Source organism: Coenobita brevimanus, chromosome 74, assembly GCF_032717465.1.
Source record: "Coenobita brevimanus isolate Jiangsu-jjx chromosome 74, ASM3271746v2, whole genome shotgun sequence".
NCBI lineage: Eukaryota > Metazoa > Arthropoda > Malacostraca > Decapoda > Coenobitidae > Coenobita > Coenobita brevimanus.
This window is the reverse complement of record NC_137027.1, coordinates 5,288,961-5,361,049: the sequence shown is the minus strand read 5'-3', so window position 1 is coordinate 5,361,049 and position 72,089 is coordinate 5,288,961. Positions and strand designations below refer to the sequence as shown.

The 72,089-nt window shown below is 44.8% G+C and overlaps 1 protein-coding gene across 1 annotated transcript; it reads left to right on the top strand.

Annotated features, from left to right (window-relative positions):
• Positions 1-14,007: 14,007 nt before the first annotated feature.
• Positions 14,008-22,158, top strand: LOC145407701 (uncharacterized). Its single transcript, XM_080278567.1, has 3 exons — positions 14,008-14,366; positions 17,655-17,767; positions 20,000-22,158. The coding sequence occupies exons 1-3, from the start codon at positions 14,012-14,014 to the stop codon at positions 20,132-20,134; spliced, it is 603 nt and encodes a 200-aa protein (XP_080134693.1). The 5' UTR covers positions 14,008-14,011; the 3' UTR covers positions 20,135-22,158.
• Positions 22,159-72,089: the final 49,931 nt, after the last annotated feature.

Genomic DNA, 72,089 nt, shown 5'->3' with positions numbered 1-72,089 from the left:
CCTCCATCATGTGTAGGTTCCTCGCCAGCGCTCTTTGTATTACCAGTAAAGTGGTCCTTGTAAGAGCGTGACGAGCGAGTGAGCGTTTGTACGTACGCCTATCGTAATTTCATCTCGGTGTAAACTTTCAACATTTCAGACGAGGTAGCTGAACAATAACAGAAGAACAACTGAGCCAAAATATTTACTTTTTCACTTTTTTTTTTCCTCTCTCTCTCTCCCTCTCGCGTTTTCGCTCTGGATGTGCATATAGCAAGGCGCCGTAGCATTTATCACACACACAATGTTCAATTCTCTGCTCCAGACTTGCCATGTCAACGAACTGCGTCGGTAAACGCTTGACTATTGATCGAATAATAAAACCCAGAAATTGGGCTATTACCCTTGCTGATTTCGCCCCCTAAACATAGAAAAACCGTTCTTGTAAAATTATGAACGTAGTGTCCTATATTAAATTGTTAAAATTCATGCAAGAAAACATAGTGTTACAACAGTAATCCTTTTTAAATTCGATTTCATAGTGGAGCATGTTAATTGAAGCTCTCGGTACATTCCCTAGGAAAGCTGGGATTCCAAGGGGTTTCCGTGGTTTCATGAGTAAATATATAGCTAAAACAAAACTTATTGAATGTATCTGTTACCTGCTGAAAGAATCTCTTCTTTTACTCACATAGTAGAGGAAGTTACTAGCCTCTGAAAACCATCGCGGTCGTGCCGTGTCGTGTCGGGTAGGGCTGGGTCGTGTAGGGCCGCTCATTTTTCAGATGAACGTAAACATTGCTTTGTAACGCTTCGTTACCTCTCTCGCTAGCTCGAAATTAGCTGTACAGAATGATACCTCACCATAATCATCATCATCATCATCATCATCACAGCTTTATTCAGGGCACACTGATTGCCTGTCCCTCCTCGACCTCCTCCACTACGCTTAGATAGTCAGCCCTTTCATCCCTATAGAAACTATTTTATTAAGGCTAAAACTAGATGAGCTACCGGAGAGATATCCTGGTAGTTAATTAGTCGTTGCCTGTTCTTCCCCTCCCCCCCCTCTCACTTTGTTCCCACTTTTTTCTTACTGCTTGTGTGGCGGGTAGGTCATGCTTTTAGTCGTGCCGTTATGTCTGCCAGTCTGTGTCTGTCTGTTTGTAGGTTTGTTTTTGTTTTTGTATCTCGTTTGGTCGGGCTTAAACTCTTCAAAGTCTGTACCAGTAGTTTTGTAGGTTGATAAGAACTGACCCTAGCCAGGTACTGAAGGTCATGGGTCAAAAGGGTAGGTCAGTGAAGTGAAATGAATCTGCCCCAAGGGAAAGGTCCCCTCCCTCTCCGGGGCCTCCTTGTTTCACCCTGTATTCAAGTTTATTCCCTTCATCCTTCTGTACTCTCACTCAGTAAACCCTCGCTTGCTCTCGTTAAGTTGTTGGTTATGGGCTCAGATAAGGTTAAGAAGGGCATTAGCGAAGTTGCTGTGCAGATGATGATGTCAAAACTCATACTGCCACGCCTCTCATTGCCACACTTCACACTGCCACAACACACATAGCCACACCTCACACTGCCAGAACTCATACTGCCATACTTAATACTGCTCCGTGACATACCACATATTACCATACCTGTCACTGCCACATCTCACACTGCCACACTTCACACTGCCACACCTCACATCGCCACAATTAACACCGCCTCTCTGCGCACACGCCTTACACTGCTACAACTATCTTATACCTTACACACACCTCAGTCACACCTCATACATACCCCCACACCGCCATACCAAACACTGCCACACTCAACACCCACACCCACACTGCCACACTCACACCTAACACTACCATACCATACCATGCCACACCCAGTACTAACACACACCTCTTCCATTGCTCACTTCTCAGTCCCTCCCCCAACATTTCCACATCTCACACTGCCAAATCCTTGCCTCGTAGTATATAGAGACTTTATAATATTGGTAGTGTGTTGAATGAACTAATATACACGCAACACTCCTAAACATGAGTAATAGTGTCTGTTAGTAGCTACAACAAAGAAGTGACTGTAAAAAATTTGACTTTCCTTAGATGCCAAAATATCACTCGGAAACTGCATAGAACTGTGTGGCGGTAGGTATAAGGGAACATACAACCGTGGTAAGGAGATTACATATAGGCGTCTCATTGGTAAGCAGTCAGAGGCTATTGGAAAGTCGTATTGGTTCCTTGTTTGCTCTCTCTCTCTCTCTCTCTCTCTCTCTCTCTCTCTCTCTCTCTCTCTCTCTCTCTCTCTCTCTCTCACACACACACACACACACACACACACACACACACACACACACACACACACATTGGCTAACTTTATGTGGGTTTACGTTCGCCGCGCCCTGCAAACAAACACCGTCTTAAACTCCGCACGCATGTTTGACCAACACCATCGCCAAAGCACCAACAGTTCGCAGAAAAGCCTGTCCTCATGGCTTTAAAATTAGTATTTGAGGTTTCTCGTTGTTTTTATTACCCCCGACAACGAGGCTGCAGGAGGATGTGTATTCTCCCGTGTCTGCTTTTGTCCAAGTTCAGAGTTATTATTATCGGGTGTCAATGGAATTTGGTGGATCAGTAGGCAGTGGGTCAGAGAAGAGCTGATATGATTATGAGGTGGATCCGGATGTGGATGCAGGAAATAATTTTTATTGGCGTTGGTTGACGTATGCTCTCCCTGAAATTGTGTAATAGGGCAGACTAATACTGAAGAACTAACTAAATGAAACCGTAAAAGTATTCATGTGGTAGGAGTGAGGAATTATAGCAGTAAATCATAAACCTTGCTGGCGTTGGCGAAAGTTTGCTTTCCCCTAGTGCTTTCTAGATTTTATACGGTCTATACTTATATATGTCGTATTATATGTATTTATTACAGTATAAAGTATTACTATATCAATCGGACTTCCTGATCGATTTCTTTTGCAAATTATGTATAAATGTCCGCTTGCGTGTTAGTTCTAACTTCGTGATACTGATATCGACGCATAACTAACCTTCGAGTACAAGTGAATCTTTCATTGCCACAGGTAGAAAGAAACTGGTAAGGAAAAGATGCTAGGGAACCTTCTAAGATGACAAGAATAGGAGCCTTAGAGTTTGCTTACAAGATCAGTTACCTTGTATGTTGGTCGAGCGTGTGTTGGATCAGTGGTGAAACTTAGGGACGGAGCACGTTACTAACCACTGTTCAGTTGAATATGTGTATGTACATGGAACTTCTTCGATGCGGCTATCATTCTCATCTTCTTTTTGTATTGACTGTGTATTGCATATATTATCTTCCTGATGATACCACCCAGCACATAGAATTTAGATTTTCACATGACTATACCCTTCTCTATAAGCTTTCGTTTTTGTTTCTGTATTCATCGTTTGCTACTTGCCATAGATACAACTGGTTTTTATACAGTTCAGTGAGTTTTAACCTTAATACCTTTGTCTACTCAGATGTAACCTTAACTCTTGAGGGTCACTAGTGCAAGGTGTAGATGACGGCACAACGTCCATTATGTTTGGCTCGTTTTGACAGGTGGATAGGAATGGATGAGAGGGAAAAATAGGAAAGAGCTAAAGTCACATCTGAGTGGATGGGTTCTGTGTAGTCTGAAACGTTAGAGAAATAAAGAACTTAAGCTTTTTCTTGTTTTTCCTCCCTCCTATACAACGTCCACTGTTGCTTTTAACTATACTCTTTTCACTCAGACTTGGCCGAGATTTTCGTTTTTTTACAGCTCAGTTCACACAGCTCAGTGGTAAGATAAAAAAATCATAATACGGTTCTTCATCCTTACCACTGCATTTTATTCATAACAAGCACCAAATTCTAGTGCTAACGTATGCTTACAACTCAGCATTCATGATGGAGAAATGACAGTTTTAGGCCAAGTTAGTGTAAAAGGGATATAGCGTGTCCTTGTGGTGTGGCAGGGATATACATACATGGCTAGGCAGTTATTATACTCTTTTCACCTTAACTTGACCCGGATTCTCGTCTTTACTCTTATTTCACGCAGCAAAGTGGCAGAAAAAGACGATACAGCGACTCTTCATCTTTCCATAGCACTTCATCGTGACCAGCATCGTATTCCAGAGCTAAATTCTTGCCAGAGCTCAGCATTCTAGATGGAACGAGGTCAATTTTAGGCCAAGTTAGAAGGAAAGGAGTGTAGAATCTCACAAGTGGCTGCCTGAGAGAGATCGTAGTTCAGCGCTGCCCTCTATAAATAAATAAATAAATAAATAAATAGAGTTAAAAGCTCCAAGGCTGATCGTGACAGAGAACCCTATAGTAAAAAAATAAAATAAAAACTAATAATAATAATAATAATAATAATGTGGTAGGTGGGGGCGCTCACCATCCACTCACTCGATGTAGAGCTGCTCTAGGGTGTCTGCCCTTTCCTCTCTTCCATCATTATTTCCTTCCGTCCTCTTCTGTCTTTCTGTCCTTCATTCTTTCCTTGTCGTTCTGCCCACGGGTGAATTTACACTCCCTCTTCGGTCTTTCTTTCCTTCATTCTTCCCTTTTCCTTCTGCCTGTGGGTGACTCTACACTGAGTGACAAGCCAAATGGTTTCCTGTACACCAGGAAACCATTTACTACGCTGGGTGGTAACCATTTAACCAAACTTTGGCATCTGGTGGTTTAGTGGGTACTTATTGCGCTCCAGTCGGATTGAGCCGGTGAAGGTTTATATCCAAGGGGTGGTTGGGGTTGATTGCTCATGTAATACCATTCAGGGATGAGTGAGGCTGGTAACTCTCATCTTAAATATCGAGACCAACTGCCTAGCCCCGGGCTCCTACGCTCCTCATGGGGAAATGTAGGATTGGATGATGGATGGATGGATGGATAATAATAATGATAATAATAATAATAATAATAATAATAATAATAATAATAATAGCTTTTTGTTGCCCCCCACAAAAAAAAAAATCGGAGTGGTGGAAGACACTGAAAGAACTGGCGATTTTTAAGAGAGACGAGTAATTAAGGGGGATTGCTAATTGCTTGTAATCCCTTCAGTACGTATCGAGAGAGAGACAGAGAGAGAGAGAGAGAGAGAGAGAAGAGTGACCAGTCTTTGCATCACACCTCTTATCCTCACCCCCTCAACCCCCTCCCTCTCCCTCTCTCCCTGCCCCGTCCAGCCACTCTATCGATCCCACTCTCCCTTTCCGTTGATAGATAACTCCTGTCACCTCTCTCTCTCTCTCTCTCTCTCTCTCTCTCTCTCTCTCTCTCTCTCAACCTACATTATGTTTTGCCTCTCTTACCTTCTAATTACAATACAGGTAACCTCAACAGCACAATGATCCCTGTCTTGTTTTATTCTTACTACCAATAGACGATTTTTAAAGCACCTTCACTACCCGGACAATCCCTGTGTTTACTCTTGCTGCTGCCAGACGATTTTATGCAGCTGAGGAGAGACCGGCAGCAGTGGAGGGGTTGAAAAGAAATGCCCTTAACCTCCGTCAGAGTGAGATTCTTTCCCCACGTCGAGATGAATAAAATCGTCTGGTTGTAGCGAGAATGAAATTTATGCCACCCTCTGTCAGTGCGAATTTTCTCCTCAATTCATGCCTTCTCCAGACGATTTTATTCAGCTCAATTATTTTTTTTTATCTGTAGGCGTTTAAATGTAGCTTTCATCAGTTCCTTCACCCCTTAGAATTTCAATAAACCTAAAAAAACTAGTAATAATAAAATAGTATGGAATCAGTAAGTGTATATTATTTAATTGGTGAAAATTAATAAAATAGTCTTTAGTTAGCAATAATAAGCTCAAATAGGTGTCACTTTAATGAAAAGGTAAAGGCAGCACAAAAGTTCATGACCTACCATTTGTGCAAAAGTTAAATTGAAAACCAGCTCACCTGTGGCTCGTTTTGAGAGGTGAGATTACATTTATTGCACTTTTTCGTATTTTTTTTTGGCTCAACGCGAGGATAGAGGGAGTAATGGACAAATAAAAAATATATAACTTTTTTTTTGCAGGGGGGGGGGGCGACAGAGTTAGAAAAATCACCTTCCATAGCACATACCACTGCACCTCACAATGCTACACCTCCCATGCACCTCATACTGTCACACTGCCTTAGTTTGCAGTGCCATATCTCAGCCACGCCTCATCGACACGTCTCACATTGCTACACCTAAATGCAACTATAATTAACATGCGACACACACACACACACACACACACACACACACACACACACACACACACACACACACACACACACACACACACACACACACACACACACACACACACAATCACAGTCACAATCACTCGTCACACTTCGCACAGTTATTCCTCACAGTCACACTTCGCAATGCAACACCATAGACTGTCTCACACACACACACACACACACACACACACACACACACACACACACGTTATCGAAATGACGGGGTTAAAGAAGGTGGAGGGAAATCCTAAAAACTGAAGCATATGAGGTTTGCGACTGAATGCGGGTAGGCGAAATGCGGTCCGCTAAATTCCATGAGAGCAAAATCCCACGCTCACCAAAAGGGAAGTGGAATTTAAACCTTGAAAATAAGAGATTAAATGCTCTGGCCCTTTACCCCTTCCGTTTGAGGATTATTTTTATTTCTTGCTTCCGTCCTGCGATTTTATTTGGCTTTATATGTGTGTGTGTGTGTGTGTGTGTGTGTGTGTGTGTGTGTGTGTGTGTGTGTGTGTGTGTGTGTGTGTGTGTGTGTGTGTGTGTGTGAGAGAGAGAGAGAGAGAGAGAGAGAGAGAGAGAGAGAGAGAGAGAGAGATGTCAACCCTGTAGTTTCACGACATCATGAATCTTAAGATGTTTTGTATTTGCTTCCCGTAGACAGTATTATTCAGCTTAGCAGTGGTCTTGTGTCCTCTTGGGGTGAATTAAGAGAAGAACGCCAAGTGTTGAAGGTAATGAATAGGAAAGTGGATGGAAAGTAGGTGTGTGTGTGTGTGTGTGTGTGTGTGTGTGTGTGTGTGTGTGTGTGTGTGTGTGTGTGTGTGTGTGTGTGTGTGTGTGTGGCTTGTGAGTACGAATGAGAGATAATAGATTCTAGTCTGTCCCTCTCTTTGTCTGCATATCTGTCTGTCTGTGCCTGTCACACACACACACACACACACACACACACACACACACACACACACACACACACACACACACACACACACACACACACACACACACACCTTTTATTCTTCCATACCCACATCTGCATTGTTAATATTTTTACTTCTCTCTCTCTCTCTCTCTCTCAACACCCAACTGCAAAGGGAAGACCGCAGAAAGTGAGAGTTGAGCATACGAAAGATAAGATAATCTAGTGATAAAATGGCACTCCCTCTCGAGATAAAGGGAGAATATTTACGTGGATATAGTGAAGGAAAGTAGCTCTGTTCAGGGACATCGGTGGCTTACATTGAGAGCTGGTACTGTTGGCATTTTCGTCCTATGAGAAGCATTTTTGAGTGACAATTTATTTGACACAGAGATTTGATGCTTTAAGAGATGTTGAGCTGTATGCATTTTCTTCCTCACAGTTTCGAGTGGCAGTGTATTCCATCTGTTGTTGAGATTTCATGCTTTAAGTGGTGTTGATAATGATAACAGGCACACAAATAAAAGATCAGCGATTGGAGAATATTTACTGACTGTTCGTCCACTGTTTCTGGGGGTAAAGACGGGAAAACGCAAAGATACTAGTTTCGTGGAGTGTCATTTCGGAAACAAGCTTTCGATCAATTCCTTCTCGAAAGCACTCGTCCTCTTCCTCCTGCTCTCCCACCTTCCCTTCTCCCTCCTCCCTCTCTTCCCCCCTCCGCTCCTCCCTTCGCCTTCTCTTCCCTCCTCCCCTCTCCTTCTCTTCTTACCTATTTTCTTCTCTTTTCCTTCCCTGCCCTTTACCCTCTCCCTCCCCTCCCTTTTAGAACTGTATTTTCGCTCCCCTCACTAATCATTCTTTTTGCTCCCCTCCCTCTCTCCTCAGTTGTCCCCTTCCCTCTCCTTTTCTTCCCCACTATCCATTCCTTTTTCTTTTCTCCATTCCCTCCTATGGTTGAGTTCTCTCGCCTTTTTTCACTCTTTCTTCATTACCATGCTACTCATCCTCCCTTCCTACACTTCTCCCCGCTCCTTCCTTCCTCCTTTTCTTGAACTCTCCTTTCCTTCCCCCTCTCCCGGTCTTCACTACTCTGTTAATCCAACCGCCCTCCCCTTGCTCCCTCTTCACCACAGTACTACCCTTCCACTCCTTCCTCTCTTGCCTCTCTTTTTCTTCCTATTTGGCCTCTGTTTCCCCCCTCCTCTCCTGCCAATCTTCACTACCCTATTTTGCTTTCTTTCTCAATTTCTCCCTATTCCCTTTCCCTTCCTCCTTCTCTCCCACATCTTCACTACCCTATTACGCTCCTCTCCCCCTCCCCATCCTCCAACCCCCCCCAAAAAGACTCCCGACCTACATTAGGGTGGGCGTTTGTCCAAGTGGGTCGCCGCCCCCCATTCTTCCTCCCCGCCCCCCTCCCCCCACACCATTACTTCTGGATCCAGGCGCCTTGGGTGGTAGGCTCGTGGGCAGAGGAGGCTCCCTGACACACGTTCCTCTGCTATTTATTTCACGTATGACACCTTAATTCCTCAGCCAATTATTTCGTTATATATTTGCTGTTTATTTTGCTATTTACCTTGTTATTTGTTACTACCTTTCATTTTATTCTTTCTTTCATTGCCTTTCTATCTAGCCGTCTATCTGTTCATGTATCTATCTCTCATTCGTTCTATCTATCTTTTTCCTATCTTATTTTCTTTCTTTTGTCATTTATGTTTTCATTTACTCTGCAATTTATTTTATTTATATTGTTTATTTTGCTATTGATTTTGCATATTACTCCTCAGTTCTTTTAATTCCTTCCGGCCGATGACGTCTGTTTCCGTATTACTAAAGCGCGACAGGACGATTTTATTCAACTTTTGGAGAAACCTACGGTAATGAAGCGATTAATAAAGGCTATATCAAACCCCTCCAGGCAAAAATAAATAAATAAATAAATAAAAACTGTATAATGATAATCGTCTGGATATAGATAACATTAAAAAAATCTACGGAGTGGAAACCATAACTATCACAACAACAGGTTTTTCTTATAAGTATTAGGATTTTCATTTATATTGTTATCCACTTATCGTCGACATACTATGCAGATATAACGTAAGAAAATATGATTATGGCAAAGAAAGGAGTCTCACGAGCTGGGGAAAATCGTCTCCTGGAAGCAAGATGGGAATATAAAAGGAAAGCATGGTACATAAATAGATATGCAGATGAAAAAATAGAGTATGTTTGTATAAATTACTGGATAGGGAACCTCGCTTGTCCACCAGTGTAAAGCCACTCTCTCTCTCTCTCTCTCTCTCTCCTGTCACTTCATACTCTACATTTGCTGTCCTTTTTATACTACGGCATCTCGTCGTAGAAAATCTTTTTCAATTTTTACCCCCCCCTCTGTCTCTGTCTGTCTGTCTGTCTCTGTCTCTGTCTGTCTGTCTGTCTGTCTGTCTGTCTGTCTGTCTCTCTCTCTCTCTCTCTTTCTCTTTCTTGTCACTTCATACTCTATATTTTCTCTGTCCTTTTTATACAACGGCATCTCTTGGTACAAAATCTTTTTAATTTTCCTCTCTCTCTCTCTCTCTCTCTCTCTCTCTCTCTCTCTCTCTCTCTCTCTAACCCTAACCCCCTTCCCAGCCCTCTTTCCGTGGACTCCGTAAGATAAGAAGTTTCTAGGATCTACGCCCTAACGTAGGCCTGTTTTTCTAGACCTTAAGAAACTACTTAGAAACTTTTCCCCACTATACCCCTTTCACTCTAACCTGGCCTAAAACTGGCATATGATACTAGTCACGAAGAAGTGCTACGGGAAGGATGTTGAGCTGCACCACTGTTGTTTCCCTTACTGGGTTACGTGAGATAAGCTGCAAAAAGACAAAATCTGGACACCTCTTCCTTATCATTTTTTTTTTACGTCTTTCTGTGTACTATGTATATATATATTTTTAATTTATTCATGTTACCACCTGACGAGTGTATTTACTGAGGCTGGGTCAGGTTTACGCCTCTCCCTTAACAATTACCAGTTACTGATTTGCCTACCATGATGGCTTTTTATATTTTAGTCCCCCCATCACTTGGTTCTATATCTATTCATTCGTCTATCTACCTATCTGTCTGTTTGTCTATCTGACTATTAACTTAATTATTGTAGCTAAAAAGAGAGACCCCTCGTACTGAAGGGGTAAGAGACGTCTCCATTAACCTCTTTATTTATTAATTCTTCTTACCATCAGACGAATTGATATAGCTTAGGACGGACCCTCGTAGTGAAAGGGCTGTAATCGTTTCCATGTTATTTGTTCAAATTAGATCCTGTTTTGATTGGAAGTAGATTAATAAGCAAGGAAAAAAATAACCTTTTCAGCACGAAGACTTTTTTTTTTTACTCTCTCTCTCTCTCTCTCTCTCTCTCTCTCTCTCTCTGCCTGCTTCCTGACGATTTTTAATTCAACTCAAGGAGAGCCAATCTGATGGGAGTAATGAACATCCCTTTTCAGCCCTTATTTACGATATAAATTTTCCTTTTAATTTTTAGCGTCAGAGAATTCTTATAAAGAGAAATAGTCGATTGTTTACTCGTTTTCTTTAACTGATGGAAGTTAAAGAAAACCAAAGATGAAGAGAACGAGCCCATGAAGGGAGTAACCTTTAAAAATCTGCAAATTCTAATTAATTTGTTTTCTTTCGCTATCCCTTCCTTGTTTCATTCTCTCCATGCCTGTTGAAAGAAGTTAATTTCCACACTTCTCCTCCTCCTCAACAACTTTATCCTTGTTGTCAGTTTCTCTCTCTCTCTCTCTCTCTCTCTCTCTCTCTCTCTCTCTCTCTCTCTCTCTCTCCGGTACCTAAAGGGTTTCCGGCTGCCTGCTCTGAGCCAATTACACTCCCGCAATTCAAGTGGACTCTGAACTGCCTACCAACTCCTTCATAACACTCACTTCAGTTTTCCATTCTTTTTCTCTGTTACATGAAGACAAAAGGGAGCGGAGCAATTAACCCCCCCCCGTGTGTGTGTGTGTGTGTGTGTGTGTGTGTGTGTGTGTGTGTGTGTAAGCCCTATCACACACACACACACACACACACACACACACACACACACACACACACACACACACACACACACACACACACACACACACACACACACACACACACACACACACACACACACACACACACACACACACACACATTACTTGTATTTCCAGACATGTAGAAAGTAAGAACTGATAGTCAAGAAACTTAAACATCTCTTTACCTATGCACAGTATTTCGAACGGTTGAATGTGGATTTCCGTATCAATTCTCCCATTTGGTTCTACATAAAAATTTGATTCTACATAGTTTAACCTTAATTCTCTTATACCATCATCCTATTCGCCTTTCTTTTTTTTTTTTTTTTTTTTTAAGTAAGACCCTCAGGTGTAACCACAATAGAACTAAAAAAAAAAAAAGTCTCTAGGTTGAATAACTTGCGGAAAGAACTGATCGAGTTTAATCCTTTCACTCAGCTGAATAAGAAGACTGGGTGTTTGTTACAACGAAATATATCTGCGTCCACAGCACCAAAATGATTCATAGAAAAATTTTTAACTGACTAATGTTATCGTAATTATCTATTTTATTGTGGCCGCCACCAGACGAATCTGTTTGCATGAGTTAATCCACTAAATTTTCCTCTGCTTAACAAAATAATATAGTTTTACCTTGAATGAAATACTCCAGCGCGTCTAGGGCAAGGGAAGTAAACGTTTAAGGAATTGTGTCACGATAAGCGAACGCGCATTATTGGAACGCAAAGCAAACTGGGTCAGCCGAGGTCGAGCCAGGATATATGAGGTCAGGCGGGGGTGGGTGGCGGAGGGGGGTCACAGTGGAGGAGCGGAGGGGAGGGGAGACGAGAGTGGAGGAGGGGGAAAGAAAGGACGAGGGTGATGGAGGGGGAAGGAGAAGATGAAGGAGTGGGGACAAGATGAAGAGGGAGGTGGAAAATGTGGATGAGGAAGGAAGAGAAGATGGAGTGGAAGGGTGGAGAAAGGAGATAGGTGACAGGAAGGGAGGGGACGAGAGGAGAGAGGAGATACAGATGGAGGGAAGTGAGGGAAGAGGAGGTTGGGTAGGGGGAAGGGGGGGTAGGGGAGGGGAAGAGAATGATGGGAGAGAGATGGATGGAGGAGGAAAAAAGAGGGGAGTGGGGAAAGAATGAGAAAGGGGCGATGGGGGAGGAAATAGATGGGGATTCAGGGCTGGGCAGAGGAGAGGAAAGTGTGGAAGTGGAGGAGGTGAGGGAAGAGAGAGAGGTGGGAGAGAGAAGGAAATAAGAAGAGATAGAAAGGGAGAGAAAAAAGAACATGGGAGGGAAAGAGGAGGCAGGAAAGATATGCATGACGAAGAAGGGGGGAAAATTAGAAGGTATGAAGGAAAGATAAGAAGAAATAGGAGAAAGAAGGTGGGATTGCATGACGGGAAATGGAAAGAGGGGGAAACAAAGGGGAAGGGAGAGGTTGGGAGGGGAGCCACGGGGAGGAGGGGGAAGGTGAGGGGAACTAGGAAGAATGAGGGGAAGGACGGGGGGCTGGCAGAGTAAGAAAGAAAAAAGGAAAACGGAAGGAGAAAGGAAGCAAAATGTAGAAGTGCACAAGAAGTGAACAAAGAAAGGGTGCAAAGGAAAGAGGGTAAAGGAGAAGGGAGAGCTGGAGAGAGGAGAACAGAGGGGAGGAAGAGAGGGGAGAGGGGAGATAGGAAGGGAGGGAGCGGGAACTAGGAATAGAGGGGATAAGAGGAAAATGACAGGAGAAGGTAGGGGAAGTAGACCAAGAGAGAAGATATGGAGAGAAAGGGAAGGATGAGGGGAAACATAGGTAAACGGAGGATAAATGAGAGGAAGTAGGAAATTAGAAAGAAGCATAGGAAGATGTCAACACAAAAGACGGGAGAAGGGTGAGGTGAAGAGAGAAAGAGATGAGAGAAGAGAAAGGGGATAGGAGATGAGAGAAGAGAAAGGGGATAGGAGATGAGAGGAAGAGAAGGGAGGAGGGAAGGGAGGAAGAGAGGGGAGAAAGGAAGAGAGTGGAGGGGAACAAGAGAGTGGAGGGGAACAAGAGAGTGGAGGGGAACATGAGAGAGAAAGGGCCGGGAAGGGAGGGGACGAAGGGGGAGGCGGGGTCGTCCTCAAATGGAACCAAGAGAAGGAAACCTAAGAAGTGTAACCAACATATTACTGAGTCAACCCACTTACCCACCAACCATTTTTCCGACTCCCACCCTCACCAAAGTCGCCACCAGTCCCTAAGATCCTAAATAAAGTCTCCCATTTCTCTCAGACATAAACCCACAACCGTAAGCCTGAAAGAAGCGAAATGAAATAAGCTGGTTTTGCAGATATTCAGTAGAGCCTTGAAGTACGTAAAATTCAAGGAAAAATTGATCGTGCAGGAACGTCTCGGCACCTGTGCTGTTGGGAGGTATATAAATCTGGTTTGTGGGATTAGTGGCTGCGCAGTTGGGCCATCAGGCAATACAGAGTTAGACCCCCAGACCCGAAGACAGGAGCACCGGCTACACAATTACGTGGGATCGATGGGAGAATTTCAACTAGCCATTTGACCCGACCCGACCAGGAGGGGAAAGAAGAAACCAAAGCGCCATAATAGCAAGAAACCGAAGGAAGAATCACCAGCGTGGAAAGTAAAAAGACCTAAAATTTATACCAACACAGCAAGAAGGGACACTCCATTTTACTTGAGTGTACCTAAGACGAATGAAAATTAAATAACAACTGCGAGAAAAGTGCATATTAGCAGCTAGCTCCATTCTACCTGAGTCTACCAGAAGGAAGATTGGAATTTAGAAGATGGGCGAGGAGGATAAACAGAAACCCTCGACTTCCAATGCCACCAAAGACGAACCTAAGAGTAGTTCCCCGTTCACCAAGAAGATAATCCGCATCGTGACGGTCATGGCCTATGCTTCGGGGATCTCAGGGGCCGGGGTACTCCTCTCCCTCTACTACATCATCTTCTGGGACCCGCAAATCACCGGCGTGCGTCCTCCAGGGTATCTGAAATCCGGGGAGAGGATTGGGGTAGGCATTCCCGAGGCGAGGATGGCACCGCTACCCGAGGCGTTCAGCGGTCGCCACCCCATCGCCCACCCACACAAGATGTCCAAGGAATTCATGGAGGCGTTCCTAAGCAACTACACAAAAGGTTGGTGTGGTGCTCGTCTGGTTTCCATAAAGATTTTGTATCATGGGAGTATCGTTATCGTTTTTCGAACATTCTGCCTGCTTCAGGGCGCTTTTATTTAGTTGTTTTTCCTGTAGTGGGAAAGAAGGTTAGATAATGAAGATGATGAGGAAGGAACTCTCTCCCCTTTTAGCCCTCTATGCGTCAATATATGAGATGTATTTAGAAGCCCTTCACTACGATGTTTGTGTTTGTTTTATTTTGCATGGTCATCACACGGCGATTTTATTGTCGATCCGGGAGCGGCTTCACTCTTGGGGGTAAGAATATATAAAAAAAAAAAATGGTGCAGTGTTAAGTCAGTTGTTCCAGACGCGTATATATATCATCATTTTACTCTGGTTACCACCGGACGATGTTGATTTCGATCCGAGGTCCTTCAAATGGAGAGAGATAAAGGTATATAAAAAGGCTGCTGGAATGAGGAGGTCAGGCAGTTTGCTAGAAGAGTTTGTACCAGGAATGGGATTCTCAGATATATTAACCATTGCTACCTATTCTTACTTTATATTTGCATTTTACGAAGAACTAGAGACACGGGAAACTTCAATTCTCTTGCTATTGTTCTTCCTGCAGGTAAAAGATATATATCCTGTGATAATCTTGCTCTCTTAATTAAGGCTTGTTCTTTGTAGGAGGAAAAAGAAATAAGGAAACTCTACGCTCTTCTTTCCTAGTCCTTTCTTCAAAAACAAATCATGGTAACAACAGTGAATTAATCGCAAATTTGCTCGTGAATCGGGGTCCAAGAACTTATTCCTTTACTTTACTACGACGTTAACTGAAAAAGCAGCGTGGAAATATTTATTCATTTATAATAATTACCGCAGTGGTCAGGCTAAATAATGACAGACTTATAGAGCCACAGGAAGCCGGTGGAAGTGGGACGGGAGCTGGGTGGGTAGGGTGGAAAGAGTGGAGGGGGAGAAGTATGGATGGTTGGGGAGTAATGAGGCCATGGGAGGGGAGTGTGAGGGAGTAGAGGGGTACTGGAAGAGGAGCATGGGGGTCATGGCAAGGGAGTGAAGGGGAGTATGAGGGTAATGGGAGGGGACAGGAGTAAGGAGGACATAGGAGGGAGTTGGAGGTTAAGGAATGGGGAGAGGGGTAGTCTTTAGCTGTTAGGATTTCTCTCAACTAAGTAAAATCGTCTGGTGTTAGTCTATAAATACTTCACAGGTGTGCCAACAGCAGGGAAAGGGATACGGTGATCATGGTAATTTTTTTCTTCTTTCAGGTGAACAAAATCATGTGGTGTTAGCTTGATTAAGAGAGAGAGAGAGAGAGAGAGAGAGAGAGAGAGAGAGAGAGAGAGAGAGGGAGACAAGGGAGAAGACAGGAGGAGGGACAGGAATGTGGGAGAAAGGGACGAGATGAGAATGGGAAGGAGGTATGATTAGCGATGAAAGCTGCAGGAGGGAAGGGGGAAGAGAAAAGGGGGAGGAAGGGGCAGGAATGTGGGTTGAAGACAGGAGGAGAAGTGGAGGAAAGGATGAGAAAAGGGAGAGGAAGGGGAGGAGAATGGAACTGAGGGGAGGGAGAAATAGTGTCAAGATGAAAGTGGAGACGACATGGGAAGTGGATAGGGAGATGAAGGACAAGATGGAAGGGTAAAAGGGATAAGAAGAAGGAGGGGTTGGAGATGAAAATGGGAGATGGGATGGACGTTAGGGTGATGACTGAAGGAAGGGAATGGGAAGGAGTTAGAAGGGGAGAGAAGAAGGCGCTGTGGTTGGGGGGGGGGGATAGTATTTGTAGGTACTGAAGGAGAAAGAGTAGTAAGAGACAAAGCAAAGTGCGATGGGTAAGAGATGAGAATGGGGTAAGGGGTTGGAGATTATAGGAAAGGTAGAGGATGAAGGAGGGGGAAGGAAGGGAAGAGAGAGAGAATGGGGGCGGAAGAGGGGAAGGGAGAATGGACATAGAGCAAGGGGTGAAAATAAGAGATGCATGTGGAGTAGAAGGATAAGGTTGTAGTAAAGGAAGAAAATGGAAGAAAGGAAGGTAGGGGAGATACTGAGGGAGGCAGAAAAGAGAGGGAGAGGGGAGATACTGAGGGAGGCAGAAAAGAGAGGGAGAGGGGAGATGGGGGGAAGAATAGAAGATGTAAAAGAAATAGGAAAGGAGGCAAGGAAGGAGGGGGGGGAGAGTGAGGGAGAGAGAAAAGAGGGAAAGGAGAGGGAAGATGGGGGGAGGAACTGATGTGATGGAAGCAGGAAAGGAGGAGAATGGAAGCGAGGAAGGAAGGTGAAAGAAGAGGGAAAAGCAGAACAAGGGGGGGATGGGAGATGTGGTAGAAGTAGGAAAGGAAGACAGTGGGAGAGATGAAGGAAAGGAAGGGGAAGAGAGGGAGGAAGAAGGTAAATGGAAGGGGAGAAGAAGAGAGAGAGGTAAGATGAGAGAAGGGGTGATAGTGGCGGCGTGGGGGTGAATTGAGGGAAGCCTGTGTAAGTTGGTCACCCCGTAAGGCTTCCCTGGCGAGAGGAGAGAGGAGGTCAAGGTGGAGAGAGAGAGAGAGAGAGAGAGAGAGAGAGAGAGAGAGAGAGAGAGAGAGAGAAATGAACCTTCCATAGTAATATATGGCTTGATCTTCTACATTCCTCAGCTTGTCTTTATTTTTTCTTTTAACGCCTCTCCCTGTTTCCTTTTCCCTCCCTCCCCCCCCTCCTCTCTCTCTCTCTCTCTCTCTCTCTCCTCAACCACTCACCCCCCCGCCCACCTCTTCAATCACCCCTGTCCTTACATATGGCTGCGCTGACTCAAGTCCTTTAGTTCCGGGTCACGCTGTTTATACTCATCTATTTACACAATTTTCCGCTGGCTAATCCCAGAGTTTATTCAGGGTGTGTAATTTCCACGTCTGGGGGTAAGAATTAAGGAAACGAGACCGCAGCACATTTGAATATTAATGATTAGTTTAGCATGCTGTCTGTGAGTTTGGGCATTGTTCTTCTCTCTCTCTCTCTCTCTCTCTCTCTCATTATGATGCGGCAGTCACGGGATAATTGCACTGACAGTAGAAGAGACCATCATGCCTCTAACTTCTCATAATATTTGCATAGGACATGGCGAAAAAAAAAAAATGCATTCCCCTATTGAAAGATTTATCATTTCGCTTCTTCTAAAACTCTCTCTCAGCTGAATAATTTAATCTGTAGTTAGCTGGAAGAGAATACTAGAGTTGTCCCGAGCTTGAGAGGGTAAAGCAGACTGTCTTATCCGTGACCTGACCCCACATGACCTTTGCAGAGGACCGGAGTGACCTGTTGGATGGGCAGCCAACGCCGAAGGTGATGTCCGTGAGGGAGGGCAGCGAGGTGATCCCACAGCACACCTCACCCACACAGCCACTCCCACAGCAGGTAAGACAGTGTGATGTGATGTGATGTGGTGTCATTTGATGTTGTGACGTTGTGTGATGTATAATGTGGTGTAATTTGATGATGTGATGTGATGTATAATGTGGTGTGATTTGATGGTGTGATGTGATGTGATGTGATATTGTGATTGTGATGTGTTATTGTGATGTTATGTGAATTCTGATAGCATGATGTATTAAGGAGTCGTTGATGCATAACCTGATGGAATGTGATGGTGATGTTGATGTTGATGTGATGTGATGATACTGTGATGTGTGATGTCCTATGTGCGATGAGGGAGGCGGCCAGGTGATCCCAAAACACACATCACCTACACAGCCGCCCCACATCAAATAACAGAGTGTGATGTTTGATGTTGAGATGGCATGATAGTGATGGTGCCGGTGTAATGCTTTCATGGTGTGATGTGATGATGGTGAGGGAGGGAAGTGAGGTCATCCCACTTCACACATCATCCAAACAGTCACTCCAACATCAGGTAGTAGGTGGTGCTGTGATGTGATGTGCTGGTCGTGTTATGTGACGTTGAGATGATGATATGATGCTGAGATGGTGTTATGCTGAGATGGTGTTAATGTTGAGATGGTGTGGATGTTAAGAATAGTGTTGATGTTGAGATGGTGATGATGTTCAATTGTTGATGTTGATATGGTGCTGATGTTGATATGGTGCTGATGTTGAAGTGGTGCTGATGTTGGGATGGTATTGATGACGAGGTGGTGTTGATGTTGAGATGGTGTGATGCTGCGATACCGATTTTGTCCAGTTATGTGGTGCTTGGATGGAGTGATGTGACTGTGACGCGTGATACTATAGTGCTATGCAATGACAGTATGGTATTGCGATGTAATTTTGTCAAGTGATGCTATGTGATGCTAAGATGTAATACTGTCATGCTGTGCTGTACTGTGCTGCCATGTTTTGTAAGTTGATGTGAATTTGTGAGGTTGTGGTGTTTTGTAATAACAAGATTTGGCTGTTAGAGCTTAGTACAAATAATATGAATGATCCTTGAGTGCAACCGTGTACTAGTCTTGACAAAATGATATATAATTATCATAAAACTACCTCATCATCGTCATCATCAACAGCAACTACAACAACAACATCAGCAGCAACGACAATAACAATAACAATTTTGGGCATCATTATCTTCCTCATCCATCATCATCGTCATCATCATCCTAACCCATAGCTCAAAAGCGTAGCGGGGATAAAAAAAAAAATAAATAAATAAATAAAAAATAACCAGGAAAACACAGCAGCAAGAGAAACTATCAACAGTAACTAGTATAAAAAAAAATTGATATCCCTTCACTCATAACTCAGGCCTTCCAAATTACACTAACAATGCAATTAATTATACAATATATCACCATAAAAAATAACCTAATGAGAAGTAATTTATCTCAATTGTTGGTAAAATCGGGTGTACCTTTTTTTTTTTTTTTTCTGTTCGATGACTTTCTTATATTTTACTCTTGCTACCCTCAGACGGTTTACTTCAGCTTAAATGAACCCACTCATTGTGAGTTTTGGAGAATCTTCCATTAGCTCTGTAAAATCGTTTAGAAATAGTAAGAATAAAACAGAAAAGGCAATTCGAACTCTCCGTTTTCACTCACTAGTTGATTCCATATTAATGCCACAAAATAAAACATCTTGAATTATTTCAAATATCAAGCAGCAGCACTTTCTGCATATGCGTGAAATATTCATAATTACTTTAATGTAACAGAGACAGTTTAACTTCGAAAAGCTAAAAGAATGTATTTTTTTCAATTTATTAGATTTCATTATAATTATGCAACAGACCGACCTTTTTGATAGAATTTTTACCTGCTACTGGATGGACATATTTGACAGAATTATATACAGGATTTTTTTTTTTACAAATTCTCTTTCATGCAAGGAAATAAAACAACCAACAAAGCCAGTATGAAACTGGATGGGTTGTACATAACCACTATGTAAATCAGATGTCTAAGCTTCTCTGTCATGCCACATCAAGATTATTTTTTCAAGTATTGTCGTGTTCGTGGATAATTCAACACAGCTATTAGGAAAACTGATGGTGCAATAAAAACGTCGTTATATACAAATTACCTTTGTCTTATCCAGAATTATTTCTTGGGCAATGTAGACCTCCAGATACAATTTTAATTACACCACAAACATAAACTTTTTTTTTCTCATGTACATTTTTTCTTGCAGGTTGAGGGCATATCAAATCACCTAGGTCACTCGCCAACATCACAGCAACAGCATCAAGGGGGACAGCACCAACAGCAGCAGCACCATCAGCAGCGGCATCACCAGCAGGGGGAGCCACTACCCACCTCCGCCTGAGGCCCAGCACCACCCACCTGGAAACGCCCCTCCATGCGCCCCTTTCTGACGATTCCTAGATGATCCTCACACCACCACCCTCCCATAAGCTCCTCTTCCGGTTCCAGGCGGTAGATGTGGCGACTCCGGATTTCCAGCTGAATCATATGGTCCTCAGCCCCTTCTACACCTTCCCCTTTTGCGGTTTCAGGCGGTAGTTGTGGTACTTCTAGACTTCCAGCTGACCTGTATTTCTTCACACTCTCATCACACTCCTCTTGCCATTCCAGGTGGCAGTTTTGGCATTTTTCAGACTTCTAGCTGACTCAGATAATCCTCTTTCATTCCCGGACACTCCATTTTGAGGTTCCAGGCGATTGCCGTGTCACTTTCACCTTTTCAGCTGAACTGAACGATCTAAAATCCCTTCCACACCCTCCTGTTCTGGATCCAGGCAGTAGTTGTTGCCTATCCAGCCTTCCATCCGACCCAATGGAGCCTAAATTCCTCCCACACTTTTCGGCTTCGATTCCAGGTGGTAGCTGTGGCTTTTCCAATCACCCAGCTGATCCAAGTGAGCATCTTTTCTCGTTCCCTCCTCTTGCGATTCCAGGCGGTAGTTGTGGCACTCCAGCTGCTCTATTGGCCTGAAGGCAACAGCGATGGAGAGGAAGTGCCACACCAAGTTACTTAACGTTGGTTCTTCTTGTCTGGTGAGGACCGAGGTCAAGGAAAATCGAAACAAATGCATATTGTTCAGGGTCCTATGTTGTGTTCTGTCCAATAAAACCCCCGACAACGTTCTATGTACCAGTGTGAAGCTTCCATGTCTGTTCTGTGTTGTTAACTGTCGTGGAGCCACAATCAACAAGACGTCCTTACCCGGGCCCCCGAGGCTCTGGGTAAGGGGAACGACTCAATTTTTCACACTGAGATAAAGCACTTCTTAGGAGGGGCTGCATTTCAAACGAGTACCCCAAATAATAACCTTATACCCCATTTATGTATATGATGCAGTGTCCCTTTTGAATATGCAAGAAAAAAGTGTATGCTAACCTGAAGACACTTATTTTACTCTATTCTTTTGACTCCTCTACCCTTCCTTACCGTGGACTTGGCCCCGACTGCTCATAATAATATCTTAAGTCTCGGCCATGTTCTAGATCTGCATAATATGTATCTTTTTAGTCCACGTGTTGGGCTCTCTTGATATAAAACTGTCCTCTTTGTCTACTGTTTTCTTCTTCTTTGTTTGTCCTCTGTTTAATCAGTAGTATTAAGTTTTGTGTGAATGTTTTATTTGTAAATTGTTTGTAGCTCTCCGCTGGTCTGGGAGCCAAATTTGTCAGATAATGTTATACTTTCTGTATATTTTTTAGATACTGTGTGTAACTCTACGGCTGTTCGCTAAGAGTTACATTTACTTTAGTATTTAGTCTGAATACGAAGTTTTAAGTTAAGACAATAACTTTCACCCTGTATACTGTATATATAGAATTGCTACCTTATATGAAGGAAGAGTAGTAGTTATATACACACCCTCGCATCGCCCCTACATCACCACACCACCACCACCACCACCACCACCCAACATCACGCATAATATGAAAACATGGAGAGAGTTTGTACATAGATGAAAAAGGATAGAACCGCTTTTCATACTTTCCTCGTTCTCTAGAGAGCATAGATAATCAAGACTATACATATATATATTGTATCGCGTAAGGGTTTTTTTTGACAGTAATAATTCGTTTGTACATAGTCGTTTTTTTGGCGGGAATATTACGAGGTACGAAACGAGATAGACGATGCTAGGAAATTACGGATCCAAGTTTAGGTTTTGAGATACGTGACTTGTCAGAGGAAGGATCTGAAACGGCCTGAGGTGAGGAGAAGTTTGATTTTTTGGCAACCCACTGAAAGAAAAGAAAAAAAAAGCGATGCTGGATTTTTGAATGCATTTTTGGGAAGATTATTCCTCTTGCTACGAAATCCACCAAATCCGACCGTAAGGAGCATTAAAATGTGAGGAAAGAGGAAGCGAAGGAGCCATGCGAGCATCAGTAGTTGAAAAAAGTAGGAAAAGGAAGAAGTAGTTATGAAATGTAGGCGTATATTGTTTCTAGTTTATGTCCTAGCAAGAGGGCTAATCTCACACCTGTTAATGAGTATGGATAAAGGTGATTCTAAGGACCAAGGCAATTTTGATGGTAATCTAATAAGAATTTTTACCCTTAAATTTCGGCTGGAATCATTAGATATTTGATTTTCCTGCCAGACTATGATTTTCCAACCACAGTTTCTATTCTGTCATTTTGCGTCTAGTATATTACTTTGATATTTGACAAGATTCAGGTAAATTGTGTCAGAAGTATTTTTAAACATTACTGCAGTTTTGAATTCATATCAAGAAGGAAAAACGCCAAAACAAATAATTATGTTTCTAGCTGAAATTTTTGGGATGTTTAAGTGTTAGTTACTTGGAGAAACTTCTCTCAAGACGTCAGTATTGTACAGGCTATTCAAAAGTCTGGTTTCAGGAGTTAATCAGTTGAACATGGAGGTGTTAATTACTGATGGTACAGTCAGGGTCAATAAGTCCTTTACACGCCTGGGATTCCGAACCACCAAAACAGGAGTCTAACCCTCTTGATTCTCCCACATTAGTTTCCAAAGATCTCATTCGTTTTTGACAGTTCTTAGCACATTTGGAATTCTGAACCAGCGATGCAGGACTTAAACCTGTTTAAGCATCATTTATTCTTTTCCCACCATCTCACTGAGTTTTGACAAGTTTCGAGACGGTACAAAAGGAACTACTGGCCGCAGCTGCACAGCCATGGTCACTAGCTCCTTAAACGTATAGGATTCTGAACTACCATTCTACCATTAATACATCATACTTTCACAAGATCTCATAAGGTTTTGACGCTGCATCTAAACTGTGTGAAGAAACTATTGTGCAGAACTGTACAGTCACAATCAGTAGTTCCTTTACACATCTGGGATTCCGAACTACAGTACCTAATCATGGCTAGAACTCTCTTGATTCTCATTTATTAGCTTTCCACAGACCCACTTGATTCTCGCTGATTTATTGTTAATGATTTCATAATTATGGTTCTGGCACAGCTTGGAGACGGTGTAAAGGAAACGTTGACCTTCTCTGTACCGAATCTGACCTGTTGGACTGTTTCACATCACCACCAACTGCTTTGCCGAGCAGTTAACCCCTTCACTATGGGAGGTCGCCCATAAGCTGAGCAAAATCTGATGTTAGTAAGAGTTGTAGTTTTTAAAAATCGTCGTGAAAAGGTTAACCAGTTCATTTCGATGCTTCTTTTTTTTTATTAAACTCTACAATTGCTACCACCAGACGATTTTATTAAGCTTTTAAGAGGTTTTTCGAGCAAGAGGATTTAGATACATCTTTAATTCTTCCAGCAAAAGAGGTCTCCCAAAAAGCTGAATAAAATCTTCTGAATGGAGGATGACTATATTAATAAAACGTCATGAGATTCAAGGGGTTAATATAGATTGCTACAGACCCCTTCAGTGCGTGAGAGCTCTGAGTAAAATCGTCTAACGGATGCGAGAATATAAAAGGGCGTCGTGGTGAAGGGGTTTACAGAGACATATTTTCAGTGCCATCTGTCGGGTAACATTGACACTACAAAACATGGTCAAGAATATATATATATATATATATATATATATATATATATATATATATATATATATATATATATATATATATATATATATATATATTTTTTTTTTTTTTTTTGACAACCCAGCTGCTCACGAGAAAACCGCGACAACAAAACATCTGCAGTACAAAATGTGTGTTATCAGTGTGCTTTACATAAAAGTGTAAGATAATGCTTCTGGTGATGATACTGCATGATGGTGTCACACATGGCCTGGGAATGAGTGTGTGTGTGTATTGCAAGAAGGAGTCATCATCATCATCATCATCATCATTATCATCAGCATCAGCATCAACATCACCATCATCCTAACCGTCTTTGTACAGTAGTTAACTGAGTAAACGTTAAATAATCTGCAAACCAAACACTTCAAGGATGGATGAATACTTGTATAACATTAGCCCTTTCGCTGCTTTAGACGCATTGTGTGTGTGTGTGTGTGTGTGTGTGTGTGTGTGTGTGTGTGTGTGTGTGTGTGTGTGTGTGTGTGTGTGTGTGTGTGTGTGTGTGTGTGTGTGTGTGTGTGTGTTAAATTCAAAATAGTTTTACTCATTTAAGAATAATTTGAGCATTCCAAAATTTATTCAGGGATGATTTAGCTACTGATGATGCTGATGATATTAATGTGATGATGATGATGATGATGATGATGATGATGATGATGGTGATGATCATGACCATGCATATGTCTGGAAATTAGTTATGGATAACGTAGACTCTGGAAGTGAGGTATGGATAACAGAGTAAATTATGTCCAAGACGGAGTGAGTTATGAGCAGGAACGAGTAGGTTGTGAGCAGGAAGGAGTCAGTTAGGAGGAGTAATTTTAGGCTAGGAAAGCGAGTTATGACTAGGAGAGAGTAACTTATGGGTAGGAAAATGAGCGATGACCAGAAACTGATAGATTTTGAAGGAAAAAGATAACCCTAGCAAGAAACGATAGACACGTGTAAGTCCGACGCGTAGTTTTATTAAGAGAGGAGCATTTGATAGAGCTGGGGTCCGGTAGTGAAAATTCAATTCGGTCCGGTCCACTTCTAGTCCGGTCCAATTCGGTCCGGTCCGATTCTGGTAGCTGTCTTCGATAATGTGGTTCAGTAGATTACACTCTTTTCATTTTGGCTTGGCCAAAATTTACCATCTCTCCATCTTGAATGCTGGGTTGTAACAATAGACTAACACTAGCATAAACTGTCAGTCGCGAAGACTGCTAGCGGTATGTAAAGGCAGCAGAGCCATTGCATGGTCCTCCCCTATCACCGAGCTACGTGTGATAAGCTGAAAAAGAAGACTTCTGGGCCAAATTAAGATGAAAGAACCATAGCTCTGGTGAAAGCTATCAGGTTCTGGCTTTACAGAGAGGAGAAACGGTTTACTTACAGGGAAGATATTTGGAATTATCCTCCCGATCCAGTTCCAGACTTGTTGGCTATTTCAGTTTCAACAAAGACGGGTTGATAGAAGTTTAAGTGAATGATTACTGAGCTGGTGTTAACTTCACAGGTGTGTTTGAGGTTGGATTTAGTGCTGTTAGTTAGTTTAGTCATTTCCACAACGTAGTGTTTTGTAATAATTAAAATGCAGTGATCGTCAGCGGCTCAAACTTACGTAAGAACAAATAAGTGCATAAAAATCTTATGAACGATTCTTCCAAATACTGCGAGACGGAGACATTGTTATTTGTTATGGGCGGTCCATGCTCTCGTGGGCTTAGAAGGTGACCAAGTAGCTCTTCTTTGGTGGTTTATTTTCCAGGTTACGCCTTAACACCCTCTTGTACGGGACTGTCACCCTTATTTTTGAATGAGGGATTAGTTTGCAAGGATAGCATACTGTGCAAGAGAATATCAAAGTTTCATTTATGAGTACGGAAGGAAAACTGCAAGGAAGAGATACTCGGCAGCCTCTGATACCCCGAGACTGTGGGCAATGGTTTTATATACACGTTTCTTGTGGCTGAGATTTTATACACTGGAGTCACATTTTTTCTTTTTAATTTTCAAAGTGATGACGTCCGATGTTGATACTGTTTCGATATTCAGAGTCAAGATGTTTACTGACACGCAAACTCATGATCAGTTCTCCGTCATATTTAAGAAGTATTAACTGCGGGAAGAACATGGGGAATGGGACAGTTCTGTACTCTCCTTTCCTTGTATTTCCTGCCATAGCAAATCTTCTTCATAGGCCTAGAGGACTGACCTTAAATATATGGATGCATTCCAGGGCAGGAGGCCTAAACATAACTCACAAACAAATTTACGATAAGGACCCGTATTTCATCGGGTGAGGAAGCTCTCTACTACCTTTTCCTTAGCGATTTATTTTCCATATTTCACCTTACTGCTCTCTTGTATGTTATTTTTATCTCTTAGACACCAACATGGAAGGCAAAAGTATCACCCAAGGGATTATTAATGAGATTTATGCAAAAATAAACTGGTAGGAGAAAGATGGTAGGGAGCTTCCTTAAGTGACGAGACTTGAGGCCAAAAATGGTAGTCTCCCAATATCTAGTGTCGCTTCAGTTCGATATCGCATTTTGTGTTATATTCTTGCTACCTTCAGAAGTGTTTGTTGCGTTTGAGAGAGACCATTTATACTAAAGGGAAGAGGGACAGTCTACAGCAACCCCACCGCATCTTAATTTCTCTCCATAGGCTGAATGAGATCGTCTGAAGTAGCATGAATAAAATAACAAGTATGGAATGGACTTGAATGGGTCACTTACTGGAAAAAAAAAAAATCTCTCCTATGACGGGGAACCGATAAAAAGTTTGCTTGTAAATTTCAACCCAGGATCCCTCACCATCTCCTCCACACAAACGTTCCTCATTGGTCTGCTTCCTGCGGTGAGGCGGAAGGCACAGCTGGCGATTCAAACGGCCCTATGCTTAAACATTTAATTGCGAAGGTTGAAGACTATTTTTTTGTTTATAGTGTCTAAATTACGTTACAGAGGCTGAACGGGTCTAACCTCTTCATGTCATCGCCAGCTGCTCTCTGTCAGGCGGGATGCGGAGTGACCAAGGCTTCTAACACTCAAACTATCGTGACTCAGTTGAATAAAAACATTTAAAATTCTCTGGCCCAGAACAGAAGAGTTGTCCCGAGCATGCACGGGTTAACTATAAGCGTTATATAAATGTCTGAAAATAATTGGTGCTCATCTTCGCGATTTAATTTTGAGTATACGGCTGTTATTTTTGACCTACGAACATAGAGAAAAATGTTGCAGTGTAGTTACTTCACACGCACCTGCTTCTTCTCTTTTGTAAATAATGGCAATATATTTCTAGCTTTTCAAGACAGTTTTTTGGAACAGTGAGACGATTTTTGACCCAAACTTTTGTTGGCTGGGCCGCATTGTAGGTGGCAGTGAGAGGCTTTGTAACACCTTTTCCTTGGCGATTTATTTTGACCAGTGCACCTGAGTATGCCTTCGTATGTTATGCTGTGTTAATATCAACAGACAATGAATCAATAGCTTAAAAGAAGATATTGCGCTGTAATGTGCAGAATAAATCGCCAAGGATATGCGTCAGGTAACTCCCAAGGCCATTTATAATACGACCCAGATTTATACAGTGAAATGCGAGTTTAATCTTGCTGTTACCAGACGATTTTATTCAGTTTGAGAGAGTTGCCTTGAAGTGTGTGAGTTAAGTAAGGCTGCATCAAATTCCTCAGGTTCGAAGTCAGACAAAATAAAGTCACTTGGAGAGAGCAAGAACGAAAAATACATTCCTATCAATCTGATGTATTGTATTTGTACTTTATTCTTGCTGTCTACAAGTGATTTTAGTAAGGGTAGACTTTCCAATTTAAAGGAAGATGTAGCTTTGATTAACTCTTCCACTGCCAAAACTCTCACTTAAGCTGACTGAAATCGTCTTAAGACAGCATAAAAGAAATGGAAAAAAAATGAAGAAGTGAATGCAAGAATGTAAACGTTTAGGAAGAAACGCTACGGGCATTTTGTTCTCATAACCTGCGTCTCGAGGTGGCCAGGTATATACAGGTAGTGAGGGAGTGGCGTGCGAACCCCTTCACTACGAGAGGCACATTCTGGCGTAAATTCAGTGGTGTGGAGACAGCAAAAATAAAATAAAAATAAGAAGGCATCGTACTAACACGCCTTTCATAAGCTGATAAACTTAGCCTGGTGGTAGAAAGAGTTAAAATGTTTAGGAGTAGCTGCAAAAAGAGAATGTTAGATAATATTGTAGCCATCGTGAGTCCCTTCACCACCACAGACCCTTTATAAGCTGGCTAAAAATATGAGGTGGCAGCTGCAATAATATAGCCATCAGTAACCTCTTTACTACTAGATATCCTTTTTGAACTGAATAATTTTTGGTGGCAGCTGCAGTAAAGGAAGGGTTAGATAATTACTCACTTCACTACTACAGGTCGTTCGTAAGCTGAATGACTATGCTTGGTGGCAGCTGCAGTAATTAAGCCTTTCTCGAGTTCAAGGGGTTAAGAGCATGACGTCACGCCGCTCCCGCCAGTATTTCGTCCAATAATGATATAAACATTAGCGTCGTTCTGCCCCCCCAACATAACGCTTCTTGTGTACAGTCTCGCTTCACTCTCTGTTGTCGAGTTGTTAGTTGCTTGTTGAAGGTTTAATGTCACTCGCTGCTGCTTCTTTCCCACGGTTGTATGTATTCTTAACACTGACAAAGGCCAAGCAAGGTCCTTAATTCTGATAGATATTCTGGTTGTATATTAAGGGACGCATGATGCAAGATAATATTTTCAAACTACTCTTCACATTCTGTCACTGAAAAACCAAAATAACTACATTCAGTCTTTTTAAAAAATGTATTTTTGTACATAAAATCCGTATTTAAACATATCCTTCATCCTACTTCTTCGAAGTTTGTATTTTCTTTCTTTCATGAAAGCATTAGCAGAGCTGTGGTGCCTCCAGCGAGGAGCCTGGCACCATGGCCTGTCTACCTGCCCTCCCATCCCCGTCATCCTAAAGATGGTCCTGATGGAACACCTTTTAGTATAAAATGTGGATAGCTTGAATGCCATTGTACAGGGGCGAAATACATTTATCCCCATGTTCCACAGACCGAATACTCATCACTTACTGTTTTGCTTTTTTCCTTCCATGTTTCGGTTTTAAGAATACAACCGTGTGTTCCTCTGTTGGGAGGATTGACCCTCTTCGCAAGCCGCACCGTTTTGTTTTAATTTAGCAAGTTTAGGTATGTATACAATCACGTTCTGTGGAGGAATATAAATCATCAATAATATATTTCACGTAGTGTCCGCGGGAACCAACATTACACTTCATCACATATATTCATTATCAACAACTTATAGCCGAAGATACAGATACTTGAGTCTTTGCAAGGATGTGTATTTATAAATGCAGGAACCAGAATTATGACACTATTACCAAATGTGGAGTATGTCATTATTCTGTGTGTTTATTATCGACAGTAGAGGTTTGGTGCGTTTATTATTTCGGCTGTAACTTGTAAATTCATCTGCATCTCACACATTACCACATCTCACCGCACTCTTAGCCCTGACCTTAAAGCTTTTGGGCATGAGAGAGAGATTTATAAGGTCGGGATCTCTCTCTCTCCCCTTCACTGACCTCACCCAAGATCTAAAAAAAAAAAAAAAAAAAAAAAAAAGCATAAAATCTCTAGATCTTGGTTTCGCCTCCACCCACCCTTCCCTCGGCCCCCTCTCGCCGCCCTCCATGCCTTAACCCCACGCGCACAAACCTCCCCTTCGAATTCAGGAAAATTAGCATTCGAGTTGTAAGCTACGAAACAGGAAAACCCTCAGTGAAGTTTTACAGCACCAAAATCATTTGTTAATGGGATGGAAACTGAGGATAACCTTCAATAATATGACAAGAGAAAAGGTAAAGAGAGGAAATGATAAACGCAGCATTCGACTGTAGATTTCATGGCCTACAACTCGAACGCGACTTTATTTACATGGCGGCCCAGTGTCTCCGGGCGAGGGGCAGTCCTGTTGTTCAAGCAATGTTCAGTAATAATACTAATACTAATTAATGCACTAAAAATATACCGGTCAGGTGTGTTCAGGGTGATGTATGTCTGTTTATGTTTGTACGCAAGTCTGTAAACCACTTCAGCCCAAGGATGACATTTTTAAAAACATTCTCGTGCCTTCTCCAGATGACTATATGCAGATTAGGGAAGATTTTTTCGAACTGAAGGGGTAAAGTTTATCAGTTATTGACCACCATCACTACGATAAGGCTTTCCTAATTTGAATGGAGTCGTCTGGAGATAGCACGAGTATGATAAAAAGGGACGTCCTCGGGCTGAGCGAGTTTCACCAGTGGCGCGGGCCGTTTGTTCGGGAACCTGTGAGAATCAAATTAACAATCAAAGCATCAGAAGCGACACATTCACGCTAGGGAAAATGTTGACTCCCCCAAATCCCCCTCCCCTATTCCCTCATCCCCCTCCCCAATTTCCCTCTTCCCATCCCTCCCCCATTACCCCCTTCCTTCCCTCATACCCCCATCCCAGCCGACCCATAGTTGATTATATGAAACCCTACGAGATTTTAACATTTGCTAAATAAAAGAAATGCCATAAATGTGTGTTTCACTTTCCCCCCTGTACAAAGATTTCATTTGTGTGATCTGAAATACAAAGCCTTATTCTCGGTTGGCACGGGAGACTTCGTAGCACCTCTTTCTTAGCGATTTATTCTGAATTTTAAGCCTTGACACTCAGGCTCCCGTGACTCATTCTCATCAGGATTAAATCACCTCACGTTAACTGGAATAAATTAGGATTGTTTTGTGAGGGGGTTTATTGTGCCTCATTAAGGTGTTGGAGAGGGATGCCTTCACGTCGTGGCACCTATAGAACTGGACGGTTCAAATGGCCAGTTATACATATGTCCCTCACCTGCTTCCTTATCCCCCTAAAGGAGGATGGAGGACTGTGGAAGGCAACTTATGCCTGCCGTCTACCGGTTTCACTCTCAGACGGGCCTGGGGTTGCAGCTACTACTACTTTTTGAAGACCATACTTTACCCCTACATCTCGTGCTGGAGAGGGACACCTTCACGTGGTGGTATCGATATATATGGGTGACTCGCCTAGTTGATCTTACAAACATCCCTCAGTTTCCTCCCTATCCCCCCAAAGGAGGATGGTCCAATTAGGAATATCTCCTCAGAGGCATAGGATTGTCTGAGTCAAAGACTCTACATGGAGGATAGAACAGCTTCCACTGGTTACACGTAAGAAAAAAGAAAGAAAGAAAAAAAAAAAAAATCGTTCCGTGTCGGGCTGCCAGAAGTATAATAATTTTCCACCTTCACCAACGCCATCTGATGCACACCACTAGCATTACTCAATAACTCTACGGGGGCAACGTATACCAGCGATATAATTGCTTGTGTACTGCAATATAATAAATTCTCTGCTCTCTGTTTGTTCCCTATTAACCAAAATAATACGATAATCATGTTCACTATGTCCACTTCTATATCTAACACCTTGTTTTTGTTTATATACATAGCTCATTGTGAAGGGAAATGAAAATGAAATGTATTAGTAAGTTTTATTGTTTTCACAAGATTTGCCAAACATTATGAAATCTAAAACATCATACAGCGTCTCCAAATCGTTATTGCATATGTAAAATACTGAATGGCACTGGAAGGTAACCATACAAGCAACACGTTATATTAAAAAATAAATAAATAAATAAAACATAACCATGTCCTTTTAGTGACGTCTGGTCATAGGGCCTTGTCGTGATGTTCTTCAGTTATTCCTCGTAAACAAGACAACATGAACAATCCTTCGTAAATAAAAAAAACAAAAAAACATGCACAGTGCATAGTTACGTTATGTATCCTTCCTTATCGGGAAAATTGAGGAAAAATATAATAAGGTTGGGTATGATATGCGTGGGACATACAACATTTTAGTCCACCCTCTAATAAAACGTTTTCTGTATTTAGCTCACGCATGTGCTTGAAATACGTACATAAATTTGCTTTTTTTTTTTTTTTTTCCAAACATAAGTAACTGAAAAGAAAAATCGTATAGATAATTATGTTTCAGTATGGGAACTATAAACGGTATTTCACAATCAAGTAATGTTTTACTCAGGTTGCCAAACACTCTATAATTGCATTCATCCAGGCTGTTGTTTATTATGCACGGGTCCCAGAGTCATCAGGGTGAAGGATGTTGTTGTTGCTGGATATTTGCCCACCTGTTTGGGACACGGGCAAAGTAAGAGCCCGTCAGTGATGAGCAGAAAAAAAAAAAAAAAAAAAAAAAAAAAAAAAGGGGGGTGAGTTGGACCTAGAATATGACGGGGGGTGGAAGTAGCAGTCAACGAGGAGGAGGATAATCCCGTACAGTTTGGAGGAGCCTTTGAAAGGTTGCATTGCCAATGGCCCTAGCAGCATCGTACACATCATCGCCGGAGCTACCAAAGCCCTCTCCAGGGGGCTCTTGAACAGAAGCTGTTGCAGGGCAGTCGAGAATGTAATGGCATAGGGGTTCAGCAGACCGATCGTAGCAGTTGGGGCACGGTTCAGGGTCCAAGCTGGCAATCTAACAGAAGCATAGGAATCCCATGCGTAAACGCCGGAGCCTAAGAGATAATTGGGTAGGCCTGGAGGGATCGAGATGGGGGAATATGATGTGGCCGCAGCATACCAAGTGGCCGAGCGTGAGCCGTCGGCGTCACATAGGCGATGGTAGTCCCTTGTAAGTTCTGTAATAATGCCAGCCACAGAAGAGAGAACTCTGGAAGCACCTTGGCGAAGCGGAAACCTAACATCAGGGAGTGATGTAGCTGCACGTGCAGCAGCATCGGCCAGTTCATTATCCCGTGTCCCAACATGCCCCGGTACCCAGAGAAAAATCAGAGCCACCCCGCTGCTGGATGAGGGAGGACACTGTAAATATGGCAGTAAGTAAGAACCGGTGGGCAACTAGAGAGAGAGATGCCAGGCATTGAAGGGAGGATAGGGAGTCAGTATGGAGAATGACACGTCTATGTCGATGGCTATAAGCATGGCGCAGGGCACTGAGAAGAGCCACTAGCTCCTCCTGAAAGGCGGAGACACCCGTGGTGATGCACCAGGATTCAGTATGGTCCCCATAAGCAAAAGCAGCTCCCGCTGAGCCATTGGACGAAACAGAGTCATCCATGTAGTAGAATGCCGCATCAGAGGAGGCGAGCGCAGCGAGTCTACTGAGACCCTCCTGCCGAAGGATGGCCGGGATCGAGTGGCGAGGCTTCATGTCTGTGGGACTGATAACGGTGAAAATGGGAGGTGCCCAGGGTGCAGGAGGTTCGTAGCCTGGACATACCAGCTTTGGATCTTGGCACACCTCTAGTGCCACACTTAACTTGTGAAAGAGAGCCGCCACGGCTAGAGCCCAATATCGAGGGGGGGACGGATCTGGGGGCCCGCTAGCCAGGCGTTTGAGCAGAATGGAGACATGTAGCGTCACGTGAAGATTCACTAAACGAAGCATTTCTGCCAGCACACGCAGTGCAATTCGGTGGCCGAGTGATGGAAACCCACTCTCCATCCGTAAATTGACCAGTCAGGTCCAGTGTGGAGGCCCAGCATAACCCGAAGGGCGTCATTTTGGAGTACCTCCAAGGACTGGGAGATGAGGGAGGCCAGCCCTGGGAGGCAGATCGCACTGTAATCGACTAGGAAGCAGACTGCATGGACATAGAAAGTACACAGAACTGGTACGACGCCCCTAAGCTGTGAAGAGAGAGGTAGTGGAGAGCAGAAATGCAGGAGGTGGCCCGCTCTCGTAAGTATCTCACGTGTTGGGCGAAAGTTAGCCCCGAGTCAAAGTAGACCCCCAGATAGCGGTGCAGCGTGACAGGCTTGATGCAGCGGCCACCCAATGAGAGGGGATGTTCGGGAAGGCGGAGACCGAAAGGTAGGCACTTGGTCTTCTCGAGGTTGACTTTTAGCCCAAGTTCATTATACTTGTTGTGCAATCTAGAAAGAGAGGTGGGTGCCTGGGTGAAGCAGTCCTTCCTCGAGAAGACCAGTGCTAGGTCATCTGCATAAATGCGCAGTGTCATGCTGGGTCCATAATCAACAGTTAGAAGTCTCAACCAACACGTTGAATAACAGGGGGCTAAGAACGCTCCCCTGGGGAGTGCCATTGGGATGATGATAGAAGGGAGAGAGTTGCCCCTGGAATCTAACCCCTGCTGTCCGGTGAAGAAAGAAGTCCCCCACCCATGATAAGAGTCTACCTCCGACTCCCCTGTCGGCAAGGGCTGCCTAGATGACAAGAGGGCTCACCAACTCAAAGGCCTTTTCGAGATCAAGGAAGACAGCCATCCCCCGTCCACCTCGAAGCTCCCCAAGGAAGGAAGAGAGGCAGTGAGACACACTCCTGCCAGGATGGTAAGCAAAACACCTCAGGTGCAACGGTCCCAGATGCCAGGCAAGGCAAGCACGCACAACCCTCTCCTCTGTCTTAGCCACACAGCTAAGCAGCGGGATAGGGCGCATGGTGCAAGGATCACGAGGTTTGGGAATCAGGTGGATGACAGCTGTCTTCCATGACCTCGGGAAACGGCCCTCAGACCACGAGTGATTGAGCAGATCAAGGAGACTGGTCCTCCCACAATCTCCGGCATGGGACAGCACGGAATAGGTGAGCCCGTCAACCCTGGTGTAGTGTCTCCTTGGCGTTGCAGTGCTTTGAGTAGTTCCCCACTGGTGATAGGTCCATCAGCGGGGTCAGGCCTTTCGCAGGCAGCCTGAATAGCTGCAAGACGAGAGGTAGACAGCTACACCTGTTAGTCTTGAACGGACTGCTGGAGGTTGTGGGATTCTGAACAATCCGCGAAGTGCTGTGCGCTGGCTTCAGCGGCTGGGTCAGGGTGAAAAGGCGGTCGGGGAGGGCGTGGATATGAGACAGATAGGATTCTCCTCCACATCTCACAGAGAGTGTTGTGAGAATCCAAGGACCTGCACCATCTGATCCACGCCTCCTCTTTGAGGCGGCGTTTCTCTGAGACAACGTGTTGCGTAACAGCAGCAAGGTACCGGCGGTGCGGGGATGTGCGGCGCCGCCGGTATCGCTTTCGCGGCACGTTAAGCCGATGTTTTAGTTCCCTGACCCTGTCACAGTAAATCCAGCCGTCTCAATAGCGCTGTGAGGATCGGTGCTGTAACGGAATGGTAAGGGAAGCGGCCTGTGCAAAAGCACTGGCGACTTGATCTGCTCTATCCTCGAGGTCCGGGGCAGGAGGAGAGACCTGAAAAATGGTTGTTAAAGCCCTGGCAAAGGCGGCTCAGTCGGCCTTGTCGAGGTCCCACCTAGATGGGGGAGGCGGGGAGGGCGGGAGGGGCACGAGCAGCAGCCTAATGTCAATGGCATAGTGTTTGCTGGTTAGGCATGGGTGGAGCAACCATCGTGCCAGGCCTGCAAGGGGGAAAGACGTAAAAGACTGATCCAGGCGTCCTCCTCAAACATGAGTGGGTTCCGTGATGTTATTTAAGAGAGAGACACGACTCATCTCCTCGAGAACGAGTGAGAGGTGCCGTCCAGCCTCATTAGGTGGAAGGGGCGAAGCAAGAAAGGCATGACGGGCGCTAAAATCGCCCCCAATAAAGGCAGGACTGGAGACAGCGTGCGAGAACAATTCCCCCACACTGAGAGTGCCCTCCTGGCCTTTATAGATGTTGTACACAGATACACCAACACACACACTCGACACAAGAAAACAATAAACCCCCCAAAAAATCCGGCAAGTCCCTACAGTGACGGGCTACCTATGCTCCCCGCCCTCTAAAGGGCGACGTAGGAGGCCCCGCCACTGCCCCTTTCGGGTCTTCCCTAATCTATCAGACCCGCTCTCTGCTCTTCCTATAACCAGGCCCTAATGGCCCCCCTTCATGGAAATGCTCTAACGGCACCCCTTCAGGGTTCGGTTTCGTACCACGCAGAGAGACACTAACGGCAGCCGGAAAAAAAAACAAAAAACAAATACACACAATCAGACACACAAGCAGCAGGGTCTATCTGTCAGGGACAGAGTCTCGCCAAAAAACGGAAAAAAACAAAAATCACCCTCAGTAAATGAGGTGAAGTCCCGCAATGCAAAAAGCAGGAAAAACTCCCGAAAATCTTTCTCAATAAATGAGACAGAGTCCAGAGCTCGAGAGAGACTGGCCGGAGATCTGCTCACGTCGAGAGCTAGACAGGCGGGTGAAGGAGTAAATATAAAGTGGTCGAACCCTCCACAGGAAAGTTCGTCCTTCTGCTTTGTATCCTCTGAACCCTTGACATCAGCTGAAATAAAATATTAGAGCCGTCCTGACCATAAGAGGATATATGGTGACAGTTATTATATTTTCAGCCTCCTATGACTAACTTCAAATTGAATTTTATGGTCTGGTATTAGCTAGAATAAAATAATAGAAGATAAGTGAGCCTGAGAATCTTAATACCTTCTGTTCGAACTCCACCTCATTGAATTCACAATCCAGACGCTTTAATTCAATTTTGTGAAGGCCCCCCATATTGTAGGGGTTAATGAAGGCTATTATCTAACCCATTCAGATCGAAATATATCTCCTGGTCTGTATTTAAATTACCTGGAGAAAAATAATCATAGAATAGGAATGTCACCTTTTCGAATCCTCCATCACAAAGACCATCCTCCTGCTTCGAATCTTGTGTGCCCCCTAAGCTACCTGGTCCGTCTCGTTCACCTCCGGACGATATTATGTAGCTGGAGTGGTTAATAAAGACTATATCTAACTCTTCAGTTTCGAAATATAACTCCTAATGTGTGTAAATTCATCTAAATATTGCACAATCATATTAGAGAAAGGAGGCATCACCGTGAACAAGCTAGTTTCAGGTCTTCGAACCATCCGCGGCAAGGTTCACTCTCCTAGTTCGAATCCTCTGAACCCCTGAACTCGCCCTAGCCACTCATTTGCCCGACCTACCTGAGAGAGGGAAGACACGCTGGTGGAAAGCAGGGGTGAGATTATTATTATCTGCATTATTTCCATTGTTATTATGGTTATTTTACTCCTATTTGTGGAAATTCTTGATGCACTGCATTAGGCCTTAATTTAGTTTAAGGTGGCTGTTGTTTAATTAGGTATATGTGTGGGTTAATATACCGACTGGTGCCGGAGAGGGGCGCCATTTTGATAACTGTGGCGGCTTTCACTGTATATGGACGAAATTTTTAAACCCATTGAGCTTGGGCTTTGCTTACGGAAGTGATTGCTTACCGTAGAGATTGCATACCGTAGTGATTGTTTACCGTGGTCATTTATAAGAGACTGGAGAGCTCATTCATAGGGTTGCGTGTCGTAGGCTGAATAAAATCCTTTGGTAGCAGCATATAGTCCAAGCATCCGCTCTGATGTATGATTTGCTTAGCACTGTTACTTACTGTACTGTTTTGTTCTAGGATATTATTATTATTATTATTATTATTATTTATTATTATTTTATTATATTATATTATTGCTATTGTTATTGTTTTATTATTATTATTATTATTATTATTAATATTATCATTATCATTATCATTATTACTATTATTATTATTATTATTATATTATATTAGTGCTATTGTTAATTTATATTATTATTATTATTATTATTATTACTATTATTATTATTATTATTATTATTACTATTATTATTATTATAACTATTATTATTGTTACTATTATTACTGATATTATTATTATTACTATTATTATTATTATTATTATTATTACTATTATTATTGTTATCATTATTACTATTATTGATATTATTATTATTATTATTGTTATTATTATTATTATTATTGTTATTATTATTGCTATTGTTATTATTATTATTATTATCATTATTATTATTATTATTACAATTATTATTATTATTATTATCAGTCATTATTATTATTATTATTAATATAAATATTATCATTATCAGTATTATTATTACTATTATTATTATTATTATTATTATATTATATTAGTGCTATTGTTAGTTTTATATTATCATTATTATTACTATTATTATTATTTCGTGACGCCCTTAACCTCTTCAGCCTGAGTACGTCATATTTTATTGTTGCGGCTCCAGGTAACTTTATTCATTTTGAGAAAGCACCTCACTAGTAAAGGGATTTATGAAGGCTATATTTAATCCCTCCAGCTCCAAATATCTAACAAGTTAAAAAAAAATAAAACTATGTCATTGGACTGAAGTGGTTTAACCCCTTCAGCTAAGGTCGTCTAAGGCCCCAGATAATGGACTTGCCAGGTAGCCCGTTCCCTGAGGCCATTAGTGGTTATTGAAGGCTGTCTCTAACCCCAAAAATTGAGAAAAACCCTCTCCTCAGCTGAACAAAATCGTCTGAAGTTAGCAAGAATAAAATGAAAATGCTCTAACAACCTACTCAACCCCCAAGACGCCATTTTCCCCTCATTCTCATTATCGCCAGACGGTTTTATTCAGCTGAAGGGAGATGCTTGGAATTGGAGGGGTTAGGGATATTGACCTTCTTAGCCCCTTCACTTCCTGACCTCTCCTTTACAGCGAGATTTTTTTTTTTTTGGCATATAGAAATAGTTGTAATTTGTTATTTGTGTTGCTGTTATTATTATTATTGTTATTATTATTATTATTAGTATTATTAGTATTATTAGTATTATTATTATTATTATTTATTATTATTATTACTATTATTTATTATTAGTATTATCATCATTATTATTATTATTATTATTATTATCATTTATTATTATCGTTATTATTATTATTATGATTATGATTATTATTATTAAAATATTATTATTATGATGATCATCATCATGATTATTATTCCAGAGAGACTTGTTCCAGCATCACAAGACGTCTAACCATCTATAGCCAGACGTCTTCATCCCAGACGGGGCAGCCACGGACAACTTGCATCCATGTCGCCCTGTCCTCCATCAAGCCGGCCTCCCTCCAACTCACACCAAGTTCATTCACGTACCTCTCCATCCCATCCTTCCGCCTCAGCCTCAGCATCCCCCTCTTTCTCTCTTACCTCTACCACCTCACTCGTACACTCTCCTAGTCACTCATTTTTTATTCTCTCCACTCAAACATCTCATGGCACTCCTAACACGCTCCAGCACGTCCACATCACCACAATGTTCCTTCACTTCCTCATTTGTCTGCCTCTTCACGTAACTCCACATCACAAAGTTCCGTCTCTCTCTCCCCCTCCCACGTAACTCCACATGTTCCACATCCACATCGCCATCACAACGCTCTTTCATTTCCTTGTTTGTTTGTGTATCCAGCTAACTTCCGAAAATACTTGGTTCTTGGAAAATGGGAGAGGATTTAGTAATAGTTCCTGATAATTTAAGAGTTGGGGTGGAGGGTGGGGGGTTGAGGCAGGAGGGAATCATGCTACTTTTGGGATGTGAGGTAGAGGGTGCATCCTGATGTAGTACAGGGTGACTGAGGAGATTTGTTAATCACCTCTTCCAGGACTAAGGCATCGATTAATTTTTCTCGCTATGGGCAATAAACAATACTAGCCATTATTAAAGCTAATTTAAAACTTTCCAGTTACTTAGGATATTTACCATACCTCTGCCATTTTCGACAAAACGTTTTCAAGATCTGTGTTCACAAGCTTTTCACTTAAGTTTCCAGCCAATGGAGAGGGAGGCTACTTATAAGCTGAATGTCTATCTGGTGGTAATTAAAATTTACTATAGCTGTGGTAGTTACGATATGGTTAAGTACTTGCAATACAGTTGTTACAATACTGTATTTACAATACAGTAAGTGCTTTAGTGTAATCATCATATATACTAAAGTCGAATTTTATTCAGCATAGGAATAAATAAGTGTTGAAAGAATTTAGATTTTCTAAAAAGTAATATTTAACGATGTCATTTTATAGTCAAAAGCCCCGATATTAAATATGAAGTATTAAGATTTCACCGATACTGGTATATGGATAGACATATGTTACTCCATATTTTATTTCAGATGTGTGTTTTAAGAAGCCACTGGAGATTCCATGGAAGGACTGCCACGAGTTATTTGCCCCTGGAACCAGCCTTTTCTTGGATACAGTCCTATCTACCACCTGGACTCCTCTCTGAACCAGCCGTTTTCGCCTCACCTGTAGGAAACACACAGCAGCCAGGATCATTGTGGAAGGTAAAACGTTTTGTTTATAAGCAGAGTATAATTCTCTAAAGTTTCATCCATCCACTCTGATGACGCATTTTTTACTACGTAATTTACATACAGACGATTTTATGAAACTTAACTCACACCTTGATATGCAAGAATCGAGCGAAGGCTATAACTCACCCTGATAGTTTTTAAAGTTCAACCGAATCTGAAGCAAATTGAAAAAAAAAAAAATACATCATCAGATTGAAGGATTTAGGTAGATGTGCCACCATTACTGATTTTTCTTCATTTTCAACCCACAACGAAATATAAGCGTCCATGAAACAACCAGAGAGAAGTGAACTCGGTGAATGTACAGGGAGGTTGAATGAGGAGGAAATGGAAAATGTGAGTGCGTTTAAGTACTTGGGTGGTGTGTAATTAGTCAGGATGGAAGTTTAGAGGGTGAAGTGCTTGAAAGGGTGTAACAGGGAAGAAAGGTTGCTGGTTCCTTGAAAGCAATGATAAACGGAGTGAGCATGGAAGTGAAAAAGCTACTATATGACAGTATTGTGATACCAACTCTAACGAATGGGAGTGAAGCCTGGGCCTTGTTGGAGGGACAGAAGTCAAGAGTGAGTGCAGTGGAAATGAGTTATTTGAGAGGAACATGTGGAGTCATATCGAGAGAGAGACTGACAAACGAGGAAGGGAGGGAGCGTTGTGGTGTGGATGTGATAGGAAGCTTTAGGAGAAACACATTGAGATGGTTTGGCCATGTGGAGAGGATGGAGGGTGAGAGACTGACGAGGCGTGTATGAGAGTGAAGTGGAGGGAGGGAGAGGAAGGGGGAGGCCAAGAATGAGATGGAGGGGTGGAGTGGAGATGTACATGAGAGAGGAAGGTGTGAACTGGGAGCAGGGCAATGAAATGGTGGGGGACAGGGTGGTATGGAGGAGATTTGTTTGTGGCCACCCCTTAAGGGATTAAGGCGTCTAGCAATAGATATATATAGATGAAACACCCAGACCATCTACGTAACTCTAAGGACCCCCCCTCCCCCCATAACCCTACGCAATGCACGGATACCTATAGGAACCTCCCAAATCTCCACGAAAGCTTCCAGTACTCTATGAAATACCGGAATCCTCTTGTGATGCATCCAAACCTGCAAGAAAATTACCCAGAGCTTTTCGAAATAGCCAAAGACCCGTACGAAGCCCTCAATCCAACAAAATCACTCAGAACTCTATGAAATCCCCAGATCTTTTGCGAAACCTCCAGACCCCCACAAAAACCACCTGTGCTTCATAATACCCAGATCTCTTACGAAATTTCTTTATCACTTTGCGAAACATACAGAAGCTTACGAAAAATATATGTATACTCCCTCTACATAGTCCATAACTACTGAGTACAAACTACAGAATACAGCCAACTACATTATAATAACAGTACGAAATAAATTAAGCCAATACTCAATGAAGTATGCATATCCTCTACAAACACCCTGATCCCCTACGAAATATCCAGATCCCCCTACGAATATTCAATCTCCCTAGGAGTTATTCACATCCCCCTACGAAATATTCAGTCCCTTACGAAGCATAATACTCAGGCCCCTTACGAAATATCCAGATGCCCACGAAACTAAGACACATTAGGGTGTATGAAACATTCAATCCCCCTACGAAGTATTTCAATCCCCCTACGAAGTATTTCAATCCCCCTACAAAATACTGAATCCGAACGAAGTATTTCAATCCCCAACGAAGTATTTCAATTTAATATTCAGACCTACGAAATACTTATATCAACGCCCAGGTCCCGCTACGAAACTCTGATCCTCCACGAATTTCATATCACGTCTCCAAATCAGACATGTAAAAGATCACATCTTCACTAAATAACCAGATCCCTCTACGAAATACCCACATCCCTTTACGAAATTAGATCCCTCTACTAAACGCCTAGATATTCAAGACATTTCCATTACACCCCCCACCAAAAAAAAAAAAAAAAAAAAAACACTACGATACTCAAACCTCCCCTTGCACATTCCGTATATACTAGACTTATGCATTTTCTCTTCATTTATGTATTTGAAATGTAATTATTTTTCGATTCTATTATCTTAAAATCTCCTGGTGTATTTTGTTCCTATTCAGCAATATCCTCTCTTGCCATTTCAGTGTTTATTTGACCATCTTCCTTCCCTTCATACCCCACCATGTTCATGCCACCACACCAACTATAAGGAAAAAACACCGTACTGGAATTAAGTTTTATTTAGAAAACCATTCCATAGCTCGATGTGAAGGCAAGCAGACAGGCACTGAAGAGGCAGTCAGGCAGGCACTGGAGAGGCAGGCAGGCAGGCAGGCACTGGAGAGGCAGGCAGGCAGGCAGGCACTGGAGAGGCAGGCAGGCAGTCAGGCAGTCAGGCAGGCAGGCACTGGAGAGGCAGGCAGGCAGTCAGGCAGGCAGGCAGGCAGGCAGGCACTGGAGAGGCAGTCAGGCAGGCACTGGAGAGGCAGTCAGGCAGTCACTGGAGAGGCAGTCAGGCAGTCACTGGAGAGGCAGGCAGGCAGACACTGGAGAGGCAGGCAGGCAGTCAGGCAGGCAGGCAGTCAGGCAGGCAGGCACTGGAGAGGCAGGCAGGCAGGCAGGCACTGGAGAGGCAGGCAGGCAGGCAGGCAGGCAGGCACTGGAGAGGCAGGCAGGCAGGCAGGCAGGCAGGCACTGGAGAGGCAGGCAGGCAGGCAGGCAGTCAGGCACTGGAGAGGCAGTCAGGCACTGGAGAGGCAGGCAGGCAGTCAGGCAGGCAGGCAGTCAGGCAGGCAGGCAGGCAGGCAGGCACTGGAGAGGCAGTCAGGCAGGCAGGCAGGCAGGCACTGGAGAGGCAGGCAGGCAGGCAGGCAGGCAGGCAGGCACTGGAGAGGCAGTCAGGCAGGCAGGCAGGCAGGCAGGCACTGGAGAGGCAGTCAGGCAGGCAGGCAGGCAGGCAGGCAGGCAGGCACTGGAGAGGCACTGGAGAGGCAGTCAGGCAGGCAGGCAGGCACTGGAGAGGCAGTCAGGCAGGCAGGCAGGCAGGCAGGCACGGGAGAGGCAGGCAGGCACTGGAGAGGCAGTCAGGCAGTCAGGCAGGCAGGCAGGCACTGGAGAGGCAGGCAGGCAGGCAGGCAGGCACTGGAGAGGCAGGCAGGCAGGCACTGGAGAGGCAGTCAGGCAGGCACTGGAGAGGCAGTCAGGCAGGCACTGGAGAGGCAGTCAGGCAGGCACTGGAGAGGCAGTCAGGCAGGCACTGGAGAGGCAGGCAGGCAGGCACTGGAGAGGCAGGCAGGCAGGCACTGGAGAGGCAGGCAGGCAGGCACTGGAGAGGCAGGCAGGCAGGCACTGGAGAGGCAGGCAGGCAGGCACTGGAGAGGCAGGCAGGCAGGCAGGCAGGCAGGCACTGGAGAGGCAGTCAGGCAGGCAGGCACTGGAGAGGCAGTCAGGCAGGCAGGCAGGCACTGAAGAGGCAGGCAGGCAGGCAGGCACTGGAGAGGCAGTCAGGCAGGCAGGCACTGGAGAGGCAGTCAGGCAGGCAGGCAGGCAGGCAGGCAGGCACTGGAGAGGGAGGCAGGCAGGCAGGCACTGGAGAGGCAGTCAGGCAGGCAGGCAGGCAGGCAGGCAGGCACTGGAGAGGCAGTCAGGCAGGCAGGCAGGCACTGGAGAGGCAGTCAGGCAGGCACTGGAGAGGCAGTCAGGCAGGCACTGGAGAGGCAGGCACTGGAGAGGCAGTCAGGCAGGCACTGGAGAGGCAGTCAGGCAGGCACTGGAGAGGCAGGCACTGGAGAGGCAGGCACTGGAGAGGCAGTCAGGCAGGCAGGCAGGCAGGCACTGGAGAGGCAGTCAGGCAGGCACTGGAGAGGCAGTCAGGCAGGCACTGGAGAGGCAGTCAGGCAGGCACTGGAGAGGCAGTCAGGCAGGCACTGGAGAGGCAGTCAGGCAGGCACTGGAGAGGCAGTCAGGCAGGCAGTCAGGCAGGCAGGCAGGCAGGCACTGGAGAGGCAGGCAGGCAGGCAGGCAGGCACTGGAGAGGCAGGCAGGCAGGCAGGCACTGGAGAGGCAGGCAGGCAGGCAGGCACTGGAGAGGCAGTCAGGCAGGCAGGCAGGCAGGCACTGGAGAGGCAGTCAGGCAGGCAGGCACTGGAGAGGCAGTCAGGCAGGCAGGCACTGGAGAGGCAGTCAGGCAGGCAGGCACTGGAGAGGCAGTCAGGCAGGCAGGCACTGGAGAGGCAGTCAGGCAGGCAGGCACTGGGGAGGCAGTCAGGCAGGCAGGCAGGCAGGCAGGCACTGGAGAGGCAGTCAGGCAGGCAGGCAGGCAGGCACTGGAGAGGCAGTCAGGCAGGCAGGCAGGCACTGGAGAGGCAGTCAGGCAGGCAGGCAGGCAGGCAGGCACTGGAGAGGCAGTCAGGCAGGCAGGCAGGCAGGCACTGGAGAGGCAGTCAGGCAGGCAGGCAGGCAGGCAGGCACTGGAGAGGCAGTCAGGCAGGCAGGCAGGCAGGCACTGGAGAGGCAGTCAGGCAGGCAGGCAGGCACTGGAGAGGCAGTCAGGCAGGCAGGCAGGCAGGCACTGGAGAGGCAGTCAGGCAGGCAGGCAGGCACTGGAGAGGCAGTCAGGCAGGCAGGCAGGCAGGCACTGGAGAGGCAGTCAGGCAGGCAGGCAGGCACTGGAGAGGCAGTCAGGCAGGCAGGCACTGGAGAGGCAGTCAGGCAGTCAGGCAGTCAGGCAGGCAGGCACTGGAGAGGCAGTCAGGCAGGCAGGCAGACAGGCACTGGAGAGGCAGTCAGGCAGGCACTGGAGAGGCAGGCACTGGAGAGGCAGTCAGGCAGGCACTGGAGAGGCAGGCACTGGAGAGGCAGTCAGGCAGGCAGGCAGGCAGGCACTGGAGAGGCAGTCAGGCAGGCAGGCAGGCAGGCAGGCAGGCACTGGAGAGGCAGGCAGGCAGGCAGGCAGGCAGGCAGGCACTGGAGAGGCAGGCAGGCAGGCAGGCAGGCAGGCAGGCACTGGAGAGGCAGGCAGGCACTGGAGAGGCAGGCAGGCAGGCAGGCAGGCACTGGAGAGGCAGGCAGGCAGGCAGGCAGGCAGGCAGGCACTGGAGAGGCAGTCAGGCAGGCAGGCAGGCAGGCAGGCACTGGAGAGGCAGTCAGGCAGGCAGGCAGGCAGGCAGGCACTGGAGAGGCAGTCAGGCAGGCAGGCAGGCACTGGAGAGGCAGTCAGGCAGGCAGGCACTGGAGAGGCAGTCAGTCAGGCAGGCAGGCAGGCACTGGAGAGGCAGTCAGGCAGGCAGGCAGGCAGGCACTGGAGAGGCAGTCAGGCAGGCAGGCAGGCAGGCACTGGAGAGGCAGTCAGGCAGGCAGGCAGGCAGGCACTGGAGAGGCAGTCAGGCAGGCAGGCAGGCAGGCACTGGAGAGGCAGTCAGGCAGGCAGGCAGGCAGGCACTGGAGAGGCAGTCAGGCAGGCAGGCAGGCAGGCACTGGAGAGGCAGTCAGGCAGGCAGGCAGGCAGGCACTGGAGAGGCAGTCAGGCAGGCAGGCAGGCAGGCACTGGAGAGGCAGTCAGGCAGGCAGGCAGGCAGGCACTGGAGAGGCAGTCAGGCAGGCAGGCAGGCAGGCACTGGAGAGGCAGTCAGGCAGGCAGGCAGGCAGGCACTGGAGAGGCAGTCAGGCAGGCAGGCAGGCAGGCACTGGAGAGGCAGGCAGGCAGGCAGGCAGGCACTGGAGAGGCAGGCAGGCAGGCAGGCACTGGAGAGGCAGTCAGGCAGGCAGGCAGGCAGGCAGGCAGGCACTGGAGAGGCAGTCAGGCAGGCAGGCAGGCAGGCAGGCAGGCACTGGAGAGGCAGTCAGGCAGGCAGGCAGGCAGGCAGGCAGGCACTGGAGAGGCAGTCAGGCAGGCAGGCAGGCACTGGAGAGGCAGTCAGGCAGGCAGGCAGGCACTGGAGAGGCAGTCAGGCAGGCAGGCAGGCACTGGAGAGGCAGTCAGGCAGGCAGGCAGGCACTGGAGAGGCAGTCAGGCAGGCAGGCAGGCACTGGAGAGGCAGTCAGGCAGGCAGGCAGGCACTGGAGAGGCAGTCAGGCAGGCAGGCAGGCACTGGAGAGGCAGTCAGGCAGGCAGGCAGGCACTGGAGAGGCAGTCAGGCAGGCAGGCAGGCACTGGAGAGGCAGTCAGGCAGGCAGGCAGGCACTGGAGAGGCAGTCAGGCAGGCACTGGAGAGGCAGTCAGGCAGGCAGGCAGGCAGGCAGGCAGGCACTGGAGAGGCAGGCAGGCAGGCAGGCACTGGAGAGGCAGGCAGGCAGGCAGGCAGGCACTGGAGAGGCAGGCAGGCAGGCAGGCAGGCAGGCACTGGAGAGGCAGGCAGGCAGGCAGGCAGGCAGGCACTGGAGAGGCAGGCAGGCAGGCAGGCACTGGAGAGGCAGTCAGGCAGGCAGGCAGGCAGGCAGGCAGGCACTGGAGAGGCAGTCAGGCAGGCAGGCAGGCAGGCAGGCAGGCACTGGAGAGGCAGTCAGGCAGGCAGGCACTGGAGAGGCAGGCAGGCAGGCAGGCACTGGAGAGGCAGGCAGGCACTGGAGAGGCAGTCAGGCAGGCAGGCAGGCAGGCACTGGAGAGGCAGTCAGGCAGGCACTGGAGAGTCAGTCAGGCAGGCAGGCAGGCACTGGAGAGGCAGTCAGGCAGGCAGGCAGGCAGGCACTGGAGAGGCAGTCAGGCAGGCAGGCAGGCAGGCACTGGAGAGGCAGTCAGGCAGGCAGGCAGGCAGGCAGGCACTGGAGAGGCAGTCAGGCAGGCAGGCAGGCAGGCAGGCACTGGAGAGGCAGGCAGGCAGGCAGGCACTGGAGAGGCAGGCAGGCAGGCAGGCAGGCAGGCACTGGAGAGGCAGGCAGGCACTGGAGAGGCAGTCAGGCAGGCAGGCAGGCACTGGAGAGGCAGTCAGGCAGGCAGGCAGGCACTGGAGAGGCAGTCAGGCAGGCAGGCAGGCACTGGAGAGGCAGTCAGGCAGGCAGGCAGGCACTGGAGAGGCAGTCAGGCAGGCAGGCAGGCACTGGAGAGGCAGTCAGGCAGGCAGGCAGGCACTGGAGAGGCAGTCAGGCAGGCAGGCAGGCACTGGAGAGGCAGTCAGGCAGGCAGGCAGGCACTGGAGAGGCAGTCAGGCAGGCAGGCAGGCACTGGAGAGGCAGTCAGGCAGGCAGGCAGGCACTGGAGAGGCAGTCAGGCAGGCAGGCAGGCAGGCACTGGAGAGGCAGTCAGGCAGGCAGGCACTGGAGAGGCAGTCAGGCAGGCAGGCACTGGAGAGGCAGTCAGGCAGGCAGGCAGGCAGGCACTGGAGAGGCAGTCAGGCAGGCAGGCACTGGAGAGGCAGTCAGGCAGGCAGGCAGGCAGGCACTGGAGAGGCAGTCAGGCAGGCAGGCAGGCAGGCACTGGAGAGGCAGTCAGGCAGGCAGGCAGGCACTGGAGAGGCAGTCAGGCAGGCAGGCAGGCACTGGAGAGGCAGTCAGGCAGGCAGGCAGGCACTGGAGAGGCAGTCAGGCAGGCAGGCAGGCACTGGAGAGGCAGTCAGGCAGGCAGGCAGGCACTGGAGAGGCAGTCAGGCAGGCAGGCAGGCACTGGAGAGGCAGTCAGGCAGGCAGGCAGGCACTGGAGAGGCAGTCAGGCAGGCAGGCAGGCACTGGAGAGGCAGTCAGGCAGGCAGGCAGGCACTGGAGAGGCAGTCAGGCAGGCACTGGAGAGGCAGTCAGGCAGGCAGGCAGGCACTGGAGAGGCAGTCAGGCAGGCAGGCAGGCACTGGAGAGGCAGTCAGGCAGGCAGGCAGGCACTGGAGAGGCAGTCAGGCAGGCAGGCAGGCACTGGAGAGGCAGTCAGGCAGGCAGGCACTGGAGAGGCAGTAAGGGGTGCAGCCAGGCAGGCAGTTTAGAGTTAGGGCAGGCTGGCTGGCAGGCAGCATAGAGAAGGCAGGCAAGCAGGCAAGCAGGCAAGCAGGCAGGCAGGCTAAGCAACTTCAATCCAGGCGATTTTAAATCTAAATTGCACTTACTCTTAACAGGTTTCTTACTATCCCAAAATGCTCCTCAAGTATCATTAATACGTAGTTAATGCCAGGCAGATCATGTATAAGTCATGGTTAATTCAAAGCAAGTTCCTCTCAAAGTCGGTAAATTGAAAGTCTGTTCCTCTTTCGTCGAACTTGTTCCTCTCAATTCAGTTCATCAGTCAATTAGCTACTTCAAGGTTAATAGTTCTTTTCAATGTCAAGTTATTTCCTTTGAACTCAGTTAAGTCAGTTAATTCAGTTTAGTCAGTTACTTAAATCTAAATCACAGTATATTAAGCAGTCAAATCCTTCCATTCAGAATCCCCTTCGAAGTTACAGCGCGTTTCCTTCAGAATCAATGAGCTCCCTTCAGAGTCAAATGTCTCAGCCACAGCCAGTATCCCCCTCCACAGTCAAAGCTATCCCTTCAATGTCACCTAATTCAAAGGCAATTATCTCAAAGACATTTATCAACCAATTCAAATTCGGTTATGTCCGTTATTAAAGTCAAATAAAGGCAGTTACTCTAATTGTCAAAGTTCTCAGTAATCAGCAAATCACCAGAGTAACTTCCAAAAAGTCAGTAATTAAATGATTAATCATTGATTTACCTTAGTTCATGTTTATTATCAGTCAACTACCGGGGTTGACTATGGAAGTTAATTCTTAGTTACGAAAGTCTTCATTTTCATTTAATTATCAAGTCAGTTCTCACTCAGTTACCAGCCATAGATTACTTTCCAATTTAAAGCTAGGCAGTTGATTGTGAGCCAGTTAAATCAATGTCTTCAATCAGTCAATTGATTATTAGCCATAATTATAAAAATCAGTTTATTAGCCAGTCAGCTAGTTATCAACCACTTCAAGTATCAGCAAGTTAGTCAATTATGTCAGGTAAGTCGAACAGGTAATTACCAACCATAATTAATTCACTTAATTCAGTAGTCATTTACTTTATCAACTAATCAGTTATAAGTCACAACCATAGTTAATTCAACTATCTGTCAGTAATCAGTCACCTATCTGTTAACTGTCATTTATCAGCCAGTTAATCATTAGTTCATTATTCAAAGTCAATCGTAGTTATTATTTTACCTAAACCTGGCTAAGATTATCGTAGTTCTGCATCTTACTTGACGTAGCTCAGTGGCAGAAAGACAATACTATCACTATAGCATTTTCATAACACTTCGTGACCAATAATCTAGTGTTCATCTTGTACATCTCAGCATTCAAGATGGAGAGACATCAGTTTTAGGCAAAGTATATAATAAGTCAGTTCAGAGTATGCCACTTCAGTTATACCAATTTTCAGATTAATTTTTAACTCTTCAATGTCGGTTAATTGTCAAAATCAGTTATTTAAATCACCTATGCAAACTGTCGATAGCCACACACCTTAATCCCGTCAAAGGTGGTCACAAATCTCCATGTTGTCCTGTCTTATCACTTTTGGGTGCCCTCCTTCCAACTCCCACCCCCTCATTTTCTCCACTCCATCCTTCCAACTCCCACCCCCTCATTTTCTCCACTCCATCCTTCCAACTCCCACCCCCTCATTTTCTCCACTCCATCCTTCCAACTCCCACCCCCTCATTTTCTCCACTCCATCCTTCCAACTCCCACCCCCTCATTTTCTCCACTCCATCCTTCCAACTCCCACCCCCTCATTTTCTCCACTCCATCCTTCCAACTCCCACCCCCTCATTTTCTCCACTCCATCCTTCCAACTCCCAACCCCTCATTTTCTCCACTCCATCCTTCCAACTCCCACCCCCTCATTTTCTCCACACCAACCTTCCAACTCCCACCCCCTCCTTTCTCCACTCCATCCTTCCAACTCCCACCCCCTCCTTCCAACTCCCACCCCCTCATTTCACCACTCCATCCTTCCAACTCTCACCCCCTCATTTCACCACTCCATCCTTCCAACTCACACCCCCTCATTTCTCCACTCCATCCTTCCATCTCACCCTAGGTCTTCCCCTCCACCTTACTAGTCAGGTCACATTCTCCACCCTCTCCACAGTGCCAAACCATCTCAGTATTTCTCGACGCTTTCAATAATTTCCATAGTGCACCGTAATCTTAATCTCAGGAAAAACAAGATAGCTGAACTAATTCTTGAGAAAATTGAATTCCGTCTATGGTCAAAATTGGGAATCTAATCAAATTTACGCAAGATTATATAAAACACTAAAATTACTCCACATTCACTTTGCCTAGATTTGCCGTCTCTACCGTGAATGGAAAACTAATTGAATAACAATGGAATATGAAGCTGGTCGAGAAGAACAGCTGCGGAAAGCATGTAAAGCTGTACTACTGTATGTGCCAATGAACTACTTTTAATAAGCACCAAATGACAAATCTGGGCCAAGTAAGTGTGAAAAGAGTATTTGATATCTCTGTTAAGACTTCAGTATATTGCTTATTTAATTCTTGCTGCCACCAGATTGTTTTATTCAGCTTAAGGGACTCCGCTGATGAGGGGGGAAAAATAAAATCTTGATACAATGCAATCTTCGGGTGACAATGACAACCAAACTTTCTTGCAGTTCAGGGAGCCATTTGCTACGTTGGGTGGTAACCATATAATCAAACGAACGCTTGGTGATCTAATGGGTTAAGGAGACCGTTCTCAAACCATGTGTTGCGAGAAGAACTTCGATGGGTCGCAGAGAAGAGACCTAATGGTTTTTATGCATTTTTTTTTTTCATTGGAATTACAGTTATAATACTTTTAGCATATTCATACTACGATAGGCTGTATACACATCTCTCACTATAGATCCTTAGTTTTAAATAATGCTCTTTTCCTACCGGTCGCAAAACCTTTTCATTCTCAGCAGGGTTAAACCAGAATGTTTTGAGAACCACTGGGGGCAACGCGACCGGATGTAGCCCGTAAGTGTTTGCACCCGAAGGTAGCTTGGATTTGCTGCTCACCGCCACTCAGGGATGAAGGACTGGTCATTCGCTTTGTCGATTAATTAGTCTAGTGTCGGGTTCTAACGCTCCTGAAGAGCCAACAGACGACTGGATAAGCAGCAGCTATTATTGTTTACGTCATACGATATAACTCTTGAAGATGTGGTAGTGAAGGGAGTTTGAAAACACTGTTTATGTATTTCTTGAGTAACTAGAACGTCTTACCGGTTGAACTAATTGACAGAGGGTATTAGGTGTACTGGGCAAGGTAATGGGGTGGAGTTAATTTTCAATACCTGGGGCGTTTTAAGCTGAACAAAACTGTTTGGTGGAAACTTTAATCATCACAGCTGAAGAGCTTAATGGAGATTGTTCAACTTCATGACGAGAGGAAGCCAAATGTAATCTGGTGGTAGCTTGTGTAACTGATCGAATATAAATGATCACTGGCGAACTGCTGACAGTTCTTACACGTACCAGAGTTCTTAGTGGTAACAAATCGTCAAACCGTAGGGGCTAATGTTTCAAATCTCTATACGCAGGGTTTCCAAGATTAATAAAACAGTTTGGCTGTTCCATAAATAAGTTACTTTTTAATGTCACCAGAATGAGATCAGCTGCATTTATATTGTTCAGCGGTGACAAGATTAAAAGACTGTGCTGGTGGGTTAATGATTGGTACTCTATATCTAGGATGCTTAGACAATATTACTGACTAATATATTCAGTTTGTAGTGGCCTCCCATTATTTATAGTCTTCAGACGATACTAATATGTACTTGCTACCACCTGATTATTTGGCTTAATGGCCTCTCGTCGTCTAAAGAACACAAATGCATACCATATTCCAGAGCAGAGTAGAGCTGCACCAATGCAAGGCAGGGCAGGACACGGCAAAGTCTGAGAGCGAAATGCAGGACAAAGCAGAACCAAGGCAGGACACCGACTGGAACCTGAAAAACAAGGTAAAGTTAGTAATGGATCTGCTTATATTACTTAAATTCTCTCCGCCTGACAAATCGCGTGTATAGTTTGAATAAAATGCTTGTACATTCACACCAAAAAGTTAAATGCAATACAGAGCCTGAATGTGTCATGCTATTCACAAGCTATTTAAATTATTTTCGCAAAACAAGCCAACTGTCATGTTCAATTACTTTTACGTTAATTTGGAGTCTTCCAGATGTCTTCCGGATTTTCCATACTCCATCCTTTTCCTCGTTCTCACTTCCTTTCCCTCATCCTTGCTCCCTTCAGTACCAGAGACTTCCAGTGTGCATCCTCCGCTGGTTGCCGTCCCCCGAGCATCCTCTGCTGGTCATCCTTCGCTGATCTGTTCGCTAGGCGTCCTCCATCGCGCAACCTTTTTCATCTGTCCAACACTCAGCTTCACTCCTCGGTAAAATATAGCGTTCCGGGACCAGTGTCTGGGGTTCGCTGTGTAAAGAGAAATTATGTTAAGTTTCCTGCAGCATATTTTAATATTGTGTACAATTTAATTCAGTTATCAGTCACTATAGTTTTTCTTCTTCGACACTAGATACTTACCCTTAACTCTTCAGTCAGTACAGCTCATGCTATCAGCAGCAGCCTGTGACATGCTAACTTTGCTTGGAGCATTAGATCTCTAGCTTTTTTCGGTCCACGTTCTTTTATTAGTTACATTCTCTTCCTTGGGTCTCTTGGCATTCCTTTATTTGGCCCCTTTGCTCCGTCCCTCTGGCATCGTCAGCGCGCTCGTCCCTCCGCCATCGTCAGCGCGCTCGTCCCTCCGCCGTCGTCAGCGCGCTCGTCCCTCCGCCGTCGTCAGCGCGCTCGTCCCTCCGCCGTCGTCAGCGCGCTCGTCCCTCCGCCGTCGTCAGCGCGCTCGTCCCTCCGCCGTCGTCAGCGCGCTCGTCCCTCCGCCGTCGTCAGCGCGCTCGTCCCTCCGCCGTCGTCAGCGCGCTCGTCCCTCCGCCGTCGTCAGCGCGCTCGTCCCTCCGCCATCGTCAGCGCGCTCGTCCCTCCGCCATCGTCAGCGCGCTCGTCCCTCCGCCATCGTCAGCGCGCTCGTCCCTCCGCCATCGTCAGCGCGCTCGTCCCTCCGCCATCGTCAGCGCGCTCGTCCCTTCGCCATCGTCAGCGCGCTCGTCCCTTCGCCATCGTCAGCGCGCTCGTCCCTGCGCCATCGTCAGCGCGCTCGTCCCTCCGCCATCGTCAGCGCGCTCGTCCCTCCGCCATCGTCAGCGCGCTCGTCCCTTCGCCATCGTCAGCGCGCTCGTCCCTTCGCCATCGTCAGCGCGCTCGTCCCTTCGCCATCGTCAGCGCGCTCGTCCCTCCGCCATCGTCAGCGCGCTCGTCCCTTCGCCATCGTCAGCGCGCTCGTCCCTCCGCCATCGTCAGCGCGCTCGTCCCTCCGCCATCGTCAGCGCGCTCGTCCCTCCGCCATCGTCAGCGCGCTCGTCCCTCCGCCATCGTCAGCGCGCTCGTCCCTTCGCCATCGTCAGCGCGCTCGTCCCTTCGCCATCGTCAGCGCGCTCGTCACTTCAGCCACCACACTGCCAACCAACCTGCTGACTAAAATATACCTTCTGTAGCACTGGTTACACAAATTACACAACACATTCACACATTCACACACACATTCACACATTGGTTTAGTCATTCACTCCACAGCATACTTATATACTTGTTGTCGTCAGCTTCTCCGTACATCTGCTCACTTCTGCTTCCAGGCACCTTCTCTGCTTCTGCTGCTGCTGCTGGATCACACTGCTGCCTGACAACCAGGAAGGAGACGATACCGGCGCCGGATTTCAACCAACAAACCAAGAAACAAGGCTTCCAACCAACCAACGTAGCTAAGTATCTCTAAACAACTGTACCACACTGTCAACTGTACCACACTGCCTATGTCAACTAGACCACACTGCCTAATGTCATTGCTAAACTACCTTTCTGCCTAGCACTTTTACCTGTCTAAGCTACCTTCCTCACCCCAACCCTGCCGTGCCCCAACCCAATCCTGTCTCAACCCAACTCCCGCCTCATCTCACTACTTCACTATATACCAAGACGACAATCCGAATACAATGTTGGGGAGCAAATAAACATTAGTACAAGTAAAATTCCAAAAATAGTTAATCATGAATTATGAGTACAATCTGGTAATTTTTGACTAAAAAAAGGAATAGTAAATTTAACATTTTAACATTGCTAGTAATGTATTTTGGCAGCAACATTTGATGTAAAAAAGATTAAAGATTTTACATAGCAAATCATAAAAATTAAACAGTAAAATACAAGCAAGATGTTAGTACTAGAAAATATTTAACCATACAAAACTTTATACTTATACCTAGATTTCTCTCGGTTCCCGCCTGAGTTGCAGACCCATGTCGCATAGCTTCTCAAGAACAGTTTATAACCTGGAAAAAAGGATATTGGTACATTAATGGCAGATTACCTAGTGTCCATAGTATTGCCTCAAACTAAAGCAACATTTAAGAGTCTATACTCCTATATGTATACATCTACAGCCAGACTCCTTAATCCAGGAAGGAGTGGGCACAAATTAATTTTCATGTTCTCTCCACTGCCACCAGGCTACCCTCTCTCCAATTCACGCCCGCTCATATACCTCTCCATGCCATCCCTCCATCTCAGTCTATCTCCTCCTCCCACTTTCCCCTACCTCACACTGTCTCATTCTCCACTGCCCCCATGGCTAACCATCTCTTAGTAATGCTTTCTAATACTTAACACTCCTGGCTGAGTCTTCTCTTGTATTCTAGTTAGCGTCAGACTCTTCTATTCAGCTAGGAGAAATATGGTACCATGAAAAATTTCACTGTCGCGTACCCACGCTTATGTTATTCCAGTTGACACTATCGTTTAATCCATGTTATTACTATTAACTCTTCCGTGGTCGGGACAAATTTGCAGTTAACACTAGAGTATGTATCTCCGAGTCTACCAGAAGGATATGGTCCTAAAGGGTTTACATCAGAGGGCTGACTGGGGTTTATTGCACTCACATTACCGCCCTGGAGAGGTTGAACACTGCTGAACGGGGAATAAGGGTTTTGGATCGATTTGTATCATTACGAGAATATCATTATGTGTTTATGGCCAGAAAACTTAATTCCAAAGTGTTAGCCACAAACGAACCTCCATGTCGCCCTGTCCTCTGCCATCAAGATGCCCTCCCTCACCCCCATCCAATCCTATCCCTCCATCTCATTCTCTGTCTCTCCTTTCCCCTTCTCCATTTCATTCTAGTCATTCTCATTCACTCTACATGACTAAATTATCTAGATATCTTTTCCAACATCCAGAGCAACACCACAACGCTCCTTCACCACCGTTATATCCTTAACCGACATAATTAACCATGCAGCAGCAAAACTATTATTAATCTTGTGCTATACCTTTTTAAGCAAGAAGAGCTTTGACATCGTGCAATCTGTCCCGTTTCAGTTACCGTATATACCGTAATATATCACTCAACTACGCCAACATTCTATTTTAGTCCAGATTAATTTATCGCACAATAAATCCTGGCACATTAACCTTCCCATGACCAGGACAACTTAAATATTCTGTTCCAGCTAAAGCCAGATATTACACAGCCGAGTCAGAAGCCTAGCAACATTTAAGTAACACGGACGAATTTTTGATATAGGAGACGAATTCGTAATAGACTAACCCGACGCCCTAATCCCGCAAAGGGTGGCAGCAGATAAAACGCCTCCAAGTCGCTCTGTCACCAACCATTTGACTGCCCTCCCCGCAGCTCACTCCCCCCTCCTTCATATACCTCTCAGCTCCATCCCTCCATCTCATCCTCGGTCTTCCCCTCCCTCTCCCTCCCTCCACTTCACCTACATACACCCTCTTAGTCAGTTTCATTCTCCATTCTCTCCACATGTCCAAACCACCTCAGTGTATTTCTCCTAATTTTCTCAACCACATCCACATTCACCCCACAATGTTCCTTCACTTCTTCACTCGTCAACCTGTCCCTCCAAGTCACCCCACATGCTCCTCCCAGGTAACTCATTTCCACTAGTAAGGTCCATGCCTCGCTTCCATACGTCAGGGTAGGGATCACAATACTATCATACAGTGACTTCTTAACTTCCATACTCACCTCCCTATTTCTCCTCACTGCTTTCAGTGAACCAACAACCTTCCTTCCCTGCTGTACCCTTTCAAGCACTTCATCCCCAAAGGTTCCATCCTTACTCATCACACTACCCAAGTACTTGAATGCACTCATTCTCCATATCCTCACCATCCAACCTCACTGCACACTCTGACTTTTCCTCTCAAACACCATAACTTTACTTTTGCTTATATTAACTTTCAGATTCCTCTTCCTACACACTGTCCCAAATTCATTCACCAAATCTTGCAACTCCCATTCATCTTCACTCAACAATACAATCATCAGCAAACAGCAACACCGGAATCTTCCACATCTCACCCTCATTCATTAGAGCCACCCCCACATCCACTGCCCTGCCTTGCACCTTCTTTACAACCCCATCCATGTATATATTAAACACCCATGGAGACATTTCCTTGTTTCAGTCCCACAGTTAGATCAAAGAACTCGCTCGGCTCACCATCCACTCGCACCGTAGCCCTAGCTCCTTCGTACAAACTCATCACAGCACTCAACAGTTTCCCCTCCACTCCATATATTCTTAATATCTTCCACATACCTTGTCTGTCCTGTCATAAGCTTTCTCAAAGTCCATGAAGGCAGCAAACTTACTTTCCCTTCTCTAGATTCTTCTCCACTAAACATCTTAGAACAAGTAACTGATCTACATACCCTTTTCCCTTCCTAAATCCCTCTTGTTCTCCAACTAGCTTTCTGTTATATGCCTAACCCTATCAATGAGTATTCTACCATATATTTGCCTAACCCTATCAATGAGTATTCTACCATATATTTTTCCAGTCACACTAAGAAGGAAAATACCCCCATGGTTACCACATACTTCTCTCCCCTTTTCTTTTGTATAAAGGAACAATTATACCTGATTTCCAGTCCTCTGGAATCCTTCCCTCTTCCCAAGCCAATCTACACAACTTCCATATCCACTCAATCTCACCCCCATACTTCAGCATTTCACCACACACTCCAATTCCTGGGGCCTTTCCCATCTTGATGTTCTTCATTGCTTCCACTACTTCCTCCCTACTGATCTCTTCCTCCTCTCATCTCTTCTCCCAGCCATTCCCCAATCACTTATACTCGCACTGTTCTCACTCTCTGCATTAAAAAAAATCCTCAAAGTGCTCCTTCCATCTCCTCAATTTCTCTCTCTTCTCCACCAACAATCTATTATTCCCATCTTTCACTCCCCTGCTATTTCCTCTTTCACGCTGTCTTACTTACTTTACCTCCTTCCAAAAAAAATTTCTTCCTCTCCCTCCATTTTACACTCAGATTCCTCCCAAACTCTTCATCCACTTTCTTCTTACTCTCCTTAACCTATCTCCACCTCCCTTCTCCTGCTCACATATATCTTTCTCTTATCTTCTCCCCTACCTCTACTCGCTATCCTTTCACTATAAGTCTTCTTTTGTTCCACAGCTCGTTTCACCTCATCATTCCATCATGCTGTCCCTTGCACACCCCTGCATCTCCCCACTCCACCGACCACCTCACACGCTGCGCCTATCTCTTCCGTGAATATCTTACATACATCTTCCACTCCTTTCATCTGCTTTAACTCATACCTTCTCAATTTTTCTTCCACTATGCTCTTATACTCTGCCATTTTCTCATTATCTTGCAACTTCTCCACTCTTCTCACAGGAGCGGTTTCCTCCTGTCTTCCCCTTCGTCTCTTCACCCATTTTCTCTGCAGCCTTACCTTGGCCATCACTAAGTGATGGTACGAGATTCCATTCCTCCACCCTCTATTTTATACTTTATACTGATTTTTTAAATATAAACGAATTATTATTGGATTTTTTTAAATGCGTCGCCAGGTGCTTTAATTCCAAAAGGGAATTCCAACAGGTTGTTCAACCCACATCACCCACTCATATGCTTCCTCCCTCATCCCTCCATCTATTCCTTGTTGTTCCCCTTCCTCTCCTTCCAACCCCGCCCTTTCTCTTTCCTTCACCCCTTCCACCTCACCCACTCTCCCAGTTAGTTTCATTCTGTCCACATGCCCAAGCCATATCAAGGTACTTATAACTTCGCACACATCCACAACCCCGCAACACTCTTACTTAGTCTTATCTGAACATGCTCCTCTCAAGTAACTCATTTCACCTCTTTTGACTCCAAGATATAACTAATCTATTTGAAATTAACCATTTAAGTAAAAAGGAAAAGATTTAGGAGAGCTCCCTTATGTTCAAAAATCTATTGTAGGGATTAAATATGGTTCAATTCGTTCATATTACCAAAATTCTGCTAAAATAACTACGATTAGCGGCCATATTCTAGGTGGCACTTGTAGGCATCGCAGCAACTTTTCCTAGCGGTTAATTTTGCGCATTACCTCAGGATTTTAATTTCGTCACAGTTGGCATTACTAATATGCAGGAGGATATTGCAGTGAGGAATAAATTGCTACGTACGAGTTAAGAAATCTCCAAAACCAGTTGGTATATACGGCTCAGACCAAATGTTGCGCTCACGATTAAATCCCTCTAGGCCCTACGTGTGAAACTGATGACCTTTAATCTACATCAAAATTATGCATTTATCACTTTTCAAAGCCTTTCTTTAAAACAGTATATTCTTAAAAGGAAAAATTTATAGGAAAGGGAGCTCTTCTATACTTTCACGAACAAATATATGCTTAACACATACCTTATGATTTGAGGATTTGAGTATCTATGGCGGTAGACTGTCTGATGGTAGTGGTAGTTGTGGCTGTAGCGATGATTGTAGACTTTTGGTGGCAGCAGTAGTTGAAGCGATGGTAGCAGACTGTCTGGTGGCGATAGTGGTAGTTGTGGTAGAGTGGTGGCAGGCTGGTGGTGGTGATGGTGATGGTGGCAGGCTGGTGGTGGTGATGATCGTAGACTGGTGGTGGTGATGATCGTAGACTGGTGGTGGTGATGGTCGTAGGCTGGTGGTGGTGGTGGTAATAGCAGTAGTAGTAGTAGTTGTAGGGAAGGTAGTAGACTGACTTGTGGTGACAGTGGTAGTTGTGGTATCAGCGATGGTGGAAGACTTATAGTCATAGTCGTTGTTGTGGCGAAGGTGAAAGACTGTGGTGATAGTGGTAGCTGTGGCTGTAGCGATGGTGGTAGACGCCTGTTACCCTCTGTCAAACACTAGCTCCGCTCATCCCCACATTCTGGAAAAAATAGGTTAATTAGTACATTGCAATAAATATCTACATTTTTATAAGACATTGCAAAGGCGCTACGAAGCCTCTGACGGCATTTAGAATCACCAAGTCTTCACTATTACTAAATTATCTTACTGAATAAAATAGTCTGGCCGTCGCATGAATTAACCATCGAGCTGAAAGGTTTAAAGCCATAGAAATAATTCAATCATCTTCCTTGCAATGCGTATTTTTCAATCTATTCTTCCTGCCTTCAGACTATTTTTTCTTGGTGTAATTTTAGAACTAAAATTTTTTTCAGTCCACTATTTTTTTATTCGTATTACTCGACTTAATTAAACTTATTGGGCAGACCTGATGAAGAAGGGGTTAATGAAAGCTATACCTGACACGCAGTTCAAGAAAAAGTTAAAATATTTTGGCGATAGGTAGAGTAAAAGTACCTTACTGGATTGAAGATATAACCATACTTAACCATTTCACTACTACAGGTCCTGCAGAAACAATAAAATAGCCTTACTGGCACTAATAAAACTACCCTACATTGAAGGAGGGTAGCTACTCGTACTGAAGGCTATCTTGGGAATTAAAACTACTAGAATTATATTAAAGATATTGTTTTTAATTTCTGCACATCAAATGATGCTACTTATCACTGATAACTGATGAAAATGTTAGCCAGTATAATGTAGATAATATGCAGTGTCGTGATGCACCAGCGAACCATATGTTTCGAAATTAATCATACCGACCGCATTTTAATAACTAGCACAGCTCCATAAGGACAATTTTAGCAGTTTTTCGTGTACAATAATTGACTTTGGGGACTGAAAAGGCCGATTTATCCATCAAAAAAGTTCAGCCGGCTTCGATGTTAAAAAACCTGCCGGCTTTTCACATATTTCCGTCCATTGCATAGCTAAAACGTACTTAACATTACGAAAAAGCTAGGTTTACGCCTTCCACAATCTTTAGTTGCTTGGAAAATGTCACTTATGAAATACAGGCTTTAAAATTTATTACTTATTTCCAGGGAACGAGAAGTGCCGAGAACTCTCCACTTACCTCCTTACTCCAGGGCTCCAGGCTGCAAAATGGTAGAAACATTGCATTTTTATTTTCCTCATCACCTCGGTCATCCAGGGTTGCCACGTCTTCAGATTTTCCCTTGCATAAGTGCCACATTTCTTTGCCGTCGGGACTTTTTCTTGCCCATAAATCTCTCTAATATAATCTTTAAAAGCGTATTATAAGCGTTAGGTGCTTATTTAACTCGTATTTTTACCTTCTATAAGAAAATGTGGCATTAAACAACTCTACGTAAATATTTCAGTTCTAAGGTGCTTTTTCTGCCATCTACGATGCCAGAAAGCCTTAAAAATGGATTCAAAAGGGTGAAAATAGGTAAAAAATGGGTAAAAATGGCGAAATAAGGCCAAAATATGGAAGATTTTCGAGGACGACCATGCATTCAGCAGTTAGTTCCAAATTCCGCCGCTAGATGGCGCTAGTGAGGCTTCAAGTTGGCAAAAAATAGGCATTAGTTCCAAATTCCGCCGATAGATGGCGCTAGTGAGGCCTTAGGGAGGAAAAATATGCTGGCTTCTGATTGGTCAAGTTTTCTCTGACGTCACCACCCTCTTTCTCTACCGTATACCCCTTTATTTCCGCTGTGTTCGTATTGTTCATATTGTATCGTCATTTCGTGATGTTCATTCTCCCTCAGTGGTGACGTCATATAAAACCTCCAACGTCTCCACCAATCAGAAGCCAGCAACTTTTTTGTTTTGCGTTAGCCTCACAATGGCCATCTTTAGGTAGAGTCTGGTCCTGCCCTGCCTGTATCATTTTGTTCCTTATTACATCACAGTATTTCATTTTGTTTCGTCCTCTTATTTTATTACAACTACTTCTTTCATTTGTTTATACATTGCATTTGTTTTTTACTTTAATTTCTTTGACTTGCATTTCGTTCGTTTTCCTCCTAATTTACTAAGATAATTTCCTTTTTCTTTATTCCTGCTATTTCCAGACGATTTTATTTAGCTCTAGGAATACCAATCTCCTTGTGAAGGGATGAATGGGGAGGGTTTGTAATTCATTGTCTTAATCTGATAAAATCGTCTGGTGGTAGCAAGAATAAATGAATAGATTTAAGGATGAGAAAAGGACATACATTTGGAAACCATTTATTTATTTATGTATTTATATTTCAGTGGAGTCATCGTGGTACACAGTCAACTTCTGCTGAGTCCCTGGAATGCGGTTGGCAGCAGTCGGTGAAAAAGCTGAGTCCACCAGCCTGATCGGGTCCTGCATCAACCTCGAGTTCTTCCAGCTGCGTGTTGCATGTGCTGACCACTGGACCACCGCCCCCAGACACATCAGCAGGACACATAGGCAGGACACAGCAGGACACAACAGGATACACAGCAGGACACAACAGGATACACAGCAGGACACAACAGGACATACAGCAGGACACAACAGGATACACAGCAGGACACAGCAGGATACAGCAGGACACACAGCAGGACACAACAGGATACACAGCAGGATACAGCAGGACACACAGCAGGACACAACAGGACATACAGCAGGACACAACAGGATACACTGCAGGACACAACAGGACATACAGCAGGACACAACAGGATACACAGCAGGACACAACAGGACATACAGCAGGACACAACAGGACATACAGCAGGACACAACAGGACATACAGCAGGATACACTGCAGGACACAGCAGGACACACTGCAGGACACAACAGGACACACAGCAGGACACAACAGGATACACTGCAGGACACAGCAGGACACAACAGGATACACAGCAGGACACAGCAGGACACAACAGGATACACAGCAGGACACAACAGGATACACAGCAGGACACAGCAGGACACAGCAGGACACAACAGGATACACAGCAGGACACAACAGGATACACAGCAGGACACAACAGGATACACAACAGGACACAACAGGATACACAGCAGGACACAACAGGATACACAGCAGGACACAACAGGATACACAACAGGACACAACAGGATACACTGCTGGACACACAGCAGGACACAGCAGGATACACTGCTGGACACAACAGGATACACTGCAGGACACAACAGGACACAACAGGATACACTGCAGGACACAACAGGATACACTGCAGGACACAACAGGATACACTGCAGGACACAACAGGATACACTGCAGGACACAGCAGGACACAACAGGATACACGGCAGGACACAACAGGATACACGGCAGGACACAACAGGATACACGGCAGGACACAACAGGATACACGGCAGGACACAACAGGATATGTATCCTGTTGTGTCCTGCACTGTATCCTGTTGTGTCCTGCAGAGTATCCTGTTGTGTCCTGCTGCGTATCCTGTTGTGTCCTGCTGTGTATCCTATTGTGTCCTGCTGTGTATCCAGTTGTGTCCTGCTGTGTGTCCTGCTGTGTATCCTGCTGTGTATCCTGTTGTGTCCTGCTGTGTATCCTGTTGTGTCCTGCTGTGTATCCTGCTGTGTCCTGCTGTGTATCCTGTTGTGTCCTGCTGTGTGTCCTGCTGTGTATCCTGCTGTGTGTCCTGTTGTGTCCTGCTGTGTATCCTGTTGTGTCCTGCTGTGTATCCTGTTGTGTCCTGCTGTGTGTCCTGCTGTTTATCCTGCTGTGTCCTGCTGTGTATCCTGTTGTGTCCTGCTGTGTATCCTGCCGTGTCCTGCAGTATATCTTGCTGTGTCCTGCTATGTATCCTGCTGTTTATCCTGCTGTGTCCCGCTGTGTATCCTGTTGTGTCCTGGCTGTGTCCTGCTGTGTAACCTGGCTATGTGTCCTGGTGATGTGTTTGGGGACGATAGTCCAGTACACATAGCAGGACAGAACCAGGACATCAAGACCTGTATGACGAAAAATAGTGTATCATCTGTAAATACACTCAAAGATTTACATATTTCTCGTAAGTGAAGTAAAGGGAGAAAAAAAAAAAAGATGACATGATGAAAACTATATAGAACTGAAAGGTGTGGGTTATTATTGTTGTTGTTGTGGCCCCAGGCTTATGTGAACGTGAACCCGGTGGACTGCAGGCTGGAACTGGCTTTCTCCTGCAGTCCACACCACCCTCCTTTCGGGAGGATGGGTGGGGGGCTGAGGTGCGTTTGTATACCTGGGCAGCAGCGCCACCCAGGTATGTAGGTGCCACCACGTGAAGGCGTCCCTCTTGATACGTTGTGGGATGACTATTTTATCTGAAATACAGTAACTAGAGATGTATTTTATTTACATTACATTGTACACGTTTTAACAATTACGAATGAATCAGAGCTGTATGAAAAATAAATAATCCGTAGAGTCCCTGTGTTTGTTAAATTAACCTTTATAATCCTTAATAGATAGATGGGTGGATCGATAGACAGATATTAGTAGATAGATTAATCCCTTTAGCACAATGACGTATTTTACTTTAATATGGATAACGTGAATGATTTTATTCAACTTGACACATGATTGAAGCGGTTAAGAGAGAGAGGGAGAGAGAGAGAGAGCGAGAGAGGGAAGGAAGAAAGGTAGGAAGGGAGGGGATATTATATAAAGCACTAAATTAACTGCCTACTACTAATTCTTCGCCAGTGTGTGTGTGTGTGTGTGTGTGTGTGTGTGTGTGTGTGTGTGTGTGTGTGTGTGTGTGTGTGTGTGAGAGAGAGAGAGAGAGAGAGAGAGAGAGAGAGAGAGAGAGAAACCACCCTATGATCCATGAGTTATCCCCTTGACTACGAGATGGTCCCTGTGCTAAGTAAAACCGTCTGGAGGCAGCAGGAAGAAAATTTTAATCCCTTCCCTCCCATGACATCCTTTAATTTTACCCTTGCTACCTTCAGACGATTTTGTTCAGCTTAGGAGAGAGACTTGAAAATGGAGGGGTTTGATATAGCCTTCATTAAGCATTTAGTGTTACATTTTTCTGTTTGAAGTAACGTCGTCTGGATATAGCAATAAATAAATGAATGAATAAATAGATGGATAGATAAGTAGCTGGACAGATAGACATACAGATAGACAGACAGACAGACAGATAGATAGATAGACAAACAGACAGACAAGCAGACAGATAGATATATAGAATGACAGACACAGATATACAGACAGACAGATAGATAGGTGGATAGATAGATAAAATAAACAACCAAATAACGTCCCCGTATCATAAGGGGTTAAAAAAATAAGTGTTATCATAGTGAAGGGGTAAACTGAGAGAACCTGTCCTCTGTTCACTTTAACTGGGCGTAAAACTGTCATCCTCCATTGTGAATGCTGAGCTGTACCAATAAGTTAACAGTAGAAAAAGGTCCTAGTCACGAAGAAGTGCTGTGGAAAGCATAGTATCGTGGTATTCAATATTCTGACACTGAACTAAGGGTAATAAGCTACAAGGGGACGAAAATTTGGGCCAAGTTAAGGTAAGAGAACTATAGTCACGAAGAAGTGCTGTAGAAAAAGCTTCAGGGTTGTAGTAGTGAAAATCTTGACACTGAACTAAGTAAAATAAGCAGCAAAAAGAACGAAAACCACAGTCAGGTTAAAATGACCAAACTACAGGCGTAAAACTACCATGTGTCCGTCATGAATGCTGAATTATGACAAGAACTGAACTCAGGGACATTCTGCTAGTCACGAAGAAGTGCTAGGGTAAGGGTGTAGGGAAGTAGTATTGATGCACTGCCACTAAACTCCGAAAAATAGGCTGCAAAAAGAACTAAAATCTGTTGCCATGTCAAAGTGAATAATCTATAGGAAATACACCTATCCTTGATCTTTCAGTACGATGACCCCTGTTTCTGTATATTACTCTTGCTGACAACATACGATTTTATGCAGCTTAGGAGAGGCTTTTCACTCCTAGAAATATAAAATCGTCTGGAGGTAGAGAGAGAGAGAGAGAGAGAGAGAGGGGGGGGTCATCGTACTGAATGGGTTAAATTAGCCTATTGTTTGCCACGTATGACTAAAGAAAAAACTAGAATAAGAGAATAAGTCACAAACATATATATATATATATATATATATATATATATATATATATATATATATATATATATATATATATATATATATATATAGAAATAAATCAATAAAAGAGAACAGGAAAAAAACAAGGCTTAATCTCTTCACCCCCTGAGAGTCATTCGTAATTCATTCCATCTTCTATAATGCATTCACTCTAACCTGATAGTGCTCCCAAACAGTTATCAGCTTTGCTGATGGCCAAGTGTGGTTATATTGGAGAGCGGATTTGACTAGCAACCAATGAGATTCATTCCCATCTCATACCTAAGCCTCATGGAATTTCACACAGCCACCGCACAGTATTCGAGCTGTGGTAGTGGGCAATTATGTCAGATAAGGACAAACAGACTACTATACTATACCCTTCTCACTCGAACCTGGCGTAGATTTCCGTCCTTCTGCAACTTATTTCACGTAGCTCAGTGACGGAAAAAGACAAAACAATGGCTCTACATCTTATCCACAGCACTCCTTCGTGGCTAACATAATATTCCAGCGTTAGAGAAAAAAAGTATATACAGTTTTATACGGCTGTGAAAGGGCTTCGAGTACATGAGGGGTTGATAAAAGCTGTATGTAACCCCTCCAGTTCCAAAAATATCCTTTAAACTGAATATAATCGTGTGCCGGTGTTCAGTATAAAGTAAAAAAAAAAAAAAATGACAATGCTGGTGGAGGGGTTAAAGGAATACTAATTACTGTATTAATGACAATAACCTAATTATAGTTCATTCACTTTAATTATGGCAGAGATTTTTGTCCTTTTGCAGCCTATTCTACATAAGTCCGCGGCACAATAAGACAAAACTATGTCCCTGCGGACTTTACAGGCACGGATTTGGGGGGGGGGGGATACCTGACTCTCTCATTTTCTTTTTGAGAAACCAGTGGTTACTTATATTAAAAGAACAATATTATTTAGAAAATATTATGTAGTAAATATTTTACACCACTTATATTATCTTGCACTGTTATACTTTTATGATTAAGACAAGTATTTAAAAAAGTAATTGTCGATTTTTTTAATGTATTAAGTAGTAATTGTTATGAATCACGCCCTCCCTCCTTCAGAGTGTTGGATCTGGCCTCGCTTTCCATAGCACATTTTCGTGACTAGTACCACGTCCTAGTGTCAACCTCATCATACAGCTCAGCGTTCAAGATGGACAGCCTTAAGTTTTACTCCAAGTTCAAATGACCCGAGTATTTATTTGCTGGCTATGAAATATAAAAACACACAATACCTGATGCAAATATAGAAGAACGAGACTGATGCGGGACCATGGGGACGGAGCGAAGTTTACTGCTGCCAAAAATCCTTATGGAGTCACTGACTAACCAGGCCGCTCGAGGACATGCCTCCGAATCTAATCCTGCAAAAAGGCACCAATTAATAACAGGAAAGAATCCTCATAAGCAAATACTAGTCACTGTATTGGTGGTTGAGAGGGGGGCCTTCACGTGGTGGCACCGGTATAAAGAGGCGGCTCCACTGCCCAAGTACATAAATGTCACTCGGCCACCTCCCTCTCCCTCAACAAGAGGATGGTACACTGCAACGGAAGGGCAACTTCAGCCTGCAGTCGACCGGGTTCACGTCCATATGACCCCGTGGCAACAATAAATCAATGAAGTAATGGACTTATTTCTAATAACTGTTTAATACTAATATAGATAAAAAATATTCGTAAAATTGTGACACACACACACACACACACACACACACACACACACACTGCATTTAAAGCATTATCTACTACTCTTAGTTATCGGTTTATTCTTTAGAGGTTTTTACAAAGTACTCCAGGTATCTATCTGTTATCTGTCATTAAGGTCCTTCTTGCCACAGCAGCAGCTTAGTGGCCCGGGGCTGGGCTGCCTGGTGTGGACACTGAAGACAAGCGACCAGACGCTCTTCTCTGAGTAGTATTATGTAAGCAATAAACCCCAACCACCCCTCGAATGTAAGTAAACCTTTACGGTCACATCCGATTGAAGCGCCGTAACCCACTAGACCACCAGGCGTCCATTTTGTTGGATATATGACTAGCACTGTACAACCGGAACACACACACACACACACACACACACACACACACACACACAATAAAATGCGTAAATCCAACTAACCTGCACTTCTAGGTGAGAGGGGTAGCGTGAGGGCGAGTTGTGGGTACGTGCGTGAGTGAGTGCGTGAATAAGACAGAACTATTAACACACACGCATACGCACGCACAAAATCGTGATCTTAGAGGATTCGGAGATGTCGTGGCACCTCATCCTTAACGATTTATTCTGGACCATACACCTTAGGACGGCCTTGTAATTTGTCGATGCAAACTATGTCGATTGAAGAAAGATATAAATAACACACAAGGCCACGTCAATGTCTAATATGCAAAATAAATCGCCAAGGAATGGGTGCAACGGAGCCACCCATGCCACCGGGAATGCGGTCTTCAACCATACAAACACACCCTCAGTTTAATAAAAATCATCCTTATTTTGGCCCATTTTTGTCTATTTTTTACCAGGATTTTACGGCTTATAGTCATTATTTGCCTCTGTTAAGTGTATTTTAGCTTCGTAAATAATAATAAAAAGCATTTATGAACCGAAATATTCACGAGTGGTGTGAGTGCCACGCAAACTAATTTATTGTTACAATTCAAGTTAAATCAGCACCTAACCTCTACAACATACTTTAATTACTGTATCAAAATAATTCAGGTGTGTCATAAGCCTCAAATGGAATAAAAATAATGCAGATATTCATGGAAGAAGTCTGAGCTGAATGGACACGCGGCAACGGTGGAATGGCAATCGAGAGCAGAGGTGATGAGGCAAGTTAAAATGCAATGCTTTATCATTTTACAGCCTGGAGCCCTGGAGTAAGGAGGTAAGTGGAAAGTTCTGGCCATTTCTCGTTCCCTGGAAGCTGCAGGTGAATTTTAAAATGCCTGTATTTCGTGTGACATATTTTCCAAGCTAGTGAAGATTGTGGACGGCATAGACCTGCTTTTTTCGTAACATTTAGTGCGTTTTGGCTATACAATGGACAAATATGTGGGAGGCCGACTGGTTTTGAAACATACGGAAGCCGGCTGGACTGATTTTTTTTTTTTTTTTTTTTTTAAGAAATGTGACGTGCATGGCTATTTACCTGTTTATATGAAAGTGTACTAGACGAGATTTAAATAGGGCAGGCAATTCTTATCCATTTCGAAAAAGTTCGTTCATATTTTTCTACCACGGTGGTGCATGCATATATAATTAAGCTGGTCAGAATTATCTTTGTGAGGAAATAGAAATTACTCTGTGGAGAAATTAATCCATGGTGCCGTAATTAACTGAAAGACCATAACCAAATGGTGTTCAAAACCCCTACAGTGCAGTGACGTCATTTTGTAGTTTATTTCTGCTACTGTACGGTTTTACTTGGCTTGAGAACTTGCTAATAATGACGCTAAAAGCTATATTATAATCAAACCTTGAGACTTAATATAATTTAGTAGTGGGAATAAGAACAGACTATGGAAGACTTAAAGTGGAAGTAGCTAATGGGCTGTAGCCTATATAACTCATCAGTTCTATTGCATGAAATGGTCTGGTGGTTGGAAGTATAAACACACACGGTACTGGAGCAGTTAAATGTTCAGTATATGTAGAGCAGGGCTGTTTCGATTACTCAGGTTTCTGTGCTGAATAAGTCTGGCGTCAGCTGGAGTATAGTACCGGTACTAGAGTTGTTCGAATGATACGAGGGTTGATTGAGACAGTATTAGCACGACCAAACAGTGACTCTAAAGTTAAATAAAATCGTCTGGCGTTACCTGGAACAGAATATTAAAGTTGGCCCCCACCATGTATTATCTTAAACTTTTTCTAGTGTGCATTGCCTTGAGCTAATTTATTTTGTCTTTTCTAGAATGATGAGAGGAGACTGTGCTGTTAACCAGGATGTAACTACTAGCTACCACCATCCTCATCACCTACAACTAATCGTACTCAACCACCGCGATTTCCACCACTGCAACTACCAGGGCATCTACTATCATCACCTACAAGGTAAGTACATTTTTATTTTACTGGACATAATAATAACCATTCTGTACAAGACTATGCTGATAAATATCTAGAAATGGCTAGAACTGACAGTCCCATACAGCGTTGTTTAAACTCTGACACTTAACCAGAGTAATTTAAATTTTAACTTTTACTCCCAAAGGTTTGAGATGAATAATGGCAATAAGAATAAAGGATAAAACTTAGATACTGAAGAGGTTAACGGCAATTGACCCTTTAACTACCACAGAAGCAGAAAATAATAATTTAGAGGTAACAAAAATTACTTATACTACGCTACGGTACTAAAGTGGTTACAAGAATAACTTAAGCAGTGTGGAAGAATATTACATTCCTAAATGAAACTAAAATAATCCTAATGCATAATTATACTGATGCAATTTTTAGAAACCGCCTAATGGGATATATGTATCGTACTTAGCATTCATTTAAGATAAAGAAAACACTGCTGTTTGTTGTAAAAACTTAATACCTCTATTAAATATGCCCACATCTTTGCTATACGGTTTTCTGTTTTGGATTAACTGTATCCACGTACTGAAATGTTAATCCTCCCAGTGCTCAGGTTCAGTGCGCATAGGGCACTGGAGTAATCCCGGCACTTGTCCAGCATGACTAATTATAAGAAATGTTTTTAGGAGCGGGCAGAGGAGGAGGAGGGCATCCGGCGTGAAGTGTCGAGCTGCCCAGGACCTGCGGTGCGGAGAGGAAGAGGACGAGGAAGCGAGGGACCGAGGAAGGACGGGAAGAGGGAGCGTACATCACCTGCACAACTCACCAACCTGGATCATGTTCACTGGGACGATAGGCGTCACTTATTTTTTCAATCGGGCATAAAGTAGACTCTGCATATAAATATGGATAAGAACGACTACAACTGGATTAAACACTTGTTCCAAAGTTTCTCTGATAAGTGTGTCGGTAAACAAGTAGAGGTACCGACAGTCATATGTACTCTACTTGTCCAATGAGGAATGCCACATTTGTCGCTGAATGTCTGGAAAACTAACATGAAGCTGTTATACATTGCTGACGAGGCGATCTGCGCCTGCACAAGTATGGTTCCATATAAAAATGGAAATTAAGCAATCATAAGTCTGAAAACAAGGAAATGAATGAATGAATCTGACTAGACCGCATTGGTTCTCCACATATTTGGAAATTACGCAAGAGAACTTTCACCAAATGCTTATTAGTGAAATTAGGTTTATAAGATAAGTAATCACTCAGAATCGGAGGCAGTTAACTGGACCATATAACAAACTATTCCCTGCCTCGTCTCATCATTGTGATTCTATTAGCGCCTGTAACAAAAAGGAGGGGTGGTCCAACCCTCAGCAATGTACTCCAGGTCCATATCATTGCTACGTTACATACATGTACATTTACCCTACCACCCGTGGACCACTCTTAGTTCCGTGGGACCGCTTGGTGTCGCCACAGTTGGTAGGGCGAGGATGCCACCCGTGTAGCCGGCAGGCTTCCCCGGCGCCACAATGCCGAACGGAGCGGTCACTCTGGGGGCCTCCCCCGCCTCCATAAGCCTCCTCTATGCTGAAATCACAAGATGTTCTGCGATCCCTCCAGAGAAAGTTGCGACAGGCTTGCCAAGGACAAAGGAGTGACTCCCAACCTTTGAAGGGCTGCTGTGCTTTTACACGACTACATCCCTCGCCAGTTGAGAGGCACCTCCTCTACAGTGACCGCGGGCCTGGCCGCCCACCGACACGCAGCTTCCTTAAGTTCACGCGTGTTATAATACTCGACCTTACGTGCATTAGCCGAGTCTAAGGAAGTGTAACGCGCATCAGAGACGACCTGCACGTCTAATACGACCACTGAGGTCCCCGTGTCGACTAGGTCTGGCCGTCTCATTACTGCTCCTGCACATAACGTTTGCTCTTTCCCCGACACGATAGTTGGGATTTGATCGAATTAACTGCCTCTCTAGGGAATCGACGATCCTATCGTGCCGGGCGACACAAATCTCGTGCGTCAAGGAGCACCCCTGGAGGACGTGGTTCAAGGAGGAAGGGGTCCCACACCCCCCCTCACAGTGTAGGTTTGGTCGCTGTATTCCACGCCCTCTTGAATTTCTAACAGGGGTACTCACTAAGCTCCCGCGCAGTTTGACGGCATCCACGTATCGGGATCTGCTGAGACGGTCAGATCCTTCATAGATCCAACGGTGCGAGGTCCAGTGAGCCTGCTGGGCAGCTCCACGAAGGCCTTCACCGTCATACCGCTGACAGAGGTCCAGGACCCATTGGTTCTCCTCAGAGCGGCGATCCTGGATCCTGACCCCCTGTATGACGGGCCATCGGATCTGCTCCATGCAGTCCAAGATGTACTGGTGCTCACTGAGTGACTTAATAATGGGACAAGTAGACTCTTTCAGTCGGTGCAGGCGAGCCGCCCGAAGCAGCGGCACTCGGGTATAAAATGAGGGGACACCAAGTCCACCCCCCTTAAGCCCGGTGTGGAAAAAGGCCCGGGGGGTGTCCTTGGGCAGATGTAAAACATCCCTCACGGCTGCCCTCATGCACCTGTCTAAGTCTTGAAGTGTACCAAGGTTAACGCTCCCCAGGACA

Excerpts from the sequence above, each read along its gene's own strand:
- LOC145407701 (XM_080278567.1), top strand. The coding sequence starts at position 14,012 with ATGGGCGAGGAGGATAAACAGAAACCCTCGACTTCCAATGCCACCAAA. Across the intron at positions 14,367-17,654 it reads CCTAAGCAACTACACAAAAG|AGGACCGGAGTGACCTGTTG; the intron begins GTTGGTGTGGTG and ends TGACCTTTGCAG. Across the intron at positions 17,768-19,999 it reads CACAGCCACTCCCACAGCAG|GTTGAGGGCATATCAAATCA; the intron begins GTAAGACAGTGT and ends TTTTTCTTGCAG.